Raw genomic sequence first — 72089 nt, forward strand, 5'->3', positions numbered from 1 at the left:
GTCAACGTCCTCAGATAAGGCCCAATGCCCAATATATAATTTTGGGCTCTTATCCCTACAGGTATTTATAATGATTATGTTTTTATGTAGAACATATTATATATATAATCATGACAATTATTAGCAAATATTTATTATTTTTTATACAAAATAGAAATTCTACTCTAGCTTGATCTAAGTTTATATATATGTGAGTCTCTCTCTTGGAGACTTGAACCTTGACCCTTACCCTCCACACCCTACAAGCACTTATAACATATTATATATATAATTATGACAATTATTAGCAAATATTTATTATTTTTTATACAAAATAGAAATTATACTCTAGCCTGATCTAAGTTTATATGTATGTGAGTCTCTCTCTTGGAGACTTGAACCTTGACCCTTACCCTCCACACTCTACAAGCACTTATACTTGTAAAGTAACTACCGCACCAAGGGTGCGTGGTAAGTAGATATTTATTATAATTTTGTTTGTATTGAACTATCTTTTTTATCATTTAATTGAGGATTAAATATAGAATATGAATTGTGAGGACACAAAAATTTATGTGGCAAAATATTATGAGGTCAATTAAAAATCAAATGTCTTCGATTGTATATATATTATAAATTATAGATATGATGGTTAATTTTTATTGTGATAAAATGATGGTTAATTTTAAGTTTCAATAAAACAAATAGCCAAACAATATATATATATATATATTTTAATTTGATGGATCCAAACAGTATATTAATCATACCAAAATAAAATGGGACTCTAACTCATAACTCCAACTCTTTCTAAAATCCAATAAATCATAGAACCCCATGTCATTTATTAGGTTCACCCAACCAACTTATTTCTGATCAATCTTTTTTCTCATCTCACTTGAACGTGGACTCCGTGAACTCCAATCCGGAACCCATGACTCCATCACTAAAATTCATAATCAAGGAATATGTCTAATGGACCTAAATGGACCCAAATTGGATTAAGATTCTCTAAAATTCTTAGAATGATTATATCCTAAAATATTTATAATTACATTCATTTATTTTGAAATGATGGATTGTTTTTATAATATCATCATTATTTAAAATAAAAATAAAAAATCTACTATCACAATTATGATATCTTTTGAAATTATAAATGAAATGACAAAATTCAGTTCACTCATTTCAAAATAAATAGATAATATTTTAAGAATTGTATGATAGATTTACCATAAGGTCTAAAACCTTAATCCACCTAAATTATCAAATAATTCCCATTTCATTTTTAGTTAATTCAATTCAATAAATGGGCATTTTTTTTAAAAAAAAATCAATAGAAAAGGTCAATAAATTCTTTTGGAACAAGAAAATGGGCAATAAATTCTTAATTTTAACTTGTCGCGACACTTATCAAACATGCGCCCAAGGTAGTTGGTACAGTCTCTTGAACTGGTGATTTCTTGTTTGACTTAATCACCCCTGTCAACTATGTCAAGTAGTGATAGCTATCTATTAACGGTTTGATGGGAAAAAGTCCTGATGGCAGAACCGGTATTTTGGGATATAGAATTGGACTTAGTCGTCAATTGGTTAACGCAGAATAATCCAAAGAAATGGAGTGCCGTTTGCATGTGTTAAAGATGCTAAACGACGAAATTTACAACCCAGAAAAAATCTCGGATTCTAATTTTACAAATGAAGCTCCCAAAGGACTAACATATACTGTATATATTTTCTTAAAGAAAATTTTTCACTGATTTCATCCCAAATTACTAGCTAGAAAATAAATCAAATAACCAGAACACTAGCTTCTATGCTTAGCCAAATAAAATAATTTAAAATTTAAAATAAAAAAATAAAAAAAAACCAGAATAATTCATACAAAAAATTTTTTCAGAATTCTGGTAATGTGAGAGGTGAAGTGTTTAAACTATTATGTGAAATCAAATTAATGATTGATGGAGTCAAGTTTTAGTGTAACATAACATGGTTGGTAACTTATTAAACTTAATTTATGTTTTAATTAGTTTAACTAATAAAGTTTCTTATCATCAAATAAGAAAATATTAGGATAAATCTTGTAAAATCTATGAAAATTTTATTGTGTATCTATATATATATATATATATATGTAAATCTTATTGATGTTCACAACTATATCTACAACCATTAAAAGATATTGTTCTGGCTTTTACCAAAAGAAAAAGGAAAAGAAAGTTTTGAATTTTCCCATCACACAAGCAACCAGAAACCAAAAAGGAGTTACTATGACTATGTTTGGAAAATTTAATGATGTTTGGTAATAACCAACAAACGGATATAAATATATTTGAATTTTTTTTTAATTATTCTTAAATGAAAAGCAGAAAAAAAGAATCTTCATAATTGACAGGACCGCCAAGTGACACTGAAACCAATAAAAACAATCATGTAAACTTGTTACAAAACCCATCTTCTTCATCAGCCACTTCCTTCTAATTGCAATTGTTCTCCAATAATCATCTTCTAATCTTCCTCATGGAAACCCATTCCTTAAAATCTCTCTTGGTCTTTCAAAACAGAATTTACGAAGGTATATAATAACCCAACCACACCTTGCTCATTCCAAGCTCAAGTTTTTGTTGATTTTGTGTTTTCAAAGTAAAAATCCTGACTTTAAAAGAGGGATTTCTTAATATTCAATTTTTAGATACTATTTCTCTCTTTTTGTTTGTTTGCTGATTTATGATATGTTTTCTTTTTTATTGGCTTGCTTTGCAGAGTTGATTAGGAGCTTGCATGTGTACCAAGTGGAGGATGGGAAGCAAAATGAAATTGAGAGAGAGTTTTTGTTCTCAGCCAATGGATCATATATGGAAATGACAACTAATCCAGCTCTCAGATTGCTTAAGTTTCGGGTTTCTGAAGTGTATGAAGGGCTTGTGAACAGTTTGTGGCTTTGCATTCTTGCATTTCATGCCGATCGTCCACCTCACTTTACATGCATTCCTTCTCTACTCTCAATTTCCAGGTACACCATTTTTTGCTAAATTTTATTCACTGTCTCATTTTTTCAGGTGTCCATTTGCTGAATTGATTGAGTTAATTTAATGGTTTACCGTTTGATGATTTTATGACATATATTCTAAGATGATTAATTTTTGACTTGGACATGAAAGGCTAAAACTTAGTTATAAAACTTAGTTACAGTTGTTTAGGTGTTAAGTGTGTTACAACCACGTGGTTGAATTTAATTGAAGAACATACAGTACAGCATTTAAGGAATTGTAATTAAGTTTTGGCCGGCATAAAAAGACTGGTCTTTCGTTCAAAAAGAACTGCAGTTAATTTTGTGTGGTTATGTTACAGTTAATTAAGTCCATAGAATGGTGCATGGTAATCAAAAAGCCATTTCGATGTTACTATTGTAGTTATAAGATAGTTTGTAATAGATGACAAATTGATTTTAGCAGCTAAAGGAAGCAGCTTTATAATTTTTTTTTTTTTTTATAAGAAGCAGCTTTATAATTGAAAGAAGATTTTTCCTTTAAAGAAAATAAAAATAAATATTGCAAGATATTTGCCTTAGAGGTTTCCTTTAAGCGAGTTGGGGAACTTGTAAGTTATAACATTTCTTGAATTGGACCTCCTCTTCTTGGACTTGTTCTAATAAGCTGTATAGGCTGGAAAATAAGCAAAAAGGATTGTCATGCGGACCTGATCTACTTCAAGTAATCACGTTTCTCTTATGAAAGGCTTCAGATAATAGCAGTAATGATTACTATATTGGAAGTCACAATCCCAGCAAAGCAACAGAGTGATCTTCAATTAATATTTCATCATTTTTTTTTCCTTTCTTTTTAAAGAATGCCTTATGATTTTACAAATTTTGAAAGTAAAATGCAGATGCTTAGATCATTAGAATTAGAGAATTCTAATTCTACTCTATTTTACCATTCTAAAAAGTCACTTTATCATTACACCATCCCATTTTACAATACCTCCAGCATCCCAAAACTCTATTTTTATTAAAATATTATTTTTTAATATTTTTTTATTATTTTTTTCTAACCGTAACTTTTGGTTTTCCGGGCTTTTCAACAGTCTTTTTTTTCCTTTCTCCCTCAACCTCTAGCACCGGTTCAACATACAAAGCCACACACACACACACAGACCCATGATACACTGATCAACCTATCCAAACCCATCACCCCACACACACACACACACACACACACAAACCATCAAACCTTAAACAGAGCCACACACACAATCCATCAAACCAGTTGGAGCCAATGATCAACCCAGAAAAACCCAGCCATCAAAAATACCTAGAAAACATCGATGATCAACCTGGTTACCCAGCGGAACAAAAACCAGAAAAACCTAAGCCACCACTGCCCACTACTCACCAAAGTCCCACCATAACAAAAATCCCACCACACCCACCACCCAAGCCACCGATCAGCAAACCCAAGCCACCGATCAACAAACCCACGCCGCCGATTTGAAACCCACGCCGTCGAAAATACCCAAAAATCATCACCGGAGCCACCATCGAAGCTACTGATGATCAACCCAAACAATCCACCCACCGATCAACAGATCCACCATTTCAAACCCACCGATCAACCGATCCAAACCTACCATCAACTGATCCCAACCCAACGATCCAAACCTAGCTCGCCGATCCACGATGATTCAACCTCCAACCTCAAAAATCCAAAACCCAGCACCGGTGCAATGAGAGAGAGGCCATGCAATGAGAGATGAGAGAGAGGCTTGTGAGATGGGTGAGAAATTTTGGAGATGGGTGAGAAATTTTAGCTATGAAGCTTCAGAGATGAGAGAGCAGATGGAGAAACAGAGAAGGAAGAAAGAGAAGAGAACAGAAAAAATGAGAGGGATGAGAGAGAAATTTCGGGGAAAAAGGAGTAAATTTTTTTTTTTTTCAAATACTGTGAACAGTGCAATTCTCTGTTTAGAATTTTACTATAGCAATATTGCAAAAAAATTTGCAATACTGCTGTTTACAATTCCCTGATGCAAGAGTTTTTTAGGCTTAAAATGCCAAATGTCCCTTAGATTTGGCATTAGCATTCCCCAATGCTAATGCTCTTACATAAGAAATTTCTGATCATGGTCACCACATTTCTCCTTGGTGATGCTTGATGTTTTGATGCAATCTCTTTCTATCATGTTAGAAGTTCTATTTAATAAGCTAAAGAGATGTTTTGTTTGTGTTTTAAAAATTACGATTAAAAACAGCACAAAATGAGTCCATTTAAACACTTAAATGAAATTGTGATTAATAGGCAATAGCTTCATATAATTTCTCTCAATCCCTCTTCTAATTTTAATAAAAATAAATAAATTTGACCCACATATGGTCTGAACCGAATATCGTACACAACTCTAGCCATGCCACTCCTAGGTGGAGAATAAGTTGAACTTTAATGTTATGTTTCCAAGTTTGCTGATAAACTAATTTATAATGTTCCTGACTTTATTTTTGAATTATTCAGAAATCCCAAGCTGAAGTCAGTACCAACAATAGCCGTTGATCTTCAGATTATTTTCCAGTTGGACTGCATTATGGAAGACAAAGAGCAATCACGATTTCCAAAAGGGGAAACATGCCAACAGAATGATGATTGTTACCGTCAATCAAGAAGAAGTTCTCCCACTCTTCATCTGGATCTTAACCGTCTTCCTTATCCTGTTACCGAGTTTGAATCATCTGAAGATCAAGAAAAGGAACATTGTTCACCAGGTTTAATGCTCATGTTCTGCTCTCCTTGCTCCTGTTTTTTTCTTCTTTATTTTTTTAAATTTATAATTCTCTCTCTATCATAGCAGTAACATGGGGCTGAAATTATTAACTTTGTCTTGGCAATTACAATATAAGTTTTTTTTTTTTTTTTTTTAAATTGAATTGCTTTATGTCAGCAACAACTTACATTAGAGTGCTAAACTTAGTTGAAATTCAATTGATAAATTCTTTCAATAACAACAAAGCAAGTTTAATTAAAATGCTACTACTTGCAATACTAACCATAATTAACTAGTTATTTTCTTGCAATTGTGCTGTTGAATCTATTCAGTTCCTTCCTTTTTTTAAAGCAAACACAACAAGGTTATGTCAGGAAAAAAAAAACAAAAGTTCCCTCTGGACAAGAGCTGAAATTTTTTCATGTTATTTGTTTCATTTGACTTCAGAATTTTATTGAATTCTTCAAATTTGATATCTTATAGATAGGATGGAAGATTGCAGGTATTGTACACAATAAGAAAAAGAGAGCAGCAAGTGAACATGTTGCAAGGATTGCTTTATCGGATCTAGCCAAGTATTTTGATCTTCCAATTGTGGAAGCTTCAAGAAATTTGAAAGTCGGGCTTACAGTTCTAAAAAGGAAATGTAGAGAATTTGGTATTCCTCGTTGGCCACATAGGAAGATCAAATCCCTTGACAGTCTCATTCATGATCTACAGGTCCTTTCTCTGCACTAAATACAGTGTTATACTTATTTTGAAAATAATATTTTTTAACTCTATATTTATAAGTTTCTACACTAACAACGACATTGACATTTTCTCATTATATATTTATCATTTCTAGATATAATGAAAGCATTTGTGCCAGATTTAAGATGCATAAACATTAAACTTAGAGTCAATACATTTGATGTTATGGTATTAATTGCAATAATCAACCCTTGAAATTGAATTGGTTTCACTTTGATAATTGGCAATGTGAAACTAGCTTTGACATTTTTACATATTAGCATTGATGCATCTTTCTCGTGTAAGCACATTCGCAAACATATCTATTCCTATATATTATACATAGAGAACCATTTACAGGAAGAGACAGAACGGCAACAGCAGAAGAACAAGGTTGCAGCCATGGCAGTTGCAAAGAGGCAAAAGATGTTGGAGAGTGAAAAAGAAAATATAGAGAGAAAACCTTTTATGGAGTTGCAGTGTGAAACCAAGAAATTCAGGCAAGATGTTTTCAAAAGAAGGCATCGAGCTAGGGCTATTGGAAACCAAGATCCATCCACCTCAAGTAATGAGAGTACTAACAAAGTATAGATTATTATATCAAAACTTACGAAAGTTAAAAAGTTAAGACTTTCAACTTGTACAGCTTTACTTCTAATTGTGGTATTTCAAAAACTCTCTTGTGGTTTGCCACCAATTAGAATTTGTTAGAATTTACATTAAACTCAAATCCAGTGTTTTTCTTTTTCTTATCATTATGGTTCATTTAAAAAGTTTTTTACTAGCTGCTTCAATTCTTTTCTCAACCAAATGATTATGAAGTATTTTTTTTTAAAACAAAATTTACAACTATGTGAAGTTTTTTTATTTTCAAGTTGTACTGTCTATGAAAAACTTTTTGTGGCACTAGCACAATATCACTAATTGGTTATTAGTTTCCTCTAATATGTCAATAATTTTGCTTGTAACAAATTTTGTTAACTTAGTGTTCTATTTCATAGACAAAATAGAAAAACAATAAGAGTGATGTAGCGATTTGATCATACTATATGTGTTTACAAATTTAAAAACGACATAATATAGTTAATGATATTAATAGACATATTTCATGTTTACTCAAGAATGCAAATATCATTTTGATCAAATGAAAATGAAGATATTTTTATTGTCAATTTCATTTTTTTTTTTTTGCTTTTTTGCTTTTTCTCTGTATATCTGTATATATAATGTGCCTTATTTTGAAAACTCATTATTTGCAACTTTGTTTTAGACTAGCATGCTATTTTTTGACAAAAGTTGGAAGAGAATTTTTCATATTATCATAATTATAAAATAGAAACAAGGTTATCGTTTTTTCATATGAAGTTCTTATTGGTAAAAACTACTTTATTAGTCTTTTTTTTCATATGAAGTTCTTAATGGGAAAAAAACTGCTTTATTAGAGAAATAAAAACTTCATGAAATCACAAATATATATATATATATATATATATATAATTATTTTCACTAGGTTAACCTTATAATTGATTGATTATTTTTCATATTTTTTATTGTGTATAATTAAATTTTTTTTGTATTTTATTTCAATTTTTTGGTGAATAAGAAATTTATTTTAAAGCAAGAATTAGGTATACAACAATCTTAAGCAACTAAATTTAAGCAAGAATATTATATTCCGAATCAATTTTTTTTTAATATAAACCTTATATAAATGAATGCATGTGCCTCATTAAACATATGACAGTAATTTAATATTTTGTCATAAAGAAAAATAATATTATTTTTTTACTGAATAAAAAGAATACTAAAAATAAACAAATGATTAAAAGTTTTAATAATATGAAAGGCTGAATAAAAAAATATTCTATTTTCTCCACAAGAAATATGCCACATGGTAAAACCTTACTTCCAGCTTGAAATAAATTATATAAAACAAAATTATTAGTTGGGAACTTGGAATTACACATACCAACTTATATGTTAGTTTATATACTTGATATTTACACACATAGACAAGTTATTTACAGTGCCCAATACCATTATTTATTTTAAGAGTTTTTTAATTATATATTAAAATTTAAATGATGCATTTGCTTATAAGGAATGTTTGCATTAAGGTTGCATTTGAATACTTGAATTTGGATTTAAATTTGAGTTTAAATTAATGGATTTAAAATACCTTAATTCCAAATCTACAAATATTCAAGTATATCTTTTGGATTTCTAAACTTCTATGGGTTTAGAAGGTTTAGAATTGCTGGTGGATTTGTTGAATCCAAATCCTTGCTTGACCTTTTGCAAACTATCCAAACAAAGTATTTCAATTTTATTCACCTAAATCCAAATACATGTACCCAAATCATGCCATGGAAACACACCATTACTTTTGCTTAGGTGAGAAGTTCAATAAATAGTACCTATTCCCCTTTTAAAGAAGAGTTGCACATGTCATTAATTAAAAGATGGAATTCTCAAAGAGTGCCGTACATGGTACCACCCATGCTCTTAAACGAGGTTATTACTTTTATCTTATGCATGTATAATAATTGTATTTGTATATATATGATGTGTGCTGGGCTTAAATTGGGTTGAGCCTGATCAATTAAACAAAGCATACACAACCTGACCTTTTTTACAGGTAACCCGACCTGAACAATTGAATCCAACCCAATAAACCATATCAGTGGACTGCGGACACTGGAATATCTGCCAATAAACGTAAATTCGATTTCAAAAAGTAAAAAAGATACCAGATAAGTCGATCAATGTTCTACGCAGCCTGCATAACCTTTTTTTTTTAATGTAAAGTTTTAGCACCAAAATACACCTAGGAATTGAAAAGAACATGCACATATCATTAGAACACCAAAAATAAATCCAAGTCAGCATTAAAGTCCGCTGGCCATAGTTCCTGACGATCACTGCCTTGATCTGGACTCAGCCCGCCTTGCTTCATCTGGTGTGGAAGGAAACAGCTCCACATACCTAGACCCAATTGTCATCTTGTCCTTGCACATCGCCCTCTTAGCCTCATCTACAGTAACAAACTCTACATATGCCTCGCCGGTAGCTTTCCCATCTGGGCGACATGCAATATGTACTCTCTCTTCTATCAGCTTAAAATCCCGGAAAAATTCAACAATTTCAGTTTTTTTCACAGAGAAAGGGAGACCACGCATCTTCAATATTTCAGTGTATTCTAGTTGGTCCTTATCATTGAACCTCTTTGATCGGGCCGGAGGAGGGCTTCCATGGTAATCATTATCATAGATTCCTTCATAGTTTACCTCTCCAGCAACAGCATTGTAATAATCCTGTCTCTTGCATCTGAAAACTTCCACATACCTCCTTCCCATGCTCTGCCGATCTCTCTGTAAAGCAAACTCAACCTGCATGGATCCCGCGAAGACAACAAAGGCTTCTCCTGAGAACCGTCCACTCTTGTTAACCAGCAAAACATCCACAATGTCCAGTCCAGCAAAGAACTTGAAAATGTCAATATCAGTGCAGTTGAAGGGAAGCCCCCTGAGACGAACTACTGGAAAAGGAGGGGGCTGAAAGCCACCAGCATAGCCATAAGGTTGAAAGCCACTTGGGCCACTGCTCACTGCGAAGTAGGGATTGGATTCCATCATTCTTTGTCTCTTTGAGCCGACCTCGTACCCGTCCGAAACCCCCCCGCTTCCCAACATTGCCCTTCAATTATAAATACCCAAAAAAAAAAAAAAAAATCCCCCACTCAACCTGTTAATAAAACCAAACCCAACCCACGATTCCCTGACACCTAAATCTTTAACACTAAAATTTTTATCCTAAAAAAAATGACCATATTTACTAGCCCTCTTAAAAACAGCCAACATATGAATCCCAAGCACACATCAAACATAACTTTATATAAGCAACAAAACATCAAATTGCATATCAAGACTGCATAACATATGGAATCCAAAATGTTGACAAGAATTATATATGAAACAAAAATGTTATTATAAGTTAACCAGATAAGTAAAAAAGTTAAATAAGTTCATCTTCTAAGCTAATGCCTAATCAGCTCCAATAATTATAATTTGATAATAGGGCATTTTAACATCTAACACCATGGAAAATAAGAGGGGGAAACATGACATTACCAAAATTTATAAGAAGATCCTAATCCTCCCTTAGTGCCACTAACTCAATAAAAAAAAAATTAAGTACACAAAATGCTGTTGCTTCTCCATAAAATATGAAACCACCCAAAAGTTTTACGCGTAACACTTAGCCCCCTGATGGTATTGTTTTGTGTGTAAACCATTCATTGTATCACACTTAACCCTCCCAAGGCCCCCCCTGTAGTTTTGTTTTATGTGAAAAATTAGAGTTACATTTTCACATAAAACAATATCATGGGAGTTTTGTGTCACACTTAAAAATCTCAAAGGGGTTATGTGTAACACAATTAATGGTTTACACATAAAACACACCACCACAAAGGGGTTAAGTGTCACACTCAACACCTTAAGGGGGTTTCGTGTTTTATGGGAAAACCAAATGTTTTTTTTTTTTTCTTTTGTGTTTTTCCCAAAAATAAAAACAGAAATCCAACCACCACCACCACCACCACCAAACCTTAGCCCCAAAAGCTTGGGATCAGCTATGGATCCAATCCTTGACAGACTAATCAGCAAGTTGTTATCAAAACAGATTAATATTTACACTGCTTTCGCTGATTTACATAACTTTTCTGGGAAATAAAATGCATATTGAATGTTCTTTTTAACATGTAACCCGTAAATTCCTCAAGCAAAAATCAATCATTTTTTATTGAAACAACATCAAACAATCAAGAACCACACAAAATACACTTCTCTCATTTTTACCAAGCCAATCAAACTCAAATTCATAGTTCTTAAACACACATACACACACACACACATACATACATACATATATAGCATGAGAAAAAAGCAATGAAGAAGCATCAAAAGCCCTAATTCAATTGAAACCAAACCCTATCTATCTACGTCATGGCAAAACAACAAGAAGGAAATCGCGAGAAACAAACAGGAATTAAAGTATGCAGGAAAAGAAACTTACCCTCTTGGTCCGTACATGGCTACGAGAAAATTCGGAGTCCTAGGAAGCTGCTTCGATTCTCCGAAGAGAGAAAAGATTGAATCTTTGAAAGCGAATTAGCGCGTATAAGCTTCAGAACGACGTCGTTGTAGGGGGTGCAGAAACCCTAACTAGCCTAGGGTTAAAATTTCAGAGCGTTGAAACTTTGAAAGAAAAGGATTTTCTGAATTCTGATTTTTTTTTTTTCTTCTTCGTTTGCGTTTTTATTCTCTCTCTGATTTGGGGGTTTGGGAAATTGCAATTTATTAGTCTTTATTAATTGGGCTTCTATGTAATTACGGTAATATCCTTTTGAGTGAGTACGTTGGGATCCCTATTTGGAGGGTGGTTTTGGAAAATCGGAAGCTCACCGACATCCTGGGTTATATTTCAGAAAACAAAATAAATAAATAACGTTTTAAAAAAATCAAAAATCAAAATGTATCACTCATCTCAATTTGCAATTTATACTTTTGTGACCAATAAAACTATAAGTTTAATCTATTACAATTAAAATGTCATTATCACCAAAAAAAAAAAAAAAGTTTAAAATGTCGTAAAAAATATGAAACATTTAGGTCTTAGAGTTTATAATATTCACGAGCTCATAAGCATTTTGTATTATTTAAATTTTGATGTAAAAGTTCAAATCTTAAAAATCTAAACTATTAACATAGAGGAAGCTCTAGAAGAAATAACATTAATGAATGATGAATAGGAATAAAAATAGGATATATCAAACAAACAAATAATTATGATATTTTTTAGCAAAAATAAAATGGTTTTTGTCTTGTTGTGGGAGAGGCAATATTCATGCTAATAAGAGACTTTAAACTAAAAAGGGTAGTGGGATATGAAGCGATTCTTGATGATCCATTCAAACTACAAGAAGAAGTTAGTGCTTCGAGATTATATAAAGTCAACAATAATTTTTTAAAATTTAATGAAACCACAATTTTTTTTTCTTTAATTAAAAGATAGAAGAAGATGAGACCACAATTTAATAATATGTATATTTCAGTTTTCGAATTTCAATAAGGGAATATGGAAAAGGCAGCAAAGTTTATCACAATTGCCGTGCATAGCTGTATGAAAAAGATTGCTCACTTGATTTTTTTTTTTTTTTTTTTTTTTATAGGAATGATTGCTTGATTGTTTATCTGTGAGCGTAACACAGTATCAATAAATATCAACAATATAATACAAGATATATGAGTAATGAAACATCACAGAGGCTCATTGGTAGCAAATGATGTGCTTGTAATGGGTCTCCCTGTCTTTTATATATTATCCTTTATCGTCCTCTTGGAATTTTCAAAAACAATGCCTAGGCCCTAGTATTGAACCACCACTCGGCCTCTTCTCCAATGCTTCACCAACATCTTCATTTAATCAACATAGCCCCCTGATTACACTCTTGGCTGTGGCCTATCTGGTCATTCTCTACAAGCTCATATTTTGCAAATTGATTTGCTTCTTGCTAGTGATTCTAGTTTACAACCAAAACTGCACTGGTACGACTTTTACATGGACTATTAAATGGAAGCTACTGCACATGTGCTCATTCCAACCTTCCGTTAACCAATGCAGTTTCTGATTGAATATTTTTAAGTACTAGAAAACTGAACCAAGCACTTACAATTGGCTTTCGTTCTCAAGCTATTGAGAATGTTTTTGACATCTCTTTTTCATTTCTTATGATTATGTTTTGCACAAAGCTAGCGGGCGTGTTAAAATCAAGGGTGTTGTCTGAAGAGCTCAACACGCGTCAGGAATGAGCATACATGGTCTTTGTAAACAACGTAGCAAACCATAAAAATGCAAATATTTCTAGAACAAATATCTGTCACTGAGCACATCAAAATTTGGTACTTGAATATCTTTTACTAATATGAAACATGCGTTTTACAAGAGGCTAATTTTTCTAACCAAAATCTTCGGACTAAGGCTTCTTGTTATTATACTCCATAATCTAAACTTACAAGCAGGCCAAATAAATAAAAACAAAATAATGTAGATTGTTACAGGAATTGATTGCAAAATTGTTTTTCTTCCTTGAAATTCAGAAAACAGAAATCACACATTTTCGGATGAGAAGATAATAAGCACCATGATCTTTTTTCTACTTGAGGAGTTGGCAAACAAATTGCTCACCCTGGTAGATAATATTAATCAAGGTATTATCCCAACCTGCAGTTACACATTAAGAGACCAGTTAAGAACTTAGGAGTAACATTCAGAAACCTGTATGCATCACAATACATGCTTTAAGAAAATGGCTCTCTCTCTCTCTCTCTCTCTCTCTCTCTCTCTCTCTCTCTCTCTCTCTCTAACACACACACCATTTTTCAACTTTCAGTACGCGTATTATACAAATTTAACTGAGTTAAACAATTGCACTCATGGCCCTACACTTCTATGTACGATGATCTAATGAGCTGAGAACCTTGTCAAACATTTAATTTATATACACCATACATGCAAAAGAATCTTAAATTCTTAAAATAGGTTAGTTCTGAATATTGTAAATTTCCAGAGGTAAAAAGAATTCCTGATATTCTTTTTCCCCATTAAAAGAATAAGATAACAATCAGCACCAGATTCAAAGAAGAGGGTTTTTAAATCTTATGAGTGTAGAATTTGGAGATCACATTGCTCCAGGAATTACACAATTTGAAGCACTAAGAGGTGTTCATCCCTGTATATCTGTCAACAGTCATCATGATAATATATATTTTTTTTTTGATAAGTACAGTCATCAGGTTGCACTAAATGTTCTCATCTCGATCAATAAATCTCCCCATTAACTTTCTGAAAGTTTGTCAGCAATTTAAAATACAGAACAGCAGGTATAGGACATGAGACTCAGCCCAGCCATCCTCAACGGGGAACTGGCCCAACAATTTTTCCATTCTTCACAAAGGGTTTCTCTCATACAGGATATATGAAAATAATAAAAGTAGAAAACTTAAAGGCTATTTACCATAACATGGTTGTTTAAAGTGCCTCCTGTCCTCCAAGATAGCAACTTCCCTGCCAAAAAAAAAAAAAAAAAGGAAATCTTTCAATATGAGGCAGCAGGCCAAGAATATTCTCAATTAGTTTGCATTTTTTCCTTAATGAATATGGCAGAGACAGGAATCTTTTACTTGGGCACGTTGGATATATAGAAAGTACAGCATAATTTCGTTAACCCAATAAGCACTGACTTGGTGAGGCCAAATATATACCAAAGAAGACCTCAAATGTCGTCGTCTTCTTTTTTTTTTTTTTTTTTTTTTGGGGGGTATTGCTTCCCCCACCCCCACCCCCACCCCCACCCCCCTTAAATATCGGGTTGCACTAAATGTTCTTATCTTGATCAATAAATTTCCTCATTATCTTTCTGAAAGTTTGTCAGCAATTTAAAATACAGAACAGCAGGTATAGGAAGTGAGGCTCAGCCCAGCCATCCTTAATGGGGAACTAGCCTAACAATTTTTCCATTCTTCACAAAGGGTTTCTCTCATACAGGATATATGAAAATAACAAAAATAGAAAACAAGTTAAAGGCTGTTTACCATTACATTGTTGTTTAAAGTGCCTCCTGCCCTCCAAGATAGCAACTTCCCTGCCAAAAAAAAAAAGAGAAAAATTTTCAATACACAGAAGCAGGCCAGGAATATTCTCAATTAGTTCGCATTTTTTCCTTGATGAATATCCTGAGGCAGAGACAGGAATCTTTTACTTGGGCACCGTTGGATATTAGAAAGTACAGCATAATTTTGTTAGCCCAATAAGTATTGGCTTGGTGAGGCCAAATATATACCAAAGAAGACCTCAAATGTCTTCTTCTTCTTTTTATTGGTTGGGAAGGTACCTAAGACCTGCTTCTGCTCCTACTACCTGTCATTTGCCTACTTAGTCTGTAATCAGGTTAGTTTGCAGAAGCATCATAAGCTGATCAATCAAACCACAAGTCCATAGAGTAAAATAGCAGGGGTGTAAGCAAACATGGCAAATTGACCACAAAATATAGCTAGTTTATAAATTCTTAAGATAATTTTGAAAATTCTGCCAGACAATTATCCAAAAAGAAAATTACTAAATGATGCAGTGATCACGAAAAACAACATTCAAAAAACAAGTTGAAGAAGGTACGTTTAAAAATCCTCAGTTTGAACACAGCCAATTGATAAAAATGCTATGGGCTAGGGAAAACAATATTCAAAACCAAGTGGAAGGTGTTTAACAATCCTCAGTTTGAATACAGTCAATTAATAAAAATGAAGTGGGCTTTCAGCATTTTCTTTAAAAAAAAAAAAAAAGAATCCTTTACTGGATTCAAGAAAACTAAAAGCCCTGAACATGAAACCACCTTTCCCTCCCCTAAACTTGGGAGTAGTACTTATTAAATATTCCAATGCACCAATCAATAAGCTTCCTTGAGCAAAAAAGAGGTGCAACAGAAAAAGGGGGGAATAAATCACATCAACAAAATACCACTAGGGAAGGTGAATATACTGCCTCAACACCAAAAGAAGTATTCTGAGCAACTCCGCCAATGCCAAAGTCATTGTAGCACCACACTATTCCACAGTGGCGGAGCTAGGATTCGACTTTAGGGGGGGCAAAATTTATAACTAATATACATGTGTCTCTATGAACAAATATATACTGTGTATGTAGGATACAACATATGCATCATATATACAAAATATTAACCAAACTTGACAATTAAATGCCAGTAATATGAATAGTAAGTGATCATTCAATATTGAAAGATCCCCTAAAATAATTGCATATCATTATATTGTGTATATTTTATTAGTTTTATGGAATTTGTCATGTAATTGTTTCCAATTTTTATATCTTAATACTTTTGAAAAGAAACCTTTTTTTGGGTGGTATTTTTGTCTCTTCAATTAAGACTTTTTCTTCTTTATTTAAGTTTATTTTTTATCATTGTCTATGTTTTTATAAATTTTGAACTTTAAAAAATATTGATAAAGTAAAAAAAGATATGAAGATATATGATATATCAATTGAGTTTGACTTTTCAAAAAGATAGGGAGATATATATACACACAAAGAAAAAAAGGATGAACGTTGGTGGCTCTGCACTTTACAGTTTTATTTTGAAACGTGTAGCTGAAGGGTTTTCAATACAGTTCAATTACTCACGCACTATTTATCACAGTTCCACCTTTTACTGCTACACACATAAAAAAGGAAAATTTTGGGCAGGTCAGGGGGGGCAAGTGCCCCCTCTCGACCCCCCCTGACTCCGCCCCTGCTATTCCACAACCGTTTCATCCATTTATTGTCATGGTTTAAGAAAAAAACATGTTTCGCACTTGCAAGACATCAATAAAATGCACTGAAAGAAAGACAAGACACATTCTTTTTATGCCCAGAAAATATTCAATTCATAAGCCAAAATCAGACCTTCCAGGTCACTGTTGCAATATATAGAGACACTTATTGCATTTTTCAGATCAATTCCAACAAAATGTAGCAACCAACACATCTCCATGACTTTTCACCAATAAAGATTAACTTAATCTACTTCTAGTTTAATAACTCAAGCCCAACTATGGTTGCAGTAGCTTTATGCGTCCTAGAGTCATTTGTTGCAAAGTAATGTGTACACAGCACATCATTCTATCAAGAGGTATAAAATGTCTTGTTGACCTCCTTGCCCCGATTTTCATCCATAAAATTCAATTCTACAATTACAGTTTAAAACACAACATTTCCCTACTTCTTAATTAAAATAAAAAAGAAAATACAGACTTCAACAGAGAACAGAGGAAAATTTTTCACTTCGAGAGGGTGTCAACCAATCTTCCACAACAACAACAATGACAAAGCCTCAGTCCCAAAATTCAACCATGGATCCTCAACAAATTAGATTGGGTCAGTCACAGGAATTCTTTTTCTCCGTTCTATCCTATCTAAAGTCATGCTCTCTGTTACTCCCCTAATTGACACGTCTTTTTTTTATTACTTCTTTTTCTCCAATCTTCCCAAAAAAAAAAAAAAAAAACGAGAATATTCAAAGATGTTTTGTAAAATATAAGCACAAAGAGCCTCACAAACTGTCAGAGGCAATCAAAGTCCATGAGAGAAATGACCATAGAAAGTTAGAATATAGATATACACATATATACATAAATGGTTAAACGCACACACAGCAAAAGTTCATAACAGCAAGTAAAAAATCCATCACCTATCCATTATCCAGTACACATTATAAAGAGCCATAAGAATCTTCTTAGAAACATTATCTATATCTTTTAACATATCACACACTACTCCATTAATAAAACATAAATTTTTTAACTCAACTTGTTAACTTGTACCATCACAAATAATAATGACTGTATCACTAAATCTTTCTAAATATCACCAGTTTCAACTTTCAAAGTAGAACCTACTATATGATGGTATAAAGCCATTGAAGCCCGGCAACGAAGGCATGCCAGTTAAAAAGGACGGTATGTTGGTTCATGATTGAGCAATGATCACATAAAACTCAGGGAAATTCAGGCAGTAAATAAAACAACTTCAACAGCGGTTTGGTTCATGCCTGATGGCATAATTTGGGACTTTCTAGAAAGTGGAAGATAAATCACGTATGTTTTGAACACACACAGCACAATATCATTATATTACATGACTGGTCAAGAATTTACTAATACTAACACTAGAGGGCATGCAAATATGTTCTTTACCTAAATATTCTTTTAGGTAAAAATAATAAGTTAGTCAAAATTCCAATTCTCATATCCAAGAAAACAAAAGGAAGACAAAATTCTAATTCTCATTTAAGTTATGTAAGATTAAGAACCATTACCCTTCAAGCTTGTGCAACCACCTCCTTCTCCTCCACATCATTTGTAGCAGCATTTGGCTCTGCGCCCTCAGCATCCTCGGTGGGCGGCTGAACCTGCTCGTCCTCCGGCAGTGGCTCCTCCACGTAATCATTCTCGAATGCATCCGGGGGCACTTCATAGATTCTAACCTGTGGTTTGGCTGGGTCTTTCACAAGCACATACTTCCCCTCATTCAACTTCATACACAAGTCCACAATGGACTTCACAATACCCCACATATTCGAAGTATTCAAATTAATCTGTGAAGCAAACTCCCTTGGCTTGTACCCGACAACTGCCAATATCACATGGTTGAAATGATCACGAGGATGAACCCGAGAGACATACCCCAGTTTCATCATATCGGCACTAGCTAGCAAAGCCTGAGCCGTCCATTTGGCCATCTTATTCGCATTGTTCTTTAGCTCAGTGGCCAACACAGCACCTCTCTGAGTCTCGAGCTTCTGCCTCCAATCGACACCCGAGTATTTGGAGTCGAATTCGTTGAGTGCATTCAGAGTTAAGAAGGACCTCTGATTGTTAATCTCAACAACACTCTGTACCTCACACCGAGCCACCAAGTACATATCGTTATCGAGCTTCCAGCGCCTATAGCGATATGCCACAGAGGCAACCTCTTCTCCTTCGCTGGCGAAGGGGTTAGGCTCTTCGAATGCGACCTTTTCCCATCCCTAATGAGAACCTGCTGGGAGAAGTTCTGGTTGATGTAAGCAGCCTCCACGCCGAGGGAATAGGAGGAATTGATATCGTCCTTAGCCTCAGGCAATGGCTCCTGAGAGGTCTCGTGGACAGAAAGCAAGTCGAGCTGAGAGCCATCACGCTTATCGAAGAACAACTTGTTCCCGACCCTCTGGACCACGATGTCCCATGAGTAAACCGACCTGGGCGCACACATGAGGGTGGAGAGGATGGTGTCGGTGGCGAAGACGGTGGCTTTGTCCTCGCTGGCGAGGCGGCGGATGACAGGGTCATCAGTGGTGGTAACCTTGAAGAAATTGCGGTTTTTGAAGCGCTCAAGGCGGCGCTCGTTCTTGGGAGTGATGCGATCAAAGGATCGATCGTAGAACTCGAGTGCGCCGCAGAGGAGGAGGTCCTCGGGTTCGGGGACGGAGAAGGAGAGCTTGGAGAAGGTGGAGAAGGGGATCTGGTCGAGCATGTTCCATTCGGGTTGGATATCGACGGAGGATTTCAAAGGCTCTCGGCGCATCATGTTGTTGGCGTTGAGCGGTTATTATTGTAGTGACGGTCGCGGCGAGCGCGTTCCTTCTCTGCCTCGCGCTTTTTGGCTTCGACTTCCTCGTCGCGGCGTTGAGGGAGCTGGCGCTGTTGCTGGAACCTCCACTTGGGGCCGAACTTGGGCTTAGGGGGAGGCTTGCCGTCGACGAGACGGAAGGAGGAGTCGTCATCGGCGGCGCCGGAGGAAGGGAAGGAGTCGTCGTTGGAGAAGTCGAAGACGGAATCGGAAGGGTTCTTGGAGCGGTTCTGGTTCTGGTTGTTGTAGTTGGTGCGGGTCCAGTCGGCGATACGGCCAAGCTTATCGGAGCGGGAGAAAGGGGCGAAGGGGACGTTGACAGGGAGGTTTAGGTTGAGATTGGAAGAATCGGGCGGGCCCCATCCGTCCGGATTGAATGGGACTTCTCCAACTTCGAACTCTCCTCCTCCTACCATTTTGAGAATGTGAAACTGAAGCAAAATCTGAAGGAGTAGATACAAGGCAGCGGCTTGGCTTTTGAGTTTTTGAAAGAAAGGGTTTTTCTTTTTTTGAGAAAGGGTTTTTCTTCGTTTGCGGGTTTATGCTCTTTCGGAGNATAGTTTCTTTGGTTGATAGGCTATATGTCTGGTCTAGTAAAGCAGCATAAAGTTATTTTGTTCTTTATTGTAGATGCAATCTTGCAGAGTATTCTGAAGTGTAATAATTCTGTTTTCAAATTGATAAAATTTACGGAAAAAAAAAAAAAAAAAACCAAAACCAAAACCAAAAAAATTGACAAGACTTGGCAATTCAGTATGTTCAAAAATTTTGTGACTCTTAGTGGCCAAGATGTTGTACATCACAGATGAAGACATGATCTAACAAAGGGAGCTTAAACAAGAAGACTAAAGTACTTAAAGGATTGTTGGACAAACAACCCATCAACACATTGTGGACAAGCTGTCATGAACTCGATGACACAATCACACCCAGTCCATAATCGCTAGTTGAATAACAAAATTAAAATGTAATAGCATGAATATGTCAAATATCAATTACATGGAATAATTTTTCTGTTACTAATTGAATTGGAAAAATCAATGAATTTTTTTTCTTTTTTTACCAAATAGATACATGAGCTACAAATAATTAAAGAAACCCATATAAAAATCTTACACATGGAAAGGAAAAAGAAGTTTTGAGGAGTGGTGGGGAAAAGAAATACCAACTTGAGCATTAATTTAATTGATGGTTAGAGTCTGGAAATTTTTTTATCCTTGGCATAGATTCTCTTTTCTTGAAAATCACTGATGATCTCAAGTTCTGTAATCTCTCCCCACTCAAAACAACCAAAAGAACCAAAACTAGATGAAGCGAAAATTATTGTAGATAAACCTCTTAGCTCTTTTTATATGGTTAGCAAAAAAAAAAAAAAAAAAATTAAAAATCATAAATAATTCTTAACTTAAAAAAAAATAAAAAATCATTGTTACTATTTATAAAAATAGAATGTTGTGTAACCACAAAGCTGTATTTGAGAATAAAAACACAAAGCCTTGCTACCATAGTAATATGATGTGGGTTGTATATGTGAGATACAAATTGGGACACAAAGCTCCTCTACTATAGTAATACGAGCTGATATCAACAAAACAAACAAACAAAAATTGAACACAACTTGATAATATCTCTCCAGAATCCAGATTCCAGAACCAGAATGGCAAGTGGGTTACTATTTGCGCCATTTCTGACTTGATTAGCTTTGCACCCCATGCTGCTGCCCATATATCATTGGGCTCAACGTGGTGCCCAAAAAAGAGCCACTTATGCCCGTTAATCACGAAGTAAGAAATATAACCATGATAGATGGGCGACATAAGCATGGCACCACCTATACCCGGTACCCTATGTGGCCGTTAACTCGGGGGTTTGATCCCCGCAATAACAAATTACCCAGCCAAAAAAAAAAAAAAAACTTTAAGAGCTGAAAAAGAATTTCTAAAATAGAACCTGACCTGTTTCTCAAAAGAAAAAATAAAACCTGACATTTTCTTCTTTTCTTTTTTTTTCTTTTTTTTTTTATCCCGTTTAACAGCAATTTTGAAGGAGATTATTGGAATGATTGAATTAAACAAAGTTGAAAATTTTTCCTTTTTTTTTTTTTTTAGAGAATTCAAATCTATGACACCTGCTCCTGATTATAGTACTTTATCATCAAGGTAAGACACCATTCGGTTTCTTGTGTAAGCGATGATTGAATTATAGATCTTTTATTCAACCATAAAAACTTTAATAGTTGAGTTAATTAAAACTCACAACAAAGTTGAAAGTTAATAAAACTAAATTGAATGAGAGTGAAGTTAGAGGGCCGAATTAAATTTTATGCAAAATTAGAGGATGTAATTTGTTATTTATATAACTAGTTGATGTCTCGTGTGATGCATATAAATTTATTTTAAAATATTTTATATAAAAAAAAAAACTATTTTTTCTATATGAATTATCTTTATGACCATGCTTAATACTTATTCTTAATATTGTTGTATCTACCATAACTTGTTGGTGTGGGCTATGTTTCAAACATTTAACCTTGTGCTTTGTGTTCCACATTGGTTAGATGAGGTTTTTTTTTTTTTTTTTTTTTGTTGTTTGTGTTGTGTGTGTGTGTGTGTGTGTGTGTGTTTATAAACCATTGCACAACTTAAGTGATAACTTGAAAAATAATGTGCTAGGTATTGGACTTGAGCTTGGCTTGGGCCTGGCTTTGTCCTATATTTCTTGGGCCTTATCTCTTTCCTTTCTTTCCTTCTAGCCCAAATTTAAAGCCCAACCCATTGGGCATTTAATGTGGTAGTTCTTTTTCTTCTCCCACTATGTTCTTCTTGCTTGAGTGTGCGTTCAACTTAAAGAAATTACTATAGTCTAATTGTGGAGGGATTGTTTGGCCAGTGGCACAAGTCAACCTTTAAGGATAACGTTATTTGAGTGACTCTATAATTTGTGTGAGATCTTTCTAATTCTATCTTTTTTTCTTTTTTCTTTTTTTATTGCTAATTTTTGGGGTTACTTTGTTGAATCAAAACTTGTTTATATTGCTATATTTTCCAATATGAATTCCCGCAATGAATTAGCTTCATCCTTAAATCGAAGCTTGTCAATAACATATATTAAATCTCTCATATCTCTTACACCTGTCTCAATTGCAAAATTAATAGTTTGGATAGCCGCTGCCTACTAGTTTTGCCTCCTCCAAATTTGAATTGCTTACCTTTTGCAACTCAATGTTGCGATGAGCGACTCATTATCATCTCAAATCAAAATTATGCTCCCACCTTGTTCTTTAAAAATCATCCCATCTATCTTGAAGGAAAACTCTTAAGGAGGTTGCTATTTATGCTTGATTGGATAAATGTTTAAAGATAAATAATCATATTACCCAATCTATTGAATCTGACTCTTGCAATTCTACATCAAACTGTTATTGAAGGACAACTTTTAAGAGGTTGCTATTTATGCTTGGTTGGACAAATGTGTAGAGACAAATAACTATAATACTCAATCCATTTAATCCAACCCTTGCATTCTACATTGAACTTAGTTCTTATGCAAAAAAGAGAAGTTATATATCAATTGAATCTATCCAAACCATTTAAAGTAATAAAAGAATATTAAAGATTTAAGTTGTTTGGTTAATTTAAAACAACATACCATTGTTTGGAATACAATGAGGAGAAGTTAATATAGAAAACTAAAATGTAAAACTACTCTAATAAAATGTCACATGACAAACATCATGCTCTCTCACATGAGGTTGCTGCTTTGATAGTTGAGAGTGTGAAGATTTGAACTATGGATATCTCTATTGAAAACACTAGAAAGTGAAAGTTGAACTACTCAAATTTAAGAGATCAAACATAACCTTTGTTTCTTATTGTTGCAAGTGATAAATAAGCTAACAAGCCACTGATCTCTTTCCTACTCAAACTCGAGATTAAATCCAAGAACCATTGTTTTTTTTTTTAATTCCAAATTAAGAAACCATCTCACCAATTTAAAGTCATGAATTTTTTTAAAAAAAAATACTATTCAATACTTGGTATAATAGTCATTCCTCTCACATGACTGGTGAATTTCACCATAAATTTAATTATTAAATCTCACTATTACGTGAAGAGAGAGAACAAATAGAACATTGCCATTAGGTACCGAATAAAAACCTATTAACTTCACTAATTTCAACAAGAAATAGCTGGAGAAAATAGGCAAATGCTCCTTTCAAAAAAAAAAAAAATTCAGCGTTTTGCCCCCTTTTCCTTTCCCAAACTAATTAGGGAAATGCCCCTCTTTTGAAACTCAATTTTCTCAAAATCAAGTTATAAAAAAAAAAAAAAAAAAAAAAGGAGCTCTATAGTGGTGTTTGAAGGACTTATAGTGGCGTTTTTTAACTCGATCTCCATAAAGTCGAGTTACATGCAATTTTTTTTCTTTTTTTACCTATAACTTGATTTCATGGAGATCAAGTTACAAAACGCTACTATGGGTCCTTAAAACATTACTATAAGCTTCTTAAAAATGCCACTATAGGGCTTAACTCGATTTTTTTCAAAAAATGAGCATTTCTCTAATTAGTTTGAGAAATATGGCAAAATACTAAATTGTTTTTTTTAAAAGGACAATGGCCAATTTTTTCTAGAAATAGCTAGATGTTTCATTTAAACTTCTGGAGTCAATTCTTTTTTATTGTACATTTATTGACTAAACAAAAATTTGGTCAAGTAACTTTTTTTTTTTTTTTTTTGCTAAACTGGTCAAGTAACTATGTTAGTGGATGAGCAAGTCTGTGAATCTATCAGCGAAGTAAAAGATAACATACTTTATGTATTATTGATTAGTTTTTGTGGCCTTCCATCTCTATATGGTGGTCAAATCCAGGAATCTTGGTGCTTTTGGCAGTGCCGGCAATCCATCCAACAATGTAAAAAACAAAAATAAGGGGTTTTTTTTTTTTTTTGATAGGAAAAATAAGGGTTTTATGCTATAAACGAAAGAATAAAACAGCAATTTATTAAGCAAATAAAAAGAATACCATAAACTTTTACTGAAGCAAAATAATAATTGATGTTCATAACTTGGGCAGCAAGATCATGAAAAGAGTTCAACAATTTCACGTTTAGCCAAAAAGAAAAAGAAAGTTGAACAATTTCACATCTCTTGACCTAGAATTAAAATATCAATAATAATTATATTTGAATCCATGGGGACCATGATGTCCATTTTGTATTAGGCAAAAAGTAAGATCACAAGTTGACAAGCAAAAGCACATGAGTGGAAAAAAAGAAGAGGGGAATAAAACCATAGAAAATCTTTGCTCTTTTGGAACAGCTTGGATGTTCTATTCTATGCAACTTTTCCCAATAATGCACACACCAGGATGTGGTCCAGCCTAGTAGTTATTGGAAGACAAAAATGCAATGATATAAATAAAAGGGATGCACCACGTCCAGGGTTTAGCTTGATGGTAGGAATTTTTGTCCCAGCAATCAGGTAGGAGCTGTTCGAGCGATAACCTCAATAAAGCCTATGTACACATAATATTACTAATTATTGTCATGTGGCATAGGATCAATGAGCCCGCACCAGAAATTTCCTTTTTCTTTTTCAACAAAAATAAATAAATAAAAGGGATACAACGCTGCAATCATAGTATAAATTTTGAATTTGTGCTAATTTAAGTTTATCTTTTGGGTATCCGAAATTAATATGATCAATTTGCACATAAATAAGAGGATGATGCAACATGCAAACACATGGTATAAAATTTGAATGTGTGCTAATTATTTAAGTTTATCTCTTGGGTCTTCTAAATTAATAAGATTCATTTGCTAGTGCAAGCCGGAAAGGGTCAGATTAGAAAGTCAATGAAAGCTTTGGCAAATTTTTTAGCCAAAGAATTTGGGGGCAATAATTTATTGGGGGAGTGGAAGGAAATAAGAATAGTTTTAAGGCCACTTGACACTGACCAATTAAGAATTCAGAATGCTTCAAATTTTGGAATTAGTGCTTTGAACCAGAAATCCTTTTGTAATGACTACTATGTTAATGAACATAAAGAACGCCCATCTTTTTGTTCCATACCAGACTTCATTTATTTTCTGAGATTTTAATGTTAATGCCATTTTTTTGTATTGAAAAAGGCCAGGGATTGGTGTGCTAGTGAATCAAACTGAGCTATCAATATGTTGGTGCTCAAAACAAGAAAAGAAAACTATATTAGCTTCAACTGTCATTTATATACAAGTAAAAACAGAAACAAAAACGCAAAAACAAAGGCAAATGTAACAAAAATTTTGAGAGTTAAATCTCCAAGTAACACCCTGATTGAACATGCCCAGAGAATTTAACAGGGGTCTCTAATCTTGTCCATGTATTAGTCTTCAATTCCAAATTGTAAGCGACGTTGGGCTGACTAAACCCTGGAGATCCAATCACCAACAACTTACCATGACATGTCGCCACATAGGCAATATTGCACAACTCAGCAGGTAATTTGGCTATCGATTGCCACGTGGAACCTTCCTTTGTCACAATATCATCTCCCTTGCACATGTATACTGCCTCGTCATCACCATCCACGCAAGTCCTGGGACACATGCCATCTTCTAAGAAGTCCTCTTCGACGTGGCCCCACTGCCACGTGGCAACATCAAACGCTTCAGTGCTCCTCTCGAACCGGCCTTGCTTTTCAGTATAGTACCCACCGATGACGTGGAACTTGCCAGCGTGGAATATCGCCTTGCACTCGTCACGCCCCACGGCCATGTCAGGTAACACGGTCCACTCATTTTTTGCCACGTCATACACCATCGCGGATCTCAATGCCATCTTCTCATCATTGTGTCCACCGGCGACATAAACCATCCCATCCTGATCAGACACGCACCCGAAGAATGTTCGGGACCCACCTGGCATGTCGACCCCATGCCTCCACGTGGCGGACACGAGATTGTAGATGAACACCGAGTTGGAGACCCGCCACGTCTCCGGATCCCACCCACCCATCACCACCAAATCCGACCCAACTCCTGCCAATTGGCAAAACATGGGCAGCCCACTAGACATACTAGGAGCCAACGCCAACTCCCTCCAATTACACGTATCAGATTCATATACAGTGAGCCTATAAGCAGGGTGAATCATACACTTCATAAGACCAAAACTCCAGTCTGGTTCAACTCGGGCTTGAGCCATCACAATAACTTTTTGGCCATGACCGGAGGATTTCCTTAGCCGATGAAACTCAGGGAGCTCAACCTCTTTCATCCATCTTTTACAAACTGATGAAACCGTTTTGAATTGCTCATACGAAACACGAATTAGACAATCACGAGCTATGTCTTCGGGAAGACCCGAAATCAACTCCATGGTACAAGAAACAGAGTAAGAACAAAAAAAAAAGNCTATGTCAAAAGTTTCGTCAACTTTAAGTATTTTTGCATCCTTTCCTCCTTTGCTTCAAATCCCCCTTTTATCTAACCTACGTCGAGTTTTGAATCGCTCTAGAGGAGCAAGTTTTTGACTCCTAGTACTTTCCCAACCCTTAGCCCCATCAATACTCCTTCATATTCAGCTTCATTGTTGATGGTCGGGAATGCTAGCTGAACTCCATATTTAAGCGTCTCTTTTTTTAGGGCGATAATAATGATCTCTACTCCACCCCTCTTTCGAACTGACGAACAATCAATCTAAATCGTCCATCTTTCTACTTCATCTATTATTCCTTCCTCATCATGGACTGTAAATTCAACAATGAAATTTGCCAATGCCTGCGTCTTAATGGCTGTTCTAGGGTGGTACTCAATGTCAAATTGGCTGAGCTCGATAGCCCACTGGATCATCCTTCCTGCAGCCCCGAGCTTGTTCATCGATTTCTTTATAGGTTGGTCTGTCATCACCAAGATAAGGTTCGCCTGGAAGTAGGGGCACAACTTGTGTAAGGCTACAATCAAGGCGAATGCGATCTTCTTTATGCGTGGGTATTTAGCTTTTGCCCCTTGGAAGGCCTGGCTGACATAATTTATTGGGAGTTGCCTTTTGTCCTCTTCTCGAATCAAGGCAACGCTCATAGCTGTAGCTGACACCGCTAAGTATAAATACAGATTTTCTCCTTCTTTGGATGGGCTTAGGAGGGGCGGGTTGCTTAGATAGCACTTAAGTTCCTGGAAAACTTTCTCACACTCGTTCGTCCAAGCGAAGGCCTGCTTCAGCATCTTGAAAAAGGGCAGACATTTGTCCGTCTCTTTCAAAACGAATTTGTTAAGTGCTGCTATCCTTCCTGTGAGCTTCTGGACTTCTTTCACGGTCTTGGGCGATGCCATCTCTAGTATGGCTCATACATTCTTTGGGTTCCCTTCTATTCCTCTTTGGAACACCATGAACCCTAAAAACTTCCTGACTGCCACCCTAAAGATGCACTTGCTAGGGTTTAACTTCATCTGATATTGTCTGAGAGTGATGAACGCCTCTTAAAGATTGTCTAGATGAGCAGACTCTTCTTTACTCTTAATGAGCATGTCGTCTACGTACACTTCTATGTTCCTTCCAATCTGCTTACTGAACATTTGATTTACCAACCTTTGGTTGGTTTCTCCTGCATTTTTCAGCCCAAAGGGCATCACCTTGTAACAGTAGAGCCATTGGCTTGTGATGAATACAGTTTTCTCCTAGTCTTCTTCTTCCATTTTTATCTAGTTATACCTTGAGAATGCGTCCATAAAAGTCAGGAGCTCATGTCCTGCTGTGGAATCTACCAGCTAATTTATCCTCGACAAAGGAAAATTTTCCTTGGGGCAGATCTTGTTCAAGTCTGTGAAGTCCACGCACATCCTCCATTTCCTATTAGCCTTTTTTCCCAAGACGACGTTGGCTAGCCAATCCGGGTAATAGACCTCACGGATGAAGCCTGCTGCTAGTAGTCTATTTACTTCATCCATGATCACCTGATTCCGTTCTGGAGCAAATACTCGTCATCTTTGCTGGACAGGCTTTTTCTCGGGGTCCACTTCTAATTTATGCTGGATAATCTCTGTGGATATGCCTAGCATGTCCTCGCGGCTCCAGGTGAAGATGTCCAGGTTCTCCTTAAGGAGTTGGACTAGTTTCTTCTTTATATCTGCACTCATGGTCGTCCCTACTCTTGTAGTCTTCATTGGCTCTTTTTCTATTAGCTTTACAGTTTCTAAGGCTTCCACCTTCTCCTTTTCTTTTTTCTCGATTATCCACGTATGGTTTTCCTTTACTGCCAACACTGCTTGGTAGCACTCCTTAGCCAGTACTTGATCTCCTTTTACTTCACCTACACCATTTTCCATTGAAAATTTTACCTTCAAGCAATAGGTTGACGTGGCTGACTTCTAGCGGTTGAGTGTGGGCTTCCCGATGATCACATTGTATGAAGAGGGACAATCTACCACTAGAAAGTCCAACTGACGAGTTAGTTGTTATGGATAAGAACCTATTGTAATCATCAACATCACTATGCCTTTGAGATACACCCTGTCCCCACTGAAACTGATGAGAGGGGACTTAAAAGGGCGTAGCCTCCCTGGATCTAATTTTAGCTGTTGAAAAGCGAAGAGGCAGATGATGTCTGTAGAGCTACCATTATCCACGAGGATTCTTCTGGTATTGAACCCTTCTATCGTGAGCATTATGACCAAGGGGTCATCATAAGGCTACTTCACTCCTCTGGCATCCTTTTCCGAGAAAAACATATCCCTATCCCTCTGTCTTTGCTTCATGGGTGATATCCTATGGGTGTTGTTTACCTACCTCTGATATGATTTCTTGAGGGATTTGAACGACCCACCAGTGGATGGCCCACCTGTGATCATCTTTATATCCCCGATCACACTTGGCGGACGTTAGGAGGTGATGTCTTCGTCCCTTGGTGATGCTTCGCGCTTGCCCTTGTTATCATCCTCGGACCTACTGGGTTGTCCCTTCTTCACAAATCTCTGCAATTTCCCTTTTCGTATGAGTTCCTCTATCTGTTCTTTCAGATCCCTACAATCCTTTGTGTAATGGCCGTGATCCTTGTGGAAATGACAATATTTCTTCTTGTCACGTACATTGGGTGACGAGTGTAACGGCCTTGGCCATTTGAGGCAATGCTCATTCTTAATCTGCGCCGAAATTTTGTCAACAAGCATAACTAAAGGAGTAAATTTTATCATCCAAGGAGCTTTATTGTCTTTCCTTTTTCCCTCATTGCTGTTCTGACGATCTGAGCGATCCATTTTTTGTCCTCTCCTATCTTCGTCCTTCCCTCCCTTTTCATTGGTCTTCTCTACGTCTTTTATCACGGCTAAAGTGTCTTCGGCGTTCATGTACTTCTGTGCCTTCAGGAGCATCTCTACCATCGTCTTCGGGGGATTCTTCGTGAGTGAGACCACGAACTCCCTGGATTTCAGTCTGGCCTTAAAGTTTGTCAGCTGCACTTTGTCATCAGCTACATTTACCTCTAATGTTTCTCCAGTGAAACGCTTCACATACGACCTCAGAGTCTCATTTTCTCCTTGTCTGATAGTAAGTAAATGGTCTACTGGCTTTCTCGGGTGTTGACCCTTGACAAAGTGGTGTAAGAAGGAACTACCCAATTGCTCAAAGCTATTGATGGATGATGTTGGTAACTTTGTAAACCACTCCCTTGCAACTCCTTTAAGAGTGGTGGGGAATGAACGACACAATATTTCGTTAGGAGGTTATTCAAGGCCTAGGGTTGTCTTGAAAGTGTTGAGGTGGTCTAGTGGGTCCTTCAACCTGTCAAATGGTTCAAGCAAAGGCATACGAAATTTTGACAACACTGGGCAGTCCAGGACTGCTGCCGTGAAAGGTGAATCCGTTGTCTTCACCACTCTATCCAAGCTTCGATCCGTTTTCCCTTTAATGTCGCTCCTTAGTTTGTCCATCTCTTTTCTCCTTTCCTAGAGAAGATCTAAGTTTGGTCCATCCAGAGTGGCTGGCCTTTGACGGTCACTCCTTCTATGACTGTCCCCGTCGTCCTCCTAATTGGACCTAGACCAATTCTTCTCCTGTTGAAGCCGCAGTCTCATCTCCTGGTTCTATCTGGTAAGTTCTTCCACACTAGTTGTAGGTGTCTGGATTTTCAGGGCTAATGCTGCAGAATCTTGGTTGGACTCCATCTGAATCTGAGGATTGACTGAAACTACGCTTTCAAACTTAAGTGCAAAAATGTCGTCCCCACAGACAGTGCCAAATTGATGATGTGCAAATCGTCAGTAGTCGTCCAGATGGAGCTGAATCCTCATAAGTGTACCTGCAAATGTTGTGTAAGGCTTTCCTCAAGTGGACACCAGTGTGGTGCCTGCCATAATGCTTCCGATGCCAAAGTCAGTATACAGAAAAGAAAGCTTGGGTTATCAAAAATACTTATGCTTATGAATTTTGGGTGTGTGTGTATGTACCTTGTCTGGTTCTGATGAGTGTGTATATATAGCTTCATAGTTTATAGCAGTTGGGCCTTAATTGTGGATTTAGTGCTTCTTTTGTAACACCTCAGAGCTTATTAATGCTGGTTTTGATGAGCATCCAACGGTATGTCAACTAATTGGCAACTGTCCGATGCATTGAATCTTATTATTACTGACTCGCCTGCTTTTGCCCATGCCGTGTCAAGGTGGACGAATATGTTTGATGAGGTCATTTGGGCAAAAGAGTTCGTTAGTCCCATCAATTACAAAATTGGTTATAGCCTTAGATAAAGGATATATTCTACAACCTTACTCAATATTTTTTTATTGAATGTGAATTTTGACAAATCCGCCATTAGATTACATTTTCTTTTTATATATTGCATAATTGCAAAATTTCTAGAAAATTAAAGAACAATAGATATATCATCAATAAATTGTTTAAATTGCAAGTTTTTGTAGTTTAAAATTATGCATAAAATATAAGTTTATAGATCATAAAGTAAATAATATCTGATTGACACAAAATTTGACACATATATTAAGAGTATAAAGAACATACAATTCAACGGTTAGATTTTCAAAATAAACAATAATGTCTATTTTATTAAGTAAGGTTATAGTTTTAGGCTACAACCAAATTTTGTAGCTAAAATTCATCTTATTCTAAACTCTAAATATGTAGTTGTCTTAATTGTTTTGGCTTATAGTTGTGACTATGAATTACAACCAAAACTATAGCCAAACTTTTTACTCTTGAACTTCAGTTTTATTAAAAACGAGGCAAATAATCTTTGGTCAACTCAAAGGATGCGACTCCAACAATCCGCCGCCTACCCATTTTTTCTATTTTTGGCATTACATTTCCCTTTTCCAATTGAGAGAGCCATGTCTGTCTTCTTTGGAACTTCACTATCAATCGACAAATCCTATTTCCAAAAAAAAAAAAAAAAAAAAAACACAAATCCCATCGTTTTCTTAGAATTGTTCTGCTCTAATGGAAAAGACCCACAATTCCAAATACCAACGAAAAGCAGCCATAAGAATGAGAAAGAGCCAGAGATAATAACAGACAAGAATCAGATGAGAAAATGGTCAAGGGCCATGAGATCCAAGGCAAGTCCATAGGCTTGGTACCCACCATGGGATATCTCCATGAGGGCCACATATCATTGATTAAAGAAGCCCACAAGCTCACAAATCTCATAGTGGTCTCAATCTATGTGAACCCAGGTCAGTTCTCTCCAACTGAGGACCTTTCCACATACCCATCTGACTTTCATGGTGATATCCAAAGGCTCATGGCTGTTCCTGGTGGTGTTGATGTTGTTTTCCATCCCTACAATCTGTATGACTATGGGAACTCTGGTGGTGTTGGTAGTGATGGTGAGGTAGAGAAGAAAGGGGCAGTGTCTTGTGTTGAGGAGAGAGGTTTGGGGCATGAAACTTGGGTGAGAGTTGAGAGGTTGGAAAAGGGTATGTGTGGGAAGAGTAGACCTGTGTTCTTTAGAGGAGTTGCCACTGTTGTCACCAAGCTGTTTAATATAGTGGAGCCTGATGTTGCTGTGTTTGGCAAGAAGGATTATCAACAATGGCGGATTATTCAGCGGATGGTGAGCTCAACTTCTCTTCTATTCTATAAATAAGAGACGAATATGGTATTTTTGTCTTCATTATGAGTGTCCCAAATTCCCTTCTTTTTTTTTTTCTTTTTTTTTTTGTATGTTTATTTGGAACCTGAAAAATGAAGAGGATTATAGGATTATATAAAGCAACCCATTTAGTCATTAGGACACATACACGCAACTCAAGTGTTATCTTGATCTTGCATAGGGTCTCTCTGAAGAGAGAGAGAGAGAGAGAGAGATCTTCCACTGCTTCACATTCATCAACTGTTTATTAAATTATTCATTGAATCTAAGAAATAGTTTTTTTCTCATTGTATTGTGATTTTATCATTAGACTTTTCTGTGCAGCACTTCGCTTGATATTACGTATGACATTTAAATGAAATGAATGTTTTATTTGGCATATGTTTATTTTGCTGAATCTGAAAATTTTCAGCATTTTACTGAATCTAAAATTTTTTTGCTGAAAGTATGATAGGCAAAAGTTAGCTGAAATAGTATAGTGGGTCCTATAATAGTACCAAAAAGTACAATAAAACTTATGAATAATAACAAAAAAAAACTGAATAGTAAAATAAATTTGCAAAAATAATTTTTGCTCAACGAACACAAAATTTTCAACAAACTGGTTCTGTTCTTTGGTTGGAAATGTTAGTGTTAGCTCAGTTTTGAGCCTGACCAAATGAGTTTTGGGTTTGTACTGATTCTAGAGACCTTGATTTGGTCTTGTTTCATCTTCTAACCTAGTTGTTCCACTAATATGTGGAAAGATATTAACAAATTGATGCTATTTGCAATTTCTAGCTGGTCTGACTGTGCTGCTTGTTAATTTATTTTCTTACTGAAATCTTACAGGTTCGAGATCTTGATTTTTCCATAGAAGTGATAGGTTCTGATATAGTGCGTGAGAATGATGGCCTCGCAATGAGTTCACGCAATGTGCACCTATCAACTGAAGAGAGGAAAAAGGTTCTCTTAATGTTGGTTATTCCTTCAATATTCTCATGAAGCTTTACTACCAATTTTGCATATAGATACTTTTCTCTACCATGAAAACAATGTTTTAAATGCTGCTTAGTTTTAGTTATTTTGTGAATAAAAGATCATCAGCATTGGCTGCTTAAACCAGTTTTTTTCCTCCTCCCTTTGCAGATATTTTGACTTTTGATATATACATCTTATCTAATGTATCTTAATTATTGTTTTTTTTTTCTATCCTATACTTCTCTAACAAATATATTTTTTACATCATTGTATAATTGCTTCTGTAAATTCTGCAGGCATTGTCTATAAACAGGTCATTGTCAAGAGCTAAATTTGCTGCAGAAAAGGGTCAAGTAAACAGTGGAGAGTTAAGAAACATGATTATCCAAGAAATAAATGAAGCTGGTGGAAGAATTGATTATGCTGAGGTGAGGCGTGAAAAATCCTCCTTAATTTATTTTTATTTTGGACAAATTAGAACTTTTGAGTGATACATAGTGGCATAGAATTTTCCTTTTCAAATTATTGGATAGGTAATATTCTAGCAGTAGTTGAACCAATATTAAAAGGTTGTACCCACTGCACAAAGGTCAGGACTTGGGAGAGGTGATGGTACCTTAACAACACCAACACCCCCCCCCCCCCCCCCCACACCAAAACAAACACCTGCCCTTTTTTTCCCCCTGTAGAAGTTGATTCTTGGATTCAAACCCATGACATGTTGCTTTGGGTGGAAGGTACTTGCCACCACAGCAAGGTCTAACCTTTTAGTTGAAGTCATATAATTTTTTGTTTTTTTGTTTTTTTTTTTTTTTTCAAGAATTTGATACATTGAGTAGTCATGCGCATAAGTAAATTCTTTTGATGCATAGTCGGTAAAAGCGTGCTTTAAGCGCAAAGCTCAAAGTGCCAAAACCCAAGTGCTTTTCGCTTCCAAAGCGAGGCACATTTGAAGAAGTGCGCTTTTTCAATAAAGCTCAAAGCGCACTTTTTTTTTTTTGCTTAAATTTTTTTTTTTTAAATGAACCAATTATGAATTGTAGCCATCTTATCTTAATACTATTGAAATAAACTGTTGATTTAGTATATAAAAGTCAATTTTATGGTACAAAAGCTATCATGTCCCAAAACTCCTAGTTCATTCTTAGGGAAAAAAAAGGTATGATTTAATTTATTTTTGATAATTGTTTAGTTACTTTAGTAGTTGATGTTGAACATATAATGAACGATGCACTTAAGACTTATATTGATTAATACTCATTTAGTGAAAATTTGATTAAGAGAATGATATAAAATGTTGTATGAATTTTATAAAATGTTATATTTCAAGTTATATGATTATTTGATCACTTGATTTTTGTATTGACCATTAAAAATTATTTTCAGTTTATTACATTATATTTTTAAAAATGTGCGCTTCACTTCAATTAATCACGTGCTTGCACATGGGCCTAGTCTCTAGGAGGCCCTTTGCGCTTAAGTGCACCTAGCATTTAATTTTCATAACTGTGTAAGAATAAACACTCAAGATTTTTGGGCGATCCAACTGGTTGCAGGGTCCAGGATAAGTTGATCTTGTTTATTATTGGGGTGGGAATTTAGCAGTCTACTGCATTAGTATGTTTTGACTAGGTGTAAATAGCATGCAGGTCAATTTGATGCAAATATATGAAAAGAAGTACCTCATTTTATCATCCTTTGCCACTAAGTAGCCAGCCCCTATGTGTTGTAATTCATGAGATCTCTGCTTCCATTTATTACTTCAGATTTGAGTCATCATATGTAGGATTAAACTCACCGTAGTGCCATTCATTATCATCTTCTTATCACTTTAAATTGTTACTTTATTAAGTAGAAACCTTTTGTTGCTGATTATGTTCAAGACCAAATAAAGCCATCAAAGGCTAGTGTTTTCAATTCCTAGGAATTTGGCAAACATCTGCCTTTCCTTTCTGATTGTTATCATCTTCCTTGGTGGATTTTCTGACCTATTCACTTTATCCCTCTATAGTTTGTTTCTTTTCTCCTTTGAAGCCTGCATGTGTTTGTTTGTATCTTCTGGGGTATGCGGCTGTGCTTTGTCTCTTTGAGTTTTTTTTTGGGGGGGGGGAAGGGGTGGGGAGGGGGGCCTTTTTTTATTTTTTATTGTTATTTTTGGAGCCACTTGCTTATAGTGATTGTTTCGTACTAAAAGGAATATATGGTTTACCAACAAGAAACTGGCTGAACTGTTTTACTCAACTATTAAGAAACTGGCTGAACTGTTTTACTCAACTTTTAAAGGAATGGGGCTTCATTAATATACTCAAAGATAATAGTAATATTTGGAACCCATCTCTTATCAGAGTGGTGGCTACTAACATTGTATATAGAACTCTAGCATTTACTTCCCTGAATGTTAAGAAGTTTAGGTTAGAATGTGTTTTAGTTACATATGTCTCTTGCTATCAGATCGTAGACCAAGAGACTTTGGAGGCAGTGGAAGAAATCAAGAGCCCCGTAGTGTTCTGCATTGCTGCCTGGTTTGGGAAGGTCAGACTGATAGACAACATGGAAATAAATATTTGAAAGCCGTATGCTCAGTTACTCAACATTGTGCAAAACTGCGTTCCATGTCAAATTGGTAAAGATTTGTCTTTCCTTATTTTTTATTCAATGGCAGTTCAGCAATCTTATTCTGACTTTACTCTTATACAAACTATATACGTGGTCTGTGTTTTTTTTTTTTTTTTTTTGTTGAAGAAAATGAAAGAAAAGAATATATCTAGCCGACCATAACTAATCTATTGAGGATCCATAGCCAATTTCAAAATTTTGGAATTAAGGCTTTTTTGTTATTGTTGTTGTCCCCCTTTGAGGCATACCGCATACATGTTATATCTTTCAAATTTAACGTTTTAACTTTTAACATACCTACAAAAAGAAATGATAAAGCTAAAATCCAATTTTGTAAATAGCAAGAGTAGAATTTACTAATATATTATGTGTTTAAAAATATATGTGAAAATTACTTTTTGAGATAGAGGAGATGGTTGTACTTAGTAGGTAGCTATCAAATGCATGGACATAACACAGACTTAATTCTCTTGGATCTCAGTCAAGACCACCTGTTTGAAACATTTATGATTTCTCGAAGATGTTATTTACAGGGAATGCTCCGATTTCAATTCGGAGCAAAATGTACCATGTTATCTCTGCTCACCCATTCATGTCATCTCCAATTTTAATTCCAGACCGTCTGCACGAATTGCTTTCACATTCATTTTTCCTTTATTATACAATTCATTTTTCTTTTATTATGTACACTAATCGGTAACTCGTGCAATGCACAAAAAAACTTGATAAAAAATATTTATAAATATAATATGTGTTTAATTAATAAATATTGATAAATAAAAAGTAAAATTAGATAATTTGTAGGAAAAAAAAAGAAAACTTGCTTTATTTAATTAGAATTTGTTTAAAGAAGATCAAACCCAATTTAATTAAAATTTGTTTAGTGTTGGGTTGTTTTATCTAAAAAAACAGTTAAAATTAGTTTTAACTGTTGTTAACACTAGATATATATTAAATAATGACCTGAAAATTATATATTTTTAAATGTTTATGTGGCATTATTGGAAGAAATCAACAAAAGTTCAATTTAAATATATATATATATATATATATAGTTGGGTCTCATACTCATGGATTTGTTCATGAACACATTATTATGTTTAAGTTTGAATTTTGCTTGTTTATTAAATAAATGAACATAAACAAGTATTTTATTGAGTTGAGCTCAAACAATTCATAAACAAATCGATTTATTTATAGGCCTAATCATATCACTTAAATAATAAAGGCGAAAACACCATTTTGGTCCCTACATTTTAGGGTCATAGTCAATTTGGTCCCTACATTTTAGTAGCAGTCAATTTGGTCCATGTTATTTTTAAGTTGAAATCAATTTGGTCCCTACCGTTAACTTACTAACGGAAAATGCCGATGTGGCAAATGATTTGTCTTGTTAGAGCACACGTGGCTAATATAATAATATATAATTATTTATTTAAATATTTAAAAAGCCACCTAAGCATTTTAATTTTTAAAAAATCCATGTAAAAAAAAACGAAAAAATTAATTGAAAGAAAAAAAAATATTATTTTTTATAACAATCCTCAATTTCTTTTATTTTCTTTTGTATTCTTAAAAACTTTTCTTAGCTTCCAAACACTATTCCTAGCAACTCAACAATCTAAAACTAAACAATAATCACACAGACTCAATTTTCTTTCATATTCTTCTCTTTTTATCTATTTTCTTAGCAACTTCTCACAACTATCAACACCCCATATTTAACCATTTACAGCCACCATCAATATCCAAACCATTGAAGGTAGAAAAACTCAACAACCAGAAGTTGGTTTTGCCATTTATAATCAAATAGTGCATTCAAATTTCCCCTTGACAAGGTGCTTTTTTTCTGGGGCATTTGATACAAGATAGTACTGTGATGGCACAAGAGGTTATTAACTCAATGAGCAAAAGGAGAGGGACAACTAGCTTTAGAGCATCTCAAATAGGCTTTTTAAACCCATTTTTGGAGAGCAAATCCACCAAAACTCAGCTTGAACATCCTCTCCAAATTTTTATTTTTATTTTTACAGTTGTTATAGTAGCTCTCTTGACCAAGTGAGCACCGTAGTAACTCCAAAATGTTTTTCTCTCTTAAAATTATTTACAACAGAATAAAAGAAATACTATCTCTTTCCTTCCTTTATCTTTGTTCACTTTCTCCCCTTCTCAACCGAACTCATTTCTCTCTCTCAAATGTATCTAAACAGCGACTCACAATCAAAGCACAACACACTCTTTTTCTCATAAAACCAATTTAACTAGAACAACAAAGCTAAAATTAGAACAACAAAAAGATCAAAAACACACAACAACAACAACAACAACAACAACAACAAAAGCTGATTTAACCCAATCCTAGCTGCATGCACTTGGCACTGGTGAGGAGGACGAGCTGCAATGGACGTTGAAAGCTAATCTAACTTGGCCGATCTCCATTGATCGAGCTACTCTTCTCTCTCTTAGGATTTGGTCGATCTCCACTAACCTTCGCATAGGTCCTTAACTTGAGTGAGGCAAGTCTCCCTCAAAGGTGTGGTGGCAATGTGGTGGAGCAGGGTGGTGATTTCTCTTATGTGTGTGTGTGTGTGTGAAACAAAAAGGAAAGGTTGGAGAACAAAAAGGAACAATTTGTATATTCCAATAAAACGTGTAGACTTTTTTTAATGATAAGTTAATGAATAATAATCCCTTAAATTAAGATTAGATAGGTTTCTATTTTCCTTCAAATAAAATAGTAAGGGTAATTAATAAGTTAATAAATATTAATAATTAAAAGATAAAACTAGGCAAAGATTAATGAATAAATTCATTTCAAATTAAGAGATTTGATAAATTTTTAAATTACATAGAATTTTTATAGGAATTGTACAGAACTAACATTGATTTGATAAAGATTGACAAATAGATAATGTAAGTGTGAAAATTAAAAATAGATTGTTAACAAAAAAGATCATAAATTTTGAAAATGTTACCATTGAAAGATTTAAAAAATATAGTAGTTGGGAATGAATAAAGGAAGAATAGAGAAAGATTATAGAATGAATGAAGAAATGATACTTAATTGAATAATAATAAACAAAAAAAAAAAAAAAAAAAAAAAAAAGAAAGAAGAAGCAGTAGCAGTAGACGACGAAGGTGTGATCAGCGATTGTGTTGGCAACCTGCTGGCTGCTGCATCAACTGGGTGCAGACCCTATTTCGTTGTGTTCTTCTTCTCTTCTCTNCTTTTATTTTCTTTTGTATTCTTAAAAACTTTTCTTAGCTTCCAAACACTATTCCTAGCAACTCAACAATCTAAAACTAAACAATAATCACACAGACTCAATTTTCTTTCATATTCTTCTCTTTTTATCTATTTTCTTAGCAACTTCTCACAACTATCAACACCCCATATTTAACCATTTACAGCCACCATCAATATCCAAACCATTGAAGGTAGAAAAACTCAACAACCAGAAGTTGGTTTTGCCATTTATAATCAAATAGTGCATTCAAAACCACAAGGCCTAGATCTATTCGCCAATATCGAATCCCAATCACCCATCCCGAAGTGAGTGGAGGTAGATATGTTCCGGTGAGTTATCGGAATGGATGAGACCCACTTCTCCTCCTTGCGTCGTCTACGGCGGCATACTCCACATCCACAGTTCCCCTTGGGCATCTAATGTCGAATCCTCGCATGAAGCCACCGATGTCCCCTCTTGCTCTACTATACTCAGCCACAGTTATTGGAAAAATAGATTTGGATTTTTGCTTGTGTGTGTGAGACAGAATGAGAGAGAGAGAGAGGTGAAGAAGAAAATAAATCAAAGTGCTACTGGAATGTTTGGTTTCAGATTGTTGTATTGTTGTATCGCTGGATATTATGTTTGTATCTAAGCTAAAGAAAGTCCCAGGATGAAAAGAAAAGAAAATAAATTAAAGATTAAAAAAATCATTTTCTTTATTTTTGTACTTTCCATTTCCAGTTAATCTTTCAGTTTTTTCTGAAATGGATTTTTTTTTAAATTAAAATGCTTAGGTGGCTTTTTAAATATTTAAATATATAATTATATATTATTATATTAGCCACGTGTGCGCCTACAAAACAAACCATTTGCCACGTAGGTATTTTCCGTTAGTAAGTTAACGGTAGGGACCAAATTGATTCCAACTTAAAAATAACAGGGACCAAATTGACTGCTACTAAAATGTAGGGACCAAATTGACCATGACCCTAAAATGTAAGGACCAAAATGGTGTTTTCGCCAATAATAAACGTGAGATGTAAGTCATAAGTCATGCTTTGTTATCTTTTGCTCGAGAAAGAGATTTATTTGCATGCTTCTTATCAATTGTCATATGAATTTTTCAATATAAGATTTTGACGACGGCTCAAAATGAAATATCAGATTACAATTTAAAAATTTGTTAATATTCTTGTCTATTTCAATGTGACATTTATTGTTTTATGAGAAAAACTTAATGAAAGTCTCATGTTAGAAAAATGAAGAAATCCTTTCTGCAACTCACCCAAGTCGTGTAGCATTGTGTGCCTTAGAAATAGTAGCTGCCTGTAGAGTAAGGAGATTTTGAAGTTTTTATAGTCATCAGAAGTCACAACATACGAGCCCAGGTTTTGGCCTTGAAAAAACTCCCGCAGGGCACACCTTGACTTTGGTGAGCAGTGGGTGTATAAATATGTCTAGGATCAATTTTCCAAAAATAGTTTAGAAAATAATTTTTTTGAAAAAAGCCTTAAAAACAATGAAAACATTGACACTCAATTTATAAACATCAATCTTATGATGAGAGAAGGAAGTGCAATTTGAATCAAATCACGTTAGATATATATTTTCCTATTACATTATACATAATAATATTTCAATTATTTTTGGAGAAATTGGTATAGGAAAAAAAAAAACAGAAAAAGGGGAATGTAGAATATTATACTTCTCTGGAATTCATATACTTATCTTTTATTTTTTTAAAAGGGAAATTCATATGTTTATTCTGATTTTGTGAAATAAACGCAAAATGTAATTGACCAGTTAATAATTCAACATATATATATGAGAATAAGAATCGTGTAAATGTAAATTGTTGTATAATAAATATTGCTTTTGTCTAATAAGGTGGATAAGTTTCATCCAAAAAGAAATACGGTGGATAAGAGAAATGATACTTAATTGAATAATAATAAACAAAAAAAAAAAAAAAAAAAAAAAGAGAAAAAGATGGAGCATCTGTTGAAATGTATATTTAAAAAAGTAAGTAAAAGACAAAATTAACTATTTACTCTCTAATCAATGCAAAAATTTAGAGAAATTATTGGAAATGCTCTTATGGAACTCAAATTGGACATGGAACAAGCCTACAGCGAGATCAAAGTGGTTCTCTATTTTCATAATCTTGTCTGGTGTTTAATAGGCATTAGATAAAGATGATAGAGGAATGTATTTCTAATCATGCCTTCTCAATTCTTATTAGTGAAAAGCTTTTTTATTTTTTCAGTCCTTCAAGAGGTTTAAGGTAAGCAAATCATCTTTCCCCTTTCATTTTTATTATTGTGGCTAATCTATTTGGTAGCAATGTTTAAGTATTGGTAAACAAAATGATGTGAAAACTGTGGTTTAAAAAATGTTGTGAAAACTCGTTTTTAAAATATTCATAATGCGAAAAATGTATTTGGTACCATATTTTAAATAACATATTTTAAAATGTGAAAAAACATAATTGTGTATTTGGTATGTGTATGTGTTTTTTTTTTTTTAAGTGATTATTGTATAGTAAAAGAATACTATTTTATTTAAGGAAAAAGAAAAAGAAAAAAAAAAGTTTGGTCTTGTCAATGGACCTCACAATTTTCAATTTATTTACAAAAAGACCATTCAACAATGTTTTTTGAAAAGTGAAAACTAAAAACTAATATGGATAAGTTTTCAAAATACATGTTTTAAACACCCTAATTTGAGAATTGTAGCTCAAACACCCAAAATTAAACATCGCTGACAAAAAAGATTATTTTTTTGAGCTTACAATTTTCAGCATTTAAATATTGAAAACTGTTGTTTAAACATCGCTACCAACAATAGAAAGGAAGGCCAGCTACAAGGCTTCAAAGTGTCGAATAGGAGTCTTAAGGTTAGCCACCAGAATTTGTTGATGATATGTTCATTTTTGGGAGAGCAAAACTAATTGAAACAAGGAAGATTGAGGATTGCTTACAAAAGTAACGATAGTGGTGACAATATATGAAGAAATGTAAGCCAGATCTTTGCAAGTAATATTACCCAAGGTTGAAATTAAAAAAAGGCACGATCAAATGATTTGCATTTGGGTATTCCGATGAACAATAATATGCCAAAGAGAAAAATCTTAGATGCAGTGGTGGAAAGGGTGAAAAGTAGAATTCAATGATGGAAAAATATAAGGTTATGTCTCATGCTACTAGGACATAATTAGACCTGTGGCAGCGGCTACTCTCCAACAATACTTGACATCTTCTCTTACTTTCCCTAAGTTGTTCTCATTGAAGGGATTTTTGGTGTGGGGAAAAGACTGATGAAAAAGGGAAAAAAAAAGGATTATCTAAAATCCTAGAAATCAGTCTGCTTACCAAAGAGGGGTGGGAGGTTTAGGTCCAAGGATAATGAATGACGTAAATAGATCCTTGATAGCTAAGCCAAGCTGGGGTGTTTTGATTGTATGGGATAGGTCATGGTTTAATATCCTAAAAGCAAAATTCTTGAGGAATACCACCTATATGAAGGTGAAGATCCCAAAATAGTTGTTCTTGGTAATGGAAATCAATTTTGGGTGGCAGGGATTTGCTAAGGGGAGTTGTAAATTAGTAGTATGTACTGAGGTACCCTTGGATCCCTACTATTCAAGGGTTTAAACCAATCTCTCAAGCAACTTCTAACTTATTTGTGTTTTGGGTGGCTAATTTAGTGTTTCTTTTCGAAACAATTTAGTTTTTTGTTAAAAACTTTTTCTTAAAAGTAATGTAGATAAAAATTAAAAGCTAAATATAATTAATTAATTAATTTTTGCTAAAAATACAAAGCACAAAAGTAGAGTGAAACACACATAAGTACAAAGAGTTAGTATTTCACTGTTTTGTGCAAAAACCATAATTGGACTTGACTTTTTGACCAAAAACATAATAGTGAAACCCACAACACTAATAGAGAGACACATATGAGACCCGCAAAACAAAAACCAAATTATAGCATCTTATAATCAAGACTTAAACGCACACTAAATGCAAGATAAATTATGGATATGGAATTAACAAAAGGCTTTTAAGGTTATTGTGGACTAAGATTTTGCTTCACAACTTCACAAAAATAAAAATAAAAAGATTTTGTTTCACATATTTTTAGAATTCACTTGCCACCACAAGGTAATATGCGTTTATGGTAGACTTTAATGAGTTGCTGGAGTGAGTCTCAATGCTTGAGCAATCCGTTGGCAACGTTTCAAGTGAGTAAACAATAAGGACATGTATGGTAGACTATAATAAGCACTTTAATGTTATATATATATATATATATATGTATGTTAATGTCGTAGTTATTCCTATAGTTTAATTATTTTTTAGTTTGGTAGTATTTTTATTACAAGAAATAATCATTTCCTATGAATAGATACTCTTCAAAATGAGAAATAATTATTTCTCTCTAAAAAAGTTTTAATAGGTATTTTTTAGTAGTGCAATAATTTCTAAAATTAATATATATTTAAATAAGAAAAATTTCCATATACACATACACATAACAATTATAAAAATAAAAATCATAAAAAATAACTCATATCTCTCTCATTAATATATTTTCAAATAAGCAAAATTTCCATATACATGTAACAAATATAAAAATAAAAATCATAAAAAATAACTCCTCTCTCTCTCTCTCTCTCTCAAATTTAAAAAAAATTATTTTACAAAAATATAATTGTATGAGTAAAATATTTTCTAAAATAAATCTTAAATTTTATTTTAATGTTAGAACTCATAACCAAACTTATGAATAAGTTTAGTTATTCCATTACAACATATTTTATTCTTAGAAATAAAAATTACAATTCATGTTGTAATCCTCATTTAGTGTACCAAATGTATCCTAAATTTTTATCCCCCAGAAGAGCTTGCTTGAGCAGGCTTGTTCAAGTTGGAAATTTTCAAAATAATCACAGCCTTTATTTTTTATTTATTTATTTATTTATTTTCAACAAGGAATTTGCATCTTTTAATCTAAATACACTATCACAGATATCAGCCAATTAAAATTTAAAATACTAACATTAGGGCGAAGCCTAATTTTTTGCCCATCCTTTGGTCAATTACGCTTTTTTTTTTTTTTTTTTAAATATAATTAATTAATTAATTTTTGCTAAAAATACAAAGCACAAAAGTAGAGTGAAACACACATAAGTACAAAGAGTTAGTATTTCACTGTTTTGTGCAAAAACCATAATTGGACTTGACTTTTTGACCAAAAACATAATAGTGAAACCCACAACACTAATAGAGAGACACATATGAGACCCGCAAAACAAAAACCAAATTATAGCATCTTATAATCAAGACTTAAACGCACACTAAATGCAAGATAAATTATGGATATGGAATTAACAAAAGGCTTTTAAGGTTATTGTGGACTAAGATTTTGCTTCACAACTTCACAAAAATAAAAATAAAAAGATTTTGTTTCACATATTTTTAGAATTCACTTGCCACCACAAGGTAATATGCGTTTATGGTAGACTTTAATGAGTTGCTGGAGTGAGTCTCAATGCTTGAGCAATCCGTTGGCAACGTTTCAAGTGAGTAAACAATAAGGACATGTATGGTAGACTATAATAAGCACTTTAATGTTATATATATATATATATATATATGTATGTTAATGTCGTAGTTATTCCTATAGTTTAATTATTTTTTAGTTTGGTAGTATTTTTATTACAAGAAATAATCATTTCCTATGAATAGATACTCTTCAAAATGAGAAATAATTATTTCTCTCTAAAAAAGTTTTAATAGGTATTTTTTAGTAGTGCAATAATTTCTAAAATTAATATATATTTAAATAAGAAAAATTTCCATATACACATACACATAACAATTATAAAAATAAAAATCATAAAAAATAACTCATATCTCTCTCATTAATATATTTTCAAATAAGCAAAATTTCCATATACATGTAACAAATATAAAAATAAAAATCATAAAAAATAACTCCTCTCTCTCTCTCTCTCTCTCAAATTTAAAAAAAATTATTTTACAAAAATATAATTGTATGAGTAAAATATTTTCTAAAATAAATCTTAAATTTTATTTTAATGTTAGAACTCATAACCAAACTTATGAATAAGTTTAGTTATTCCATTACAACATATTTTATTCTTAGAAATAAAAATTACAATTCATGTTGTAATCCTCATTTAGTGTACCAAATGTATCCTAAATTTTTATCCCCCAGAAGAGCTTGCTTGAGCAGGCTTGTTCAAGTTGGAAATTTTCAAAATAATCACAGCCTTTATTTTTTATTTATTTATTTATTTATTTTCAACAAGGAATTTGCATCTTTTAATCTAAATACACTATCACAGATATCAGCCAATTAAAATTTAAAATACTAACATTAGGGCGAAGCCTAATTTTTTGCCCATCCTTTGGTCAATTACGCTTTTTTTTTTTTTTTTAAATTATTATTTATGGAAGGATCCCCATTTTCTTGGTGCCCTCTGTATTCCAGGGCCGCGGCAAAGGAGATGGGAGCCCATCCTTTTGTGACTCTGTTTATCGCCTTTAAAAAGGTAGCATTATTCAGCCAAAAAATGCCACACTAAGGAGCCTGGTATCATATACAGAAATCTTTGGTAGGATTTTCCTGTTCCACAAAGAAAAATAATACTCAATATCGGAAACAAACAATTTCACAATGTCACAACATGCTAGGGAGTTGTGATTGGATTTCAACACTAATACATGGGACTACCACAGGTACTTACTGGAAAACAAAAAACAAAAAAAAACAAAAACACAAAAACAAAAACAATTTAGGTGCACCAATCACAAAGTGTCACTTAAGCATGTTGTGGATTTTGATGTGTACTTGGGAGTAACTCTAGACTTACTCTATACAATAACTTCTCCAGGCACCCTACTTACTCAAAATCAATAGTAAATCCAAAATAATATGGTAGTAGTAAAGAAATAATTACCAATAATTTTGCCACTATCAAAACCAAAATGAATAGAATGATACAAATTTTCTTCTAGAATTACAATGTCATTCACAACCACCTAATTACCATATGGGCATCAAATAACTGTAAAGTAAGTGAGAAAATAAAATACCAAGACAATTCTACTATTTAATTTTCAAATGAAAGAAGAGACCCATACCAGACAAATGAATTTCACCCAGCAAACTCCCAACACAAAAATAAATAAAATAAATAATAATATAAATAAATAAAATAACATAGAAGTAAAAAAAGTGTAAGGAAATTTACATCCACACTTGAATTGCAGATACTACTTACAGAAGGGTGGGGAACCAGTACAAGAAAGAATCCAATGCAGAAGCTTCAACCACCTAGTACAAACGCTTACGACAGTCAGCTGTACCACAGTAGCATGGCAACTCCTTTATTTTTCCATCAGGACCAGTAACGCTATCAAGTTCGTATCCATAGTCATAAGTGAGCTCCTGCTTGTAACATTAAACACTGTTATTATTCCACAAAAGAAGCTGATTATTAAAAGCTAAACATTTTTAAGAAAAAGTTCAACCTAAGGGTTGGGTTAAAAATCCAGTCCCAGATATGTAATATCTAAAGATTATTAGCTGGACAAACAAACTAGTGTAGTAAGAATACTAGCCAAAACAAAACTTCCATTACCCACATCTGGCACAACAGACAAAATAACGTGATGGTGTACAAGACTAATGCCAGCAGAATGGGTAACTTGCTACTCAGACACATTTCATCATTCATTACCTCATTAGTACACTTTGTTAATATGTCTATAATATTTCACTGAATTAGTTATAGAAAGGTTATACTATTAATTCTGGAGGCGGACATATTGATTATTGATTGATGGCATATAAAAATAGTGTCTGTTACGAATAAGGACAATATCACTCGCCACACAAAAAGGAGGCCCCCCATTTTTCTTTTACATATGTTTGCAGGCCTCTTCATCAATCCTCTCCAAAGTATATTCTTTTTTATGAATACAAAGAGTATTATTAACAAAACATGAATCCAAGTGCATACAAGAGAAACGCAAATAAATCCTCTCCAAAGTAGATATTGCATTAGGATAACATAAGAAAAAAAATGTTGCAACCCTCATGTATGAAAGGTTTATAGTTATGATATTATCACAGACCTTATTAGAGCGATTGACCTTTCAGTAATTGTATTCATATATATTGGTTAACACCATAGTTACAGTGTGCTTCCTAGCAGATGCTAATACAATTTGCAATCCCTTATCAAATTTTAAGGGCTTCATTCAAACTACTGAAAGAAAACACTGAAGACAAACCTCAATGTCCATGCAAATCAAAGCAGGAATTATCTGAATTCACACTTCCATTATGCTTTGGAGGAATAAAAAAGAATGGGGGTAGGGGGAAGTATAAACGAAGCTCAACAAAGCTTTACCTGCATAGGAAGTATGTTATCTGCAGCAAATAACACCACTCGCGCAAGTCTCACATCATGGTGGGAACTCAAAACACACTGAACAAAGAGGTTAGGCTCACAACTATGATTAATAAATCTGGCAACATTACCATATAATCCCGCATCTATACAAAACTCAGGCCCAGTTTCTGATATATGGTCATTTCTTTCCTTAGCATGATTGCTTGAAGGTATAGATACATCACGTAATCGCCTCTGCAAAAAATTAAAAAAATTAAAAAATAAAAAGTAAAATAAAAAACAGAGGAATATTTTGAAATTAGATTAGAGTGATCTTACATGGTTTCTGTATAAGATTGCTAATAATCATATAGAATTGGCAACAATTTATTCCCCTTTTTTTTTTTTTTTTTTTTGCTAAAGAAAGAAAATATAAGGGAAATAGTAGAGAGAGAGAGACAGACAGAGAGAATAATTGTTGTCATTCTATTTAATTATAGAGCAACCTTATACTATTTCCCTTATAAGTATAAAGATTAAAGACAATTTAGCGAAAGTTTGTCTATCACCCACTAGACAACAAAGCAGAGTATAAAGCTGCTGCAACAGGGGGAATTAAAATTTGCAAGTAGCATACTTCCTATATTTAAGCAGTTTAATGCACCTTAACAAAACAGTACAGATGACACACAGCCTCAAATTTGAATTCATGCATTTTTATATTCGTACCTCTCTCCCTCCTATCCCATTCATTGTTTGCCAGCAATCAATGTCAAATATATAGTCATTCCCTGAGACATTGTCTAATTCATCACTCTTCCTAAGAATTCCAATGTATTCACAAACTGGTGCACCAGAAGGAATCAAGTCTCTAGACCTAACAGCCCAGCCTTTATCCTTGGTACGATAGACCTGTTCAAAGAAAAATGATTTATCATCCATTACATAAGTGATATACCAGAAAACACTATGTTACTATTTGATTTTAATTATATGACCTCAAGTTGGTACTTCAGTCCCCGCTGAGATGTACGATTTAGGCAACTAGGTCCACAGCCACATCTTGGACCACATTCAAACACAACGTCCCTTGGTTCAACTAATCTGGGAATAAGGAAAGAACAAACAAAAATTACAAATCTTTCAAGAAAAACACACACACACACAGAATAAAGACCACTAATTCTCAAAAAAGATACCTAAGAAACATGATACCAAGCTTTAAAAGACAAGAAAATACAAGTAAACATGATAGAAACCAGAAAACATAAATCTTTAAAAATTCAAACAACATGCTAAATTCCGGGGTATTTTCCAACTAGCTGAAAAAGCAAGCTAAATAAAAACATAAAGACATAAAATCTGCATAACATTAAGCTTCATGGGTAACATCTAACATTAATGACTAAGCATAGCTAGTAATATACACGACAAAATATATATAGTATAGAAAATGTACGCATTTTCATTTGCTTGAAGTTTTAAAAAACGTTTCACAAAATCAGCATTAAAAAAAGGAAATGAAAAAAAAAAAAAGCATTAATAGATGTACGTGTGGGTATAATATGGATTTACATGAAAATTATGGGACTAAAATAATGTCGAACATGTTAAATAATTTTTTTATGATATTCTAATTTAGTAACAAACTTATGTTACCTGAGGATAATTTCATAAAATATAATCAAAAACCAACTGATTAAGGATTTTTTTTTTTTTTTTTAATAAATAATTTTGGACATGTTTTCAAGCAATATAATAAGCAAAAAATTTATGTTCTCATAGTGTTATAATTTAAAACAATTTGATTATTGTTTATTTAAAATTTAATATACATACATACATATATACAAATTATACACACACACACACACATTATGATCTAATCATCCAAATTATAATTAAAAATAAAAATAAATCTTATCAGATAAATAAAAAATATGAACACTGTTGACTAAATTTTAATGGTTATATTGTCAAATATAATAACACACCTTAACACAATAAACAATTATAACGTTGATAATTAGGAAAATTAGAGCATTTTTGTACAATAATAATACGAGAATGTTTAACAAGTTTTTTTTACAATTAATCATTTTAAAAAAACAGTATATTATTTAAAGTATCTTTGTTTCATATGGTAAACCAGAGTTAAAAAAAGATACATGCATTTGTGCAATATACTGTATAATACATGTACAGTACTATGTTACTACACAATCAATTCTGTTGACCAACCATCATCCACATACCTTTGAGCCATTCTCTAATTTAAACTATATATTTTCCATGATTAACATTATGTCAACGCCATCAGTTGAGTTGTAAAATGTGGAAGATTACGCTTAGATGCAAAGGATGGAGAGAAGAGTGAGCAGAAAAGGGGTATAAGAAAATAGGTTTGGGGCTAAAATTGATTAGTCCCTCACCGTATCATATATTTATATTGAAGTGACATGACATGATTACAAGAACACCCTTACTCTAATATAAAATAATAAGCTAATATAAAGATAGCACGAAATAACTCTAACATCATCGAACAAAAAAGTCAAACCTCACCTGCCACCATCATGGTGCACATACGGGAAGTCATTGCCATTTAGTCGAGCACAAGAACACTTCTCAGCATTAGTACATTTTCCTTTGCAATTGCATCCAGGAGCATTTGGGGGGATAATTACATTTTTTGGAACTCGATTAGACTTGATATATTTAAAACCTACAATTCCAAAACCGTGTCAGCAGTACTGGCATCCTTAATAAATATACTATGAATAATCCACCAGCAAGGCTGGCTCTAGGCCTAAGGCCCTGCTTGTCCCAAAAATTTAAAAAGGTGGCCCCCAAAATTGTAGAATGAAAGTTGATTTTTTTTTTAAATAAAAAAATATGGGCAGGTTTTGCCAATACAAATCCAACCCAATTGAAACCCTAAAAATGTTTTACCAAAATATCTGTTATGTGTTATCAAAAAAAAAAAAATTGTTTTAAGCGTACCGAATAATGATTGACAATCAATTTTTCTAACTTGTAAAAGGTTTTTTTTTGATGAGGTGTAAAAGGTATGTTAATAATACCTTAATAGAAAAACTTAATTAGAATGTTTGCATCTCAAAAAACAAGAATGGTTTATAAACCCTCAAAAAAAAAATTTCATATATATATATATATATAAAATAATACTTATTTAAATATTAAAAAAAGCTATGAAAATTTATCGCCTTTGGCCTCAAAATATATTGAACCAGCCCTATCTACCAGCAAAGTCAACCCAAAAAAATTAAAAATTAAAAATAAGAAGAAGAAGAAGAAATCAAACACATTTCAATAACAGAAGGGAAACCTTAAGGATAAGAATATATTGTATTGTCATTTGCCATTCAAGGAACAGAAACTGCAAATAATGCCATTATAGTGGAGTGAAGTTTATGAAGAAATATATAATTGCACATAATTTGCATTTTTCTTCATCAAATTCTCCATTGTAATTAAATATAAACTGATACTAAACAATTACCTGAAGGTGCAACAGGTAGAACATCGCATACATTTGTAGCAGGAATACGTATATTTTCTTGACCGCCAGAGATATCCTTACACACCAATCTAGAAAAATAACTGACACAAGTTATGCTTATGAAATACAAAAATATTTTTCGTTACTGTTTATTTCCTTTTTCTTTCCTATCGAATAACAAAAGGGCATAACTCTAGTAGACAGGAAGTATTTGTTCATTAATGTGGCAGCTTACAGAATTCATACCCATTTAATTCAGAACAACCTTTAGAGACTAGCTGCCGAGCAAAATCTACCTGAATTAAGAAATTAAACTTAATGTAAGAATGGTACTATGAGCAAGAAAGTGGTCTGTGTAATCAGTGCAAAGACCAGAAAAGCAAAATCATGTATAAAAATATGACTTATATTCAGCCTAGAAACCATCCAAAAGAAAAATGCAAGCTACAACTGGAAAGCACCCAAAAGAAGAGTCAAAAAAAGAAAAGTACAAAAGTTTTGTCAATCAAGTACCAGAGAATAACTCTATGTTGCACCAGCTAAGATGAGACATGATGACTTAGCCACTTAGGACAAAACCAAAACAATACAACATGAAAATTGAAGAAGAAAAAAAAAAAGATAGGTCATCTTGGAGTTAGCACCAAGCAAGAGAAAACATCTAGGAGTCAGCAACCTATGGTTGGTTAGAGTCAACACCACACCATTGAGACAATTTCAAGAGAAATTTCATTCATCATCAAAATAATCCATCTCAATAGAAGCACAATACTTTGCTTATATAGACTACATAATTCTAACTGACATAGGAAAACCTAATTCTAATTTTGATTGACTTGGGAAATTTAATTCTAAATGACTAAGGGAATCCCAAATATTGAATTACAAAAATAACCTTGACTCCAGGAATTTAAATAAAAATAATAATAAACCAAATTATATACTAATAGCTATAGTAAAATATAATAGACTTGAAAAATATAACCTTGCACTTACCGCATCACATGGCACATGCTAACAGAAATAATTATTTGGAATCCAGATATGGTTACAACAAGAGTTCAACAAAATCTACAGAAATACGAGATAAATCTATACATGTATAAAATCCATTACAAAAACAAGAAAACAATGCATAATGAAAATATATTAGATCACTTGTAAGACAGGCCATTGCACTCAATAGTTTGCAAATAATTTTTTCTTTGGATAAGACAAGTTATCAAGTTTCCTCCCAATTACATTCTTTTTTGTTTTTTTTGGATAAATAAAGAAATCATTATTAATAATTAATATAAGGAGAAAATTCTCAAATAACAGGCAGTGTATCAAGCTCCTCCTAAAACATTACAATCTAGAATTTAACAAATCTAAAAACTTCTAAGACGTGGCAAGGAGAGCAATCCCAAAGCAATATATCAAAGTGCTTACAAGTATATCTTGTATCATTCAAGCCAATTTCCAACATAGGTTGTGAGTGCTACACAAAAACTTCCTTAGAAAAAAAAAAGAGGAAGGATTGTTTGCCTGATTTGTGACCAATTTGGGCTGTCCTTCAATTTGCTGTAAACGATACTTAAAAACATTAAATCCAAAAGCACTTCTCTCATTCCAACAATGATCAACCTGCCAGATAGTGAAAAAGAGACAGAACACATATTAGACTTGTGGTCAACCTAAGAACTTCACAAGGATATAATTATCAGATAAAATATTTTTTTAACAAAATATAATCACATGACGTATTATTCCTTTAAAAATAAAAAATTGCTATAAGATCCTTAATGATACTTAAGACTACAAGAATAAAGAAGAATTTAAGAAAAATAGTCACAGCATAATATTAGGAAAAGGAAAAAAATGACAGATCAGGATTTCTTTTAAACAAAAGCATTTGAAACAGAAGAAAGCCTTAAAAGTTTTTAATTTTCCAACCCACTCATATAAATCCTTAATTACTCCAATAGAACACCAGCTAAAAGTAGATGAATGTAGAAAACCAAAAACGATGTTTTTAACAGAAGAAATACTGAGAGAATTTTTTTTGATAAATTACAACATCAAATGTTATTTTCAGAATCTAAGATCATAACGAAACGAGCCCTAAGGTTCAACAGTACCTAATATGGAAACAAATGCAGATATGGATATGAAAAAAAGATACCACTACAACATAGTACAAGTAATACATTGATTTTGAAAATGATATGGTTTTACTATTTCGTATATACACTGACCCATGTGCGCACACACAGAAAGAGAGAGGCATTGCGTTATCAAGATTGATAAAGTCTTGATATTTTTATTAAGAGCTAAAAATAGATTTGTCAAAATACGATATCAGCAAGTTAAGTTTTGTTTATCATGATGTGTCCTAATTTATCCATTCATAAAGAAGGCATTATAATATATCTTCAAAACTATATTCTTATTCTATAATTTATCTACTACGAAGTTTGTCCAATAAGTAGCCATGAGTAATAGGGTGCCAATGCGATTGTCATAATTCAAGAAGGATTGATCTTGTATAAGGCAATATCAGTGTAGTCAACGGTAAGTCAGGCACTGCATAGGCAGAGCCAGGGGGGGTCAATTAACCCTCGTCACTGCACCCAAAAAAAAAAAAAAAAACTAATAATATACTTGAATCCTTTTTTTCTTTTTTTTTTTTTTTTTTGGGTGAGAATTTGTTCTTGTTAAAATTAATAAAATATTATTTATGCTATATGTCAATTTTTATTTAAAAAAAATGGAAAGAAACATAGTTTATTATGTCTATTATGGTTTAAAAGTTATAAAAAGAAAAAAAAAATATATATATATATATATATATACAAGGGAAAAATAAAGAAAGAAAAGTTTAATTTTTTTTTAACATAAATTATTTATTTCATTAAAAACAAAAAGGAAAAAAACATATTTTATCCATGTCTATTATGGTTTGAAAGGTTATAAAAGAAAAAAAAAAAAAAAATATATATATATATATATAGTAGGAGGAAAAATAAAGAAAGATAGTTATAATTTAAGGGGAAAAAAAGGGACTTTATTGTTATCTTTCAGAAGTTATCAAATATGCCAATAGGATCTCTAATTAAAATTTGTGTATAAACAATAAAGTATGAAGATAATTACAAAATAAATCTTAGAGTCTGATATTGTTTTCTAGTCAAATTCAAAAGTTTCAACCTTCAAGTAATACATGTTCATAGTCTTTTTATGAGTCTGCATTAACCAAATAACAGAAATTTAGTTAAGTTGGACTTGGTATTTATATAATTATAGAAAATCTTTTCATTCACAAGTGAAATTTCAACTTCAAAAAAATTGAAAGGGGCACTTTTCATGTAAAGAATTCTAGTAGATAAACACAATAGAATGAATATGTCACCTTTTTGTGGGTTTCTTATGTTAAAATATCACTTAAGTTTTTAATGAATGCCTTTTATTTTACAAATTGGTCTCAAATAATATATATATATATATATATATCGATAAATAAGAAAATTTTAAGAAGAAAGACTACTTCATGAACAAAGGACATTAAGTAGTCAAATAATTACAAAAAAAAAAATATATATATATATATATATGTACAAAAACGTTGCAATATGATTGTTAATTTGTAGAACACCCCCCCCCCCAAAAAAAAAAGGTAGCTAACAAACCATTAACTTCATCACAAAATATTATCAAATCTGTACATTTGCCAAATTCCAATTGATCAGGAGAAACAAAATATATCCCCACAGATTCCAAACAATAAAAACCATTTGAAGCATGCATTTATAATGTCTGAAATCTCCACATGTCTACTACATGCACATATATATATTGGTGGGAAAATGCTATCGTCAAACATGAAGCTTGATCGAAATTTAATTGGAGGAACAAAATATAAGGAAAAAATATTGAAGAAAATAACATGGCATAAATCCAAAAACTAACATACAGTTTATGAAAATTCTCAATTCACACAAATCAATTTCTTGGACTTCAAAATACTAATATAATTCTTTGATAACAAACAAACATTAAATTCATAAGTATGTTCTACCTTGTACAAGCCATCATATGTGTAAATTTTGTGAGTATAACTGCCAGCACATTTATGTCCACGAATCACTCTAATAGGTAAATCTTGATCCATGTTGTTCTGAAAAAGATAATAATCACATACTATAAGCTTGATTTGATGAAAGATTTGTTACCTTAACCATATCTGTGCACAAAACAAACATATTATTACAACTAAATAAATGTGGATTTGACAGCCACTATACCTAATAACATATTGATCACAACTCATATCATTCTAATAACATTTGACTTAGTTCAAGTTGAACCATTCCATAGCATGTTAGCATTAAATGTAACAATATTAAAAACTGCTTTTAGGGTTATTGGCAAATCCAGATTCCCACTGCTAAACCTAAATATTTGGTTCGGCCATTTGGGTATATTTATAAACCAATAATTTTTGCGATGTGATCCTTGGTTCACAAATTCACATTCTAATTCATGCGATTCATATAGGCAAGTTGAGGTTTCAAACATAACTTGAATTCAAATTCGATTTATTTGATTCCAAACATATGAATTTGCCAAAATATTTTAAAATTCAACTCATTTTGGCCAATTCATGGCTTTCCAAATAGGTAGTTAAGTAAAATACTATACAGAAGGAAAAGCGTGATTTCAACTAAACTATGGTTGCTTAATTCCTCAACACCTATTAGACATATATCAGAACTGCACATCATTAATAGATCCTAAAACCTAAATGGACACCCTTGTACAATGGGAATTAGCCTTAATTAATTGCTGTTGTTGATTCTTATCCCATCAGCACCTTCCTGAAGTCTTTGGGAGTAGCTGTAAGGCTAAAAATTATTGTTCAAGTATCACTTCCTCATTAATGCGGCCAAAGAGTTAGCTACAAAGTATTCAATGTGGTGGTAGCAGCTTTCTCTTAAATATTTCTTTAGCCCCAGTAGTATATATTGGGCTGGGGGCCCGATCCAATGACGCCTAGTAGTACGAGAACAGGTAAACATTGTTATGGAGGTCGGCATTAATAAATAAATAAAGGGTCTGGTCATTATGTTCTAAGAAGGTGATCCGTTGAGGGATGCTTCCTCAGTTGAGCGAAGCAGAGGTCAAAAGGTGCGGTTTGTCATCCAGAAATAACGTTCCAGGAGATTCTATTGATAAAGATATACATCATGAAAGCACAGGACAAATGAAATTTATGAAATATCTAAGAGAAAGTTGCTATCACCACATTGAATTCTCTGTAGCTAACTCTCTAACCACATTAATGAGGAAGTGATACTTGAACAGTAATTTTCAATCTTATAGCTACTCCTAAAGACTTCAGGAAAGTACTGATGGGACAAGAATCAACACCAACAATCTACTCTACACGTGAAGGATAGAGATGAAAGAAGGAAGAAAGTATAAAATAGAAAAAGTACCTTGAGGGAAAGAGATCAGAGAATTAAGAGAAAAATACTGTAAAAACAAGAACTGGACTTGTAACCAAATTCAAAAGAAATATATATAAGAACTGATTTCCTCGAATTGTATCGATGACGATTTTCCTTAGATAAAAACAATCTATCTTTATTTTTTTGTCATATGGATCCATTATAATTGTTACCCAACTCATTAAAGCCTAGTTTTCCAATCGACTCTCTACAAATTCATTGTATTAGGCTGTTTAAGTCTAAATTCTTTTACTTTTTGAGCTTAGGAACCAAATTGTGACCTTACACTAAAATATTATTTTATAAGAATATGAATATACCTCGTAAACATTTTAACAAAGAAATATATCATGTGATTAGATTTCAAATAAATTTTATTTTGTGAATAACTATATTATACTTTTTCTTTTAAAAAAACTATATTATACTTTGTTATATTTATAAATTAAGGTTAATCACAGTGTCTCAAAGAAACCTTTCTCATTCTCCACACACACACACAAAAAAAAAAAAAAAAAAAAAAAAAAAAAAAAAAAAGGAAAGAAACTTTTTTCCTGGCTGTTTGCTTGGAGTTGGAGCCCATAAAGTTATAAATTTTCCAAGCCATTGACATTCTATAAAGATTGCTAGAAGTGCCAAAGGCTTTTCTTTTTCTTTTTTCTTTTTCCCTCAAACAAGTAATCTATATGAACTTATTTCACATCAGTTTTGATGTAAATAGGCAAACACAATGAAATATACAGAAGTTTAAACATACTAGGTGGATAATATATTACTGATGAACAAATTGTTGTGTTTTTTCTATAGAGCTCTACGTGTAAATTAAAATAAATAACTTTAAGTAGTAGAAAAAATAAACTAATCCACCTGCAAGTAGGGATGGAGTTAGGACTTGAAGTTAGGGGGCAGCTTTGCTGTTGGTTGCGTGTAGCAACTCTTGCTTCCTGCTTGGTTGCTTAACAGCTAATGGTTTGTGTGTGTGTGTGTGTGTGTGTGCGCGCGCGCGCATTTAAGTATGGACAAAATTATTTTGTTTAAAAAATTTTAAAAGGTCAAGTTGTTTGTTTTGGGTAAATTAGTTGATTGAGTTTAATTATTTTTAGCTTTACAATTGGTAATTTTTGTTGTTGAATAATTTTTTTGGGCTTGTTTATTTTGCTTTAGATTTTAGATATGGCATTTAAAAGGAGGAAAATGATAGAATTACAAACTTTTTTACAAATTATTAATGTGGTGAGTGGTTATTAGTAAGTAAAAATGTGATGTAAGTGATGGGCTCAGATACAAACCAATTAAATTTTACTACCACAACAGTTTGTAAAAATGTTATAGAAAAGTTTGTAGTTAGAGTAGTATTCTTAAAAGAATCAATAATAATGTTAAGGGAGCAAAGTGTGATTTTTTACAACAAAATTGATGCCTATGTATACATTAAATTTTTTTTTAAAAAATTAGGGGGACCATTGCCCCCCCCCCCCCTCCCCAGTCCAAGTCTCACTCCGTCCCTGCACTCAAGTGCCAAGAAAAACAGCAATACAAAAACATGCACACCAAATTTAAGTAAAAAATCCTTTAGTGTAGAGAGAAAAAAAAATACTAGCTCGGTAAATTTGATAAGGATTGAGTGTAAAACTATGTTATACACCATTTAGTAAGAGACTGTCACATTAGCATTTTACTTAAAATTCAATATATCCTACCATACCAAATAGCATTTCAATAAACTCCTAATTTGATTAGATTTATATATGGGTATTAGAATTGATTGAGTGTGGTTGTGCTTATTCTTAAATATATGATAAAATAATGTAGCATGCTAGAATTGGAGGGGTAAAACATGAGTTTTACATCACATTCTTACAGAATTTAATCTCATAATAAAATAGATATTACAATTCTTAAATTTATACTCAAAACTTAAGTTCACACTAAATTGAATAAGTAAAATAATAAATATCTAGGAGTAAATATAATTCCACCACAAAAGGTTGGAACCTAGTGAAACCAATATAGCTACTCCACCAAGGTTGTCAAAATCGGGATCCTACGTAGGATCGTGGGAGGTAGGTAGGATCGTGGATCGTAGGATTGAATCGTGGATCGTAAGATCCTACCTATTTTTAGATTTTAAGCAAAAAAAACCTATTGATAGTGACTTTGTATGTTATATAATCGCTTAAAATATGAATTCATCCATTAAAAAAAATTGAAAATAGAAAAATAAAAACCTTAAAAGCTTTGTCAAAATCATATACACAACACAACAATCTGGAATCAAGCTATCAAAGTACAAATAAATGATAAACTACTAACTATCAAAACAAATTACCAGAAAGCTTAAAGGCAGCGTTGGGATCACTCACGGCAACATCATTGAGAGGGCTAGAGGTGCTAGGTTTTTGACAGAGGATTGAGGAGGCGCCGACTGAGGTGCTAACATTGAATGTTTCTAAATATTTTAGGTTTTGTTTTTTAAAACATTAAACTTAAGAAAGCTCACCATTGAGAGGGCTAAGAGGGGCTGGGTTTTTGACAGAGCACTGTGGAGGCGCGGGACAGAGGTGCTGGTCTGCTGGAACTTAGTGTTTCTAAAATATTTAGGTTTTGAAAACGTTAAACTTAATACTAAAGGCTTTTTTGAGATTTAATGTTAAGATAGGAGTAAATTTTGTTCAATTTATTATTGGGTTTTGATGGGCTTGTGGGTTTAGGACCTTTAGGTGGACCGTGGATTATCATACTAGACTTACCCAAATGACCCAAATGAAGCCCACTTAAAAAAATAAAAAAATAAAAAAATAAAAAATAAAAAAAAGGCTAAATGATAGGATCGGTAGGATCGGTAGGATCCCATACGATCCTACGATCCTATACGATCCTACCTACGATCCTAACATTTTTGCGATCCTGCTACGATTTTAATCTTTTTGGTGAGGTGAGATCGTAAAATCGTGCGATTTTACGATCCGGATCGTGATTTTGACAACCTTGTACTCCACTATGAATACTTAAAAGTCTTTAACTCGATGTGGTTGTAGACTTGTAGTACTCAAAATCCTCTGTCAGACAAAACTCCAAATTTATCTCACTAGCTATAGCTTTTGAGTATCTTGAACATGTATAGAAGACCTCTACTGTGTTTTTTACCACACACCTTACCCTGCTTGTCCAACAAGCTTTTAAAGAAATTTTGTCACATTTGTGCTGGAGAAGAGAATGAACAAAGAGCTGCTGGTTTTATTCGCTGTTTTCATGTTCTCACATGTCAAACCAGGTTTTGCACTTGGCTAGATCAGATTATTTGGATGTGATTGATGAGCCGTTGAAAAGATATATTATGAGCCAAATATGTTTTCAACTGAAGAATTTTACAGTGAGATGAGGCTGCGCGTGATTTCCTATATACATTCCTTTTTTTTTTTTTTTTAAAGAAAATATTCCTTTTTTTTAAAGCATATACTTTTTTTTAAAGCATAATATATATATATATATATAATGGACTGAAAATAATTGACTTGAATAGTGTGTTGGAACTTTTTAACCCAAATGTTTTTTTTTTTTTTAAATTTTTTTATTTCGACTAAAATCACCTATTTACTTGGTAGCTTAATTAGTATGTACTTTCTGGTATTTCTAATGAAAACATCAAGATTTAAATTCTTCTCTAACCACTATTGAGTTATCAAAAAGAATGCACTTGTTTTGAAAATAATACTTTCACGGATCAACTATAAACAAACAGCCCTCGGTCTTTGAATCCTTAAATATAAATTATACAAAAAAATTATTGTCCTAATTTTCTTATTGGAAACAAAGTGTCCAATAATACCCTAAAAGCAAAATTGTTATCATTGATGACTTTAGGGGTCTATCACCATCATCGCATAGAAAGCACCACCTTTTTCCAGGTCCTAGCCTTTCAACGTCGGGTCAAAAGTACACTACGTTTGTGACATTTACAATATTGATCAACTTTACCATTCTCATCTACCCACCCCAAACTTTACCTTTCTAAAAAATAATAGTATTAACTATCAAATTAATTTACTTTGATAAACCCGTATATTTTTTAAGTTAATTTATTTTCTTTTTGTCTTGTTTATGGAGTGATGTAGAAGGTTCGATCTTAGCCCAGTAGTACTTCACAATTTCACATTACCAATCAAATCCCAATTTACTAAACGTGACTCAGCTGTGTCCTACAAAAGAAACTATATTGCCAAGAACTTTTGCTTGTCTCTTTTTTATAATTTATTTCCTATGTAGCAGAGATTCTGAGGTCTGCCTTTAGCTCTAGGGTTTGAGTAACTGTACCAAAGACTATCTTTTTCTTTTCCTTTTTAATAGGCTGATCGAATATATTGTACCCAATAGGCCATTACTCTCTAACAAGTGATCTATCTTTCCTCCTATTTTTTCTCCTTTTTTATTTTGGTGCTACTTAAGCAATTCCATTAACATACTAAGACGGTTTGAAAAAAGAAGAAAAAAAGAAGAAGACCACCTTTTTCTAATTGCAATCAACCATACATTTCTTAAGACCTGGATAGTGATCATCATCAATCTTTATGACATACATAAGGTGCATTTTATATTTCTAATCAAGATAGTTGGTATATATATCTTCTTCTTTTTCCTGAAAAGATTAGCTTGAAAACTCCAACATGATTATACTTTTAAAATTTACACTACTCTCTCTCTCTCTCCCACCTTGCTTGGAGGGACAAAAGTGTTTCAAACAAAAATCTCTTGATAAAGTGCTTGCGTTGCTTTGACAATTTGTTTACTCACAATACACAAGCTTTCCTTTCATCTTTCCAATAATTAATTTCATTATTTGGTAATGCCTTTTAACATGAATATATTATGTGCTTTACTTTTTAAGTCAAATATTTGGCAAAGCCCTCAAAAGGAGGTCTAAAGCAACAGGATTTAAAGTAGTTTTAAGAAGAAGACAAAACATCGAAACAGGAGAATATATGCTTTCTCAAGCTTACGAGCATGAAATCCAAAACCAAGGGGCCATGCTCTTCTTTGCTTTCCATTCCCACTAGTACTGAACCACAAATATATATTACCTTATTCTTTGCAACTCCATCATCTTCCTAGCTATAATCTGTTGGGCTTGCATAGATTGCTAGCTCTTTGACTATATAGTTTCATGCATCTACCCCTCTGATCTTGAGGCTTTTGCATCCACTACCACTATCCCTAGTCATGTCCAACAAGGTCTTTAAGTTTTATGGATATGGTGGAGATTAACATGCTCTTTGGATTGATGCATATCGATTGCCTTATTAGAACAGACCAGATGAATCAATTGTATAGACTATAGACAACGTTCTCCCAAAAGAACAAAAGACATATATGTCATATTATGTATGGGAGATTTTATCTGTTATCTATTATCTTTTTATCTTCTTCTTTTTTTTTCTTTTCTTTTTTGGGTTTAAAGAGGGCTTTTATCTTTCTTTTTGCTCTTAGCTCTACTTTTTTTGAGACGATGGGAAGGCAAGTCAATCCCATGACATGACTAGGACTAGGATAGGTGCCAATCGGGCTACAAGCTTACTAACAGGGCTTTATCTTTTATTATTGAGGGAAACATGCCCACCTCTCTACGGAACTATAAGCGATTTAATTTTGCTAATGATGACTAATGCACTAGTAGCTAGTGAAATTCTATTTTGCTTTATTTTGTGTTTAGTTAAAAATTAAGCTGACTTTTATCATTAATTAGTATTTAAAAGAGTAGTGCTAAAATTAAATGGCTTTGCTTAATGGACGACTTGGGACTCTCGTTTGTTTCAATGTAAAATATTTTTTGAAAAAAAATTTCCTCATTTTCAGAAGTTTGGAGTGGCTGAAAAGCTTGATTAAACTAAAATCATTTTCTGTAAAACAAGAAAAACACCCTAATGAGGCCATACATATTTTACGCTCATTTTAGCCTCAAGAGAAAAGAAACCTCCAAAATAATGGAACTAAGTCCTAACTCTCCAAAAATGACCAATACTCTCTAAATGCTAAAAAAAAAAAAAACTCCTAAAATCTTCAAAATAACCAAAATACTCTCAAAATAATTGAAACACTCTCAAACCTACAAATTACAAAAAATAACCTTGATAAATCTTAAATGACTAAAATACCTTCACAACTTGCAATATGATTGAAATATCCAGTCAATCTAAAAGCACCAAATGACAAAAATACTCCCTCAAATAATCAAAATGACGGAAAAAGTTCCTAAAGCTTCCAAAATGACCACAATATTCCTCAAAAGTTTAGAATCATCCCTAAAATTTTAAAAGTCTCACGAAATTAACTTTCAAGCATCCCTCTGGAGTTTTAAAGTGTTTGTAATTACCACAGCACACCCTTAGTGCAATGGTTACTCCACAAGTATAAGTGCTTGTAGGATGTGGGGTGTGGGGACAACAGTCGGGATTTAAGTCTCCGAAAGAGAGTTTTCACACACATACATACTTAGATTAGGTTAAAATAGAATTTCTATCTTGTATTAAAAAAAAAAAAGTGTTTGTAATTACACATATGAATGTGTAATTAGGTAAATGAGTAATTAGGTCCCACCTAGGATAAATAGGATGTGTGAGTAATGCTGTAATGGTTATTAACTATTTATTTAAATGTGTAATAAAAAAGTAACTATATACCCGACCATTTTATAATTCAATAAAAACTCTGCCTAATAAGAACAAACAAACAAACAAACAAACAAACAAAAAAAAAAAAAAAAAAAAAAAAAAAAAAAAAAAAAAACCTACCTAACATCCCTTGTTGTGCCGGCATTGAGATATTGAGATTGAAGCCATCAGTGTCACTTGTGACATTGCACCAGCACGGGTGCCAATTCATTTTTCCCATCCTTTTTGTAAGTTTAGTTGATAATAATAATTATTATTATTATTTCTAATTTATTCTTATTTTGATTGTACTTATTAATGTAATTTTTTTTAGTCATACTTTTTTAAGGTTAGTTTTAGTTGTTCTGTATTCATTTTTGAAGTGGTGATTTTTTTTTTTTTTTGAGAAGATTTAAAGTGGTAAATTAATGTTTTTATTTTTATTTTTTATACAAGATAAAATTTCTACTCCATCCTAATCTAAGTGTATATATATGTGAAACTTCTTCCTGAAAACTTGAATCTCGGTCATTTCTCCCCATACCCTACAAGGGAAAAGATTTAAAGTGGTAAATTAATGTTTTTTTTTTATACAAGATAAAATTTCTACTATATCCCAATTTAAATATATATGTGTATGAAACTCCTTCCTGGAAACTTGAATCTGGACATTTTCTCCCCATACCCCACAAGCATTTATACTTGTAGAGTGACCACCAGGTAAATTTCTACTCTATCATAATCTAAGTGTATATGTGTGTAAAACTCTTTCCTAAAGACTTGAACCTCGGTCATTTCTTCCTATACCTCACATGGGAGAAGATTTATAGTAATAAATTAATGTTTTTTTTTTATATATACAAGATAAAATTTCTACTATATCCTAATTTAAGTATATATGTGTGTGAAACTCTTTCTTGAAAACTTGAACCTCAACCTTTTCTTCCTATACTCACAAATATTTATACTTATAGGATGATCATCTGGTAAATTAATATTACTATTTGAGGTACATCTAATTACCAAATAATAGACTTTGTTTAAAAAAAAAATTCAATTTACCATGCTTCGAAACAAACGATAAGTATAAATTATGTAGAAATGTGAAACAGACATCCGAAATTAGAGATTTATGAAAACGCAATGTCTAATCAATTCAGAAGAATATTCCAAAAATATCTAATAGGACGAAAACCTCGACAGCAAGTCAAATCATTCAGGTGACCAGGCCATTGAGATTAGGGACATTGTGTCCGAGTCAACCACTGAGTCACTGTGTTGAAGTTGGACCATAAAGATTGTTGTTGAAGTGGGGCTGGTGAGAAGAATCATTTCAGAACCATTATAATTGGAATGTCCATTAAACCAGTGTAAATTGAGTTTCAGTTGCTCTTCTGCATGGTCAAGTTCTTTAATGGTGTCAAGTTGCTTCCTTGTTCTGTGGTCTAGTTCTTTCTTTGCTGTGCTTGAAGTACAATTCAATTAAGTTCACTCCTTCTATATATTACCCTATGTACATATATATATGTAAGAAAAAAAAATGGTGAATTCTTATAATATTATCTCGCATTCTTAAGTTATGTGTGGTTTACATATTTTCATTGTTTATGACAATTTGGAAATGGATTATTGAATAATTGATTAAACGTATAAAATTTTAAAAATTGCAACAAAAATTTTCTCAATTTTTAAAAAAGTATTATCTGTTTGAAATCTAATCAAAGTCGCTTTCTGGCTTTACAATTTTATTTCGATGTGGTTGCCAATCTTTAATAGTGTAATGAAACTGATTAAATCAATCTTGTTATCAACTTGGTCAAAATAATTTAAACCATATATGCACTATTATTCTTTTGTTATTATTTTGTATTTCACCAATTGAAATGAAGAGTAAGGACCAATAAAATCTTCGAATGTTCGAGTTGAGATGAATTAATATTCAAATGTTTCATATTGTATGTATATCTATCTAGATAATATCTAAAAGTTAAAGTGTAATATTTATTGTTGCTATCTTTTGAACCACGTCAACACAGCATTTTGGTCAATTTTAGTTGATTTGATCCATTCGATCACATTTGGTCAACTTCGGCATATTCGGTCCATTTCAGTCTGCTTTGATTCATTCGGTCCATTTTAGACTAATTAGGCCATAAATTAATTCTTCTTGTAGGTTTCCTTTTTATTCATTTTTTCCTCTTAATTTTTGGGTAGAAAAGTATGAAATTTTATTCTATTTGGACTAAAAAATACAAACAAAATTGATATTAAAAATTAGATATATGGGCCCTAAAACAATAATAAAAATTATAAATATTAAAAAAAATTACCTTAAAATTCAAGTTTCAATAATATAGATAATATAGTTATATTTAGAAAGAAAGAAAAATGATATAATTCTAAACTTATATAATAATTTAAACTTAATGTAACATGTTTTATTTGTTCCATGGAATGAGGTGTACATTTTTTTAATTATGTAATTTAAATATTTTTATTTAATTACGTTTCATATATATATTGTAAGGACTCAATTTGGAAAGGCCCTCGAAAGTCAAAAGGAAAATGATCCAATAAGCCCAAACAATACATTTTTAGAGAGTGGGTTCAAGAACTAAGCCCTAACAAACGGACAACGCCCAAAACAAGATTCACACCCATTGAAGGTCGGCGCGCCAAAGTTACTCCTCAAAGTCTCTCCTCATCACCGATCCAAGGAGCTTGATAGAGGTCCCTTCCTTTCCTCTTTTTTCCCCTTCCCCTCAATGGCATATTTGATTTGATTGGCAGGCTATCCAGGTTATTTTCAGGCTGGACGAGGAGGCCGACAGCCAGAGTAATGCTCTGGGGCAGGAGCGCGACAAGTTCCTAAAGGCTGCGAGTACCCTCAAGAGATCTGAGGTAGATCTCAAGAAGGCGATTGAAAATCTGGAAGAGATGACAAGGGCTAGAGATAACGCGGCTTCTGACCTAATCGCTGCTACGAAACAGGTTGAGGACCAGATGAAACGTTTGCAAGATGTCAAGGGCTAACTGCGGGCTGCCCAAGAGGACATAACCGACTTGAAGCAAAAGTTGGCCGAGGCGGTTGGGGCGAAAGGTATTGCCGAGTACGCCAGGGACGAGGCTGTGAGGGCCAAAAAGAAGTTTTGTTTGCGAGAATAGACGTCGAGCATTCCGTAGAACAAGCGGAGGAAGAGGCCTTTGCTGAGGGGGTGGCTAAAACTGAAGCTACCCTTAAGGCTCAAATTCCTGAAGTGTGCAGGCGCTTCTGTTCTCAGACCTTGAATGAAACCCTCAACCAAGCAGGGGTTGATGCCTCGTCTGACCTTAGGAGAGCAGAGAGAGTGTATTACCCCCCTGCAATTCGCGAGGTTATCCTCGTTACTTCTGAGGCGGAGTTCGCTTTGCCAGCGGCAGGTGAAAGTCAGACTAAAACTGCCGAGGACACATCTTCAGCTGACAAACCTGTCGAGGAGGCTGAGCTCCATGGAGCGTTGGAGGGGGCAAGAACTGACGGTCAAGAAGTGCCCCAGGGTGTGGTGAAGCCTCCTGTTGACCCCCAAGCCACACTCGTTGTCCCTCGGATCCCTCCTGCCGTGGAAGGGTCCTCTGAAGTAGCCCCTCGAAGGCAGGGTCCTGAGGTGTGAGTCAAAGCCGTTCAACAGGCTCCTCAAAACATGCTGTCCACCGAGTTGGGGGAGTAAGCCATCTCGTTGGACTACCCCGTTTTGATGGCATGGACACTCCTATATGTTTTCGTTTTCATTTCATTTCGCTTTTTGCCTTGGCGACATTGTAACGGAATTACATGCTTTCTATTTGAAATACATATTCAGTAGTTCGCTTTTAGTTCTTTGATTGATACTTCCTTTTACTTGTTATACTTTAATGTTTCGCTTAATACCTTGGTTCTGTTCTAGACTTAGTCTCGTGAGGCAATTAGCTTTCCCTCAAGTTTAAATTGGAGGACCATACCACAACTCGGTTCTATCTGACGCTTTTGTTCTTCTGCAAGTAGCTAGCTTTCCTATAGGTTTGAGTTCTTGGACCATGCAAGGCCTTGGTTCAGTCTAGTACCCAGGTATATTTGAGTGGTTAGTTTTCCCATAGGCTTGAGTCCGAGGACCATGCAAGGCCTTAGTTCAACCTAACACTTCTGTTCTTCTGTAAGTAGCTAGTTTTCCCATAGGTTTGAGTCCTTGGACCGTGCAATACCTTGGTTTAGTCTAGTCCCCAAGTATATTTGAGTGGTTAGTTTTCCCATAGGCTTGAGTCCAAAGACCATGCAAGGTCTTGGTTCAGTCTAACACTTCTGTTCTTCTGTAAGTAGCTAGTTTCCCCATAGACTTGAGTCCTTGGACCATGCAATACCTTGGTTCAGTCTAGTACCCAGGTATATTTGAGTGGTTAGTTTTCCCATAAGTTTAAGTCCGAGGACCATGCAAGGTCTTGGTTCAATCTAACACTTATGTTCTTTTGTAAGTAGCTAGTTTCTTCATAGGCTTGAGTCCTTGGACCATACAATACCTTGGTTCAGTCTAGTACCCAGGTATGTTTGAGTGGTTAGTTTTTCCATAAGCTTGAGTCCGAGGACCATGCAAGGCCTTGGTTTAGTCTAACACTTCTGTTCTTCTGTAAGTAGCTAGTTTCCCCATAGGTTTGAGTCCTTAGACCATGCAATACCTTGGTTCAGTCTAGTACCCAAGTATATTTGAGTGGTTAGTTTTCCCATAGGCTTGAGTTCGAGGACCATGCAAGGCCTTGGTTCAGTCTAACACTTCTGTTCTTCTGTAAGTAGCTAGTTTCTCCATAGATTTAAGTCCTTAGACCATGCAATACCTTAGTTCAGTCTAGTACCCAGGTATATTTGAGTGGTTAGTTTTCTCATAGGCTTGAGTCCGAGGACCATGCAAGGCCTTGGTTCAGTCTAACACTTCTGTATGGGATGAAGGAGTTTGTCCTCGGTGCTTGGAATCTTACTTTTGGCATGATGACGGCCTCGGCCCTGCTTCATCGAAAGTGGGCCATCCTCGGGCCAGATCCTTGACCTCGCGGTGCCCTGGGCAGGGGTGGTTCGGACTTCTAACCTCACACGTGGCAGTAACCCCGCCTTCGGTTCAAGTTTCCACCCTCCTCAATTACGAGGCGTCCCCTGACTGCTCGTGTTCTGCGCCTGACGTTTCGATGCGCGAGATGCACTCTCATTAATATCCTTGTGGAATGATACAGATCCAACGGTCTACGGCCTCCTTGGAATTTGGTCAGGATTAATGTCACTGATAACCCTTTTTTCGAATTTGGTGTGGATCAATTCCCACCAACCTCCATATTCTATATAAGGCTCTCTGGGGGGAAACGTCCTTCCATACTCCATGAACCCTCTAACAAAACGGGAAACACGTCCCTTCAGCTCTCCGAGCCCCTTCAATAACCCTATCAGGATTGTGATAAGAGTTTGGAGAAATGGGGCGGCCTTGGATGGGAGTGAAGGCACACAAGCCAAAGGTCCTCCTTCTTCGACCGAGAGCCGTTGCGGCTGTAGCCCGCGTCAGACTTCCGGCGCGGCAGAGTTTGGGCATCATCCTGATGGTGTCGTGTATGGCAGTCAGGAAGGAAGTCTCTGAAGTACATAACGCTCTTCTTCGGGGTGCACCCATGCCTGCCCTTCAGACTACCAGTGACTCGCGCCTGGCCTATCCGTCGGTGGAGGCTCGCAAGATTACGCTATGTCCGGTGCCTGGGTATTGCCGTCTCCAACGACCAACCACCGTGGGGCTGAGAGAGAATCAAGGGAACATCATGGGAAGGGGTCGTTAGGCGCCCCTGCATCTGCTCCTCTCTTCTCGCCGGCACCATCCGCACCAGCCCGGGGATTGTTGGTAGCCTTAAAACAAGCTTGCCTCAGCCCCCTTCCCTAAAGTTAGTTTTAAAACAGGCTCGTTTGGGCCTCTGTTTGTAGAATTAGCTTTAAAACAAGCCTGTCTGAGCCTCTGTTTGTATCTTGTATTTACTTTTCGATAAATAAAACGTTGCGATGTTTGTTTCCTTCTCCTATTCTCTGAAACGTTTACTTTCCTGCAACGATCATATCTTTTGCAAAAGCGTTATTGTTGGTTGTTACTTCGTTCTCTTCTTTTTTTTTCTTTGAAGTTGGGGTCAGTGTCGCCGGTGGTGACGAAAATCTACCCAACCTTACGCAAGCCCCCAACAGGGGAATCGTTAGCCGTTGCGCCTGCTAACGCCCTAGTTCTCCCCATAGACGGCGCTAATTGTAAGGACTCAATTTGGAAAGGCCCTCGAAAGCCAAAAGGAAAATAATCCAATAAGCCCAAACAATACATTTTTAGAGAGTGGTTCAAGAACTAGGCCCTAACAAACGGACAACGCCCAAAACAGGATTCACACCCGTTGAAGGCCGGCGCGCCAAAGTTACTCCTCAAGGTCTCTCCTCAGCACTGATCCGAGGAGCTTGACAGAGGTCCCTTCATTTCCTCTTTTTTCCCCTCCCCTTCTTTGGAGGTCCCCTACATTATATATCCTCCCTACCCCTGATCTTGGCCCTCCATTTGTCGACTGTACAGGTCACTACTTGAGTGTCTGTCCCATCAGCAGCCTTTCTTTAACATTCTGGGGGCTGCAGCAACTAAGGCAGCACTGTTCAGGGGTCTTTTCCTCATTAATGCGGCCAGAACGTTAGTGGTGGTTATTTAATGCAGAGGTGACAGTTCCTCCCTGAATTGCTCCTTCATCATGCTTCTGCGGTTGTCACGCTGTACCGGTTCTTTCTCTTGAGATGCTCTGGAAGACTCCCCTTGATGGTGTGTTGCTTCCACCTTTTATAGCCTCGGCTGCCTGAGGACAAAATCGTCCTCGGCAATACTTCTTTGGCAACTGGGCTTCTTACTTTCATCCTCGGATCTTCAATACCTCCTCGGCGTGAGCCTTCGAGAATACCTCCTCGGCGTGGGCCTTAGGGCCTAGTACAAAGTGGGCCGGGACTGTCTGACTAATTGGCCCCACATATATATATATATATATATATATATCACTATGTCATGGTGCTGAATGTAAAATACATTATATGTTCCATTCCATAAAACTTATAAAAATATAAAATAATTTTAAATAACACATATACTATTAAATTAAACTTACAAATTTTACATTATATTCTTATAAAATAATTATATTATTCATACATCGCACGAGTTTGCGACTAATAATATCCTGTTATCTACTCAAGCAACAGGGATTGCCCAGTCCATTGCAACCAGTCATGGGTTGTGCGCACGTTAAGCATGAGGCCTGAATTAATGGTAAGTACATGATATCTAGTTCTCTCTCCTTAGCTCATCCAAAAAATTTAAATGGACTGTCAAAGCTAAACTGGAGACTGGTTACAGTCGAAAACTCTACGTGGGCTTGTGTGATCAAATCTAACTATTTGAGTAACCAGAATAAGAATATCAAGTGTGCTAGTGTAAACCAATTTTCAAAGACTTGGATAACCAATAAAACTGGGGGTGCAATTTTCTATTTAAGGGTTAAGATGGATTGTCAATTGTGTGAATTCAGTGGACTTCTGGGGAGATAAATAGTCAATACTTGGGGCTCTCAAATTCTTTATGCATAATGCATAGTCCTTTGAATAGAAATGAAAACAAGCTTATGGTTAGACTAATTAGCCAAGTTCTCACTTCAGAAAGGAGTTGAAATTTTCGACTGTCTTTCAATGTTCCATGACTTCTCATGTCTATGAAACTCTAAAAGCTATCCATCTAATAATTCTATTCTCTTTGAATGAGGATATAATAGCTTGGGCCTAGATATCTCAAGGAGAGTTCCCTCTAAAAAAAACTTATATTTCTGCTAAAGGATTAAACCTTTGAACATGGAAACTAACCTATTCAAGTAGATTTGGAAGGCTCATGCCTTCCCTAATTAGTGCAAATTTTTCTGTGACCGCGTCGTAATGGAAGCAATTCTATGAAGTTATAGGTTCAAGTGGTTTCATCACTCCCTCTCTAAGTTGTTCTATTTGCGGAAGCTCCATAGAATCCATCTCCCAAATTGTTCGCAACGTAACTGTAGTTTTGTCAAAATTTTCACGTCTTAATTGAGCATTCCCAAAGCATTGATTTCTTCTCAATTGTCCGGCAAGATCGGTTAGTCAAATTTTGGTGTTTTTATTAGATATCTGGAAATTGTGGCTTCATAGCAATCAATTCCTATTCTAAACACAAGTAACATTGAATAATATTCATGATACTCGTTTCAAAAGAGCAATGGAGTACAGCACCGTAACACTCCCAAAGCCAATGAGGGGCAATACCACATATATCCAGATGAAGTGGTATAAATCAAGTGAAGATTGAAATAAGTTAAACACAAATAGTTCATCGCTAAGGTTTACTCTTGCTAGACACGGT

The 72089-nt window shown here is 34.0% G+C and overlaps 8 protein-coding genes across 9 annotated transcripts; 2 read left to right on the plus strand and 6 right to left on the minus strand.

Annotated features, from left to right (window-relative positions):
• Positions 1–2363: 2363 nt before the first annotated feature.
• On the plus strand, positions 2364–7210 carry LOC112005531 (protein RKD5). The gene is made up of 5 exons (XM_024037796.2): positions 2364–2554; positions 2743–2992; positions 5487–5734; positions 6236–6453; positions 6826–7210. Exons 1-5 carry the CDS (start codon positions 2500–2502, stop codon positions 7054–7056), a joined length of 1002 nt encoding a protein of 333 aa, XP_023893564.1. The 5' UTR covers positions 2364–2499; the 3' UTR covers positions 7057–7210.
• Positions 7211–9170: 1960 nt separating this feature from the next.
• LOC112005513 (uncharacterized) lies at positions 9171–11808 on the minus strand. Of its 2 annotated transcripts, none has more exons than XM_024037765.2 (2): positions 11542–11808; positions 9171–10072 (listed from the first exon to the last, which is right to left on the minus strand). In XM_024037765.2, the coding sequence occupies exon 2, from the start codon at positions 9858–9860 to the stop codon at positions 9384–9386; it is 477 nt and encodes a 158-aa protein (XP_023893533.1). In that variant the 5' UTR covers positions 9861–10072; positions 11542–11808; the 3' UTR covers positions 9171–9383. The 2 variants fall into 2 exon arrangements, with proteins under 2 accessions (XP_023893533.1, XP_023893532.1); XM_024037764.2 differs by having other exon boundaries at positions 9171–10161.
• A 1601-nt stretch (positions 11809–13409) lies between these two features.
• Positions 13410–20238, minus strand: LOC112005488 (eukaryotic translation initiation factor 3 subunit D). The gene is given in 5 exon segments (XM_065765928.1): positions 13410–13749; positions 15120–15169; positions 18398–19095; positions 19098–19659; positions 19662–20238. Coding segments are annotated over 3 exon segments (1701 nt in total). The 5' UTR covers positions 20106–20238; the 3' UTR covers positions 13410–13749; positions 15120–15169; positions 18398–18400.
• Positions 20239–25870: 5632 nt separating this feature from the next.
• On the minus strand, positions 25871–27079 carry LOC112013201 (F-box/kelch-repeat protein At1g80440). Its single transcript, XM_024045587.2, has one exon. The coding sequence runs from the start codon at positions 27049–27051 to the stop codon at positions 25984–25986; it is 1068 nt and encodes a 355-aa protein (XP_023901355.2). The 5' UTR covers positions 27052–27079; the 3' UTR covers positions 25871–25983.
• A 1573-nt stretch (positions 27080–28652) lies between these two features.
• Positions 28653–29336, minus strand: LOC111988125 (uncharacterized). The gene is made up of 2 exons (XM_024019889.1): positions 29141–29336; positions 28653–28981 (listed from the first exon to the last, which is right to left on the minus strand). The coding sequence occupies exons 1-2, from the start codon at positions 29334–29336 to the stop codon at positions 28653–28655; spliced, it is 525 nt and encodes a 174-aa protein (XP_023875657.1).
• A 213-nt stretch (positions 29337–29549) lies between these two features.
• Positions 29550–30596, minus strand: LOC111988126 (uncharacterized). The gene is made up of 2 exons (XM_065765920.1): positions 30448–30596; positions 29550–30294 (listed from the first exon to the last, which is right to left on the minus strand). The coding sequence occupies exons 1-2, from the start codon at positions 30594–30596 to the stop codon at positions 29550–29552; spliced, it is 894 nt and encodes a 297-aa protein (XP_065621992.1).
• Positions 30597–31989: 1393 nt separating this feature from the next.
• Positions 31990–36567, plus strand: LOC111988139 (pantoate--beta-alanine ligase). The gene is given in 5 exon segments (XM_024019911.2): positions 31990–32226; positions 32229–32731; positions 33602–33715; positions 34027–34158; positions 36182–36567. Coding segments are annotated over 5 exon segments (1086 nt in total). The 5' UTR covers positions 31990–32006; the 3' UTR covers positions 36299–36567.
• An 8904-nt stretch (positions 36568–45471) lies between these two features.
• LOC112036034 (histone-lysine N-methyltransferase, H3 lysine-9 specific SUVH4) lies at positions 45472–55706 on the minus strand. The gene is made up of 10 exons (XM_065765927.1): positions 55582–55706; positions 53052–53150; positions 51771–51820; positions 51525–51613; positions 50567–50726; positions 49000–49105; positions 48731–48913; positions 48020–48256; positions 46886–47052; positions 45472–46227 (listed from the first exon to the last, which is right to left on the minus strand). Exons 1-9 carry the CDS (start codon positions 55672–55674, stop codon positions 46939–46941), a joined length of 1131 nt encoding a protein of 376 aa, XP_065621999.1. The 5' UTR covers positions 55675–55706; the 3' UTR covers positions 45472–46227; positions 46886–46938.
• Positions 55707–72089: the final 16383 nt, after the last annotated feature.

This window comes from Quercus suber, unplaced genomic scaffold (assembly GCF_002906115.3).
Source record: "Quercus suber isolate HL8 unplaced genomic scaffold, Cork oak 2.0 scaffold_664, whole genome shotgun sequence".
NCBI classification, from domain to species: Eukaryota; Viridiplantae; Streptophyta; class Magnoliopsida; order Fagales; family Fagaceae; genus Quercus; species Quercus suber.

Excerpts from the sequence above, each read along its gene's own strand:
- LOC111988125 (XM_024019889.1), bottom strand. The coding sequence starts at position 29,336 with ATGCTCACGATAGAAGGGTTCAATACCAGAAGAATCCTCGTGGATAAT. Across the intron at positions 28,982-29,140 it reads GATGTTGATGATTACAATAG|GTGAAGTAAAAGGAGATCAA; the intron begins GTTCTTATCCAT and ends AAAATGGTGTAG.
- LOC111988126 (XM_065765920.1), bottom strand. The coding sequence starts at position 30,596 with ATGGACAAACTAAGGAGCGACATTAAAGGGAAAACGGATCGAAGCTTG. Across the intron at positions 30,295-30,447 it reads TTGCTTGAACCATTTGACAG|CTTTGAGCAATTGGGTAGTT; the intron begins GTTGAAGGACCC and ends ATCCATCAATAG.
- LOC112005531 (XM_024037796.2), top strand. The coding sequence starts at position 2,500 with ATGGAAACCCATTCCTTAAAATCTCTCTTGGTCTTTCAAAACAGAATT. Across the intron at positions 5,735-6,235 it reads AAAGGAACATTGTTCACCAG|GTATTGTACACAATAAGAAA; the intron begins GTTTAATGCTCA and ends GGAAGATTGCAG. Across the intron at positions 6,454-6,825 it reads GTCTCATTCATGATCTACAG|GAAGAGACAGAACGGCAACA; the intron begins GTCCTTTCTCTG and ends AACCATTTACAG.
- LOC112036034 (XM_065765927.1), bottom strand. The coding sequence starts at position 55,674 with ATGGATCAAGATTTACCTATTAGAGTGATTCGTGGACATAAATGTGCT. Across the intron at positions 51,821-53,051 it reads CCAAATTGGTCACAAATCAG|GTAGATTTTGCTCGGCAGCT; the intron begins GCAAACAATCCT and ends TTCTTAATTCAG. Across the intron at positions 48,914-48,999 it reads GACTGAAGTACCAACTTGAG|GTCTATCGTACCAAGGATAA; the intron begins GTCATATAATTA and ends TTCTTTGAACAG.
- LOC112013201 (XM_024045587.2), bottom strand. The coding sequence starts at position 27,051 with ATGGAGTTGATTTCGGGTCTTCCCGAAGACATAGCTCGTGATTGTCTA.